We start from the raw sequence: 59,270 nt of genomic DNA, 5'->3' as shown, positions 1-59,270 counted from the left end.
AGCGTGCTTATTCATCTTCATTCAATATGAATAAGGAATAATCAAAGTCAAGTTAATAGAAAAAAATTTGTCAGGTTTAGAAGAGGTATTAATGAACTTAGGGTAGAAAATTATTCCAGTGATTGCCTTTAATTATGACAATGTATACGAAGGCCAGTAAGATAAGTCTATAAACTATGGATTCTCATTGGCTCAGTATACAAGGAACATTTCTTTCTTGTATTTAAAGGCATGAGAAGACCTGATTTTTGTTTACTACTTTCTGAGAACTACTAATAGGTTAAGGAAATTTAATCAATTCTTACTAGACAGAGTACCATTTATAAATTCTTTAAAAGAATCATTGCAGTTCACCACTTCCTTTGGCCGTATACAGCATGTAATTAACGAATGAGTAGCTGTTATTACATAAAATCTGCGAGTGCTTTTTTATATACACATATACTCACACGCTAAGTAAAGGACGATAAGTCGAAAGGCCTTGCAGCACTCCATTGTTTCTCTTTCCTTCGTGGATTTTGTCTTTATTTATATATTCATAACTTTTCATATTTTCTTGATCCAGTAACACACACACACACACACACACACACACACACACACACATATATATATATATATATATATATATATATATATATATATATATATATATATATATTACATATATCTTTTCATTCCCTTATATATATATATATATATATATATATATATATATATATATATATATATATATATATATACTGTATATATATATAAAACCTTTCATTCCGTGAAAAAGATCCCTTTCCCCTACAAAAAAAAAAAAAAAAAATCGTCACTACATGACATTCAAGTGACACCCAACAACGCTAACATAAAAACCATGCAGAGGAAAGGAAATCAATTTCTCTGTTTCGATGAACAAAATATTACAACTTACGTTTTCTGTGAGCTCTGGGTCTTCTTGTCATTTTCCGAGAATAAATGTGATTGTTCCATATGAATTTATTCTTGAAATAGTGATCCTTTTGCTTTAGAAAGTTAGAATTTATTTTCAAAAGTAGTAATTAACGATAGATCCTAATGCTAGAAAAGTGGTGAACTTAGTGATGAGTATGATGAATTAGGTACTTAAGAGAAAGTATGGATGAATCTCCAAAATATAAAGATGGAAGAAAATTCCAATTACTTTTTTTATCTAAAAAAAAATAAAGGGAACTGTATTATAATTTTTAACTACTCTGATTTAGTTTCTTGGCCTGATTTACTGTTCGTTTATAGTGGCTAGCTGACCTTTGACCTTGAAAGTCGCACAAAAAAGAAAATGACAGTGAAAGTTTTAAGAGCAATTAATGGACTTTGTTCTTCACTCAAATCTGCTAATAATAAACATCTCTGTAATAAAACGCGATGTGTATCCACATCTTATGATATCTATGTGTGACAACGATAGCTTGCGGGGAATAAACTCCATGTCTGGCCTTCCCTTCGTCCAGGCTGGGCTTAAGGTTTCTTATCACTGGCTACTCTACAAGTATGTAGAGAAAAAGGCACCTTGCCAATTCGACACCCTTTTGTAATGCTGTAATTTGTGCCAGTAGGTTGGCAGGCTGATGAAAGAAGTAACTTCACCTCTGATGGATTCTATGTATTAATTCAGTTCACTTACGTAATTAAATTTGCTTTAATTACCAATTCTTTAACTGAAGCAATAAACAAAACGAACCTCTACTCTGGAAGATCATTCGACTGGTCTAAAATAGGCTTATATATCTCGACTAATGTCCCGAAAAGTAACAAGTCCATGCATCTGCTTTATGTCCGCTCCTCCAGCAATTCCACTAATGACTCTGTGACCAGAATACAGAAACGTAAGCAACAGATCTTTGCCATCAATCGTTTCGCTCCAGTGAGACTCGCTTTAGACTCTCTGAAGGCAGACTGATACATTTTGTGGATTAGTGCCGGGTACGGGTAATGGAGCATGAGACTCTTCTTAATCAAGTTGCTCTGGAGTTGATCTATTTCTGTATGTCTTCTTGCGAGTCATTGTTCGTTTTTTTGGATGGGTGAAGATTGCTGCCGGTTATTTCTAGTAGAGAGAGAGAGAGAGAGAGAGAGAGAGAGAGAGAGAGAGAGAGAGAGAGAGAGAGAGAGAGAGAGAGAAAGTAAGCGGATTGAGAAAATGTCTCGTACCTGGGCTTTCACTCGTAAATCTTACAAAGAAGAGGAAAGTTTCCCGCGACCATTTCCTACATTATGCAATAGTATTTATAGCCATTTTTATTCGTTTTATTTCCACATTTATATCCATCTTGAATCATATTATTCCAACATTATGCAATAGTATAATTTGAAGAGATATGTTTTATCCGAAAAGATTACTTAAACTTCCCTTTCAGTTGCTCAAGAAAGAGTGATCCATTCGTAACTCAGCTCGAGAACAAGACGATGATTTGAAATGCAGGCAACGAATTTTTCTTTCGTTTGTTATCGCACAATGGCTTTCAGCAAATAGATCTTCCACTTGCAGTCGTAGTTGTCTTCGTTTATCCAGAAAATGTATTTATATTGCAGGATCTTTCAGAGAAGAAACTTCAAAGACTAGGCCTAGAATTTTGAACTAAGAAGGAAACTGTTTTTTTTTTTTTAGTTTATTGAAAGGAATCAAGAAACAACTGAGAATATTTTGGGGGTGTGGCTGTTGTCATTAACAGAACACCTGATGCATTTATAATGGAGTGATTTTCACTTGCAATTCTTCAAAAATCTAGAAGATATAGCGAATAGTTTATTAATGATGGACTCATGAGTATATACAAAACACATTCAACATATACTTTATAAAGGATTCAATAGTTTGAAACAGGCGCTAGTTAGAAATATGTAACTTGTCTAACGCAATTTCTAGAAAAAGTAAAAGTGTTTGCAGTCATGGGCCAGTTTGGGAGCCTCGAGTTTGCTATAGCTGGTTTCCACATTGTTCGACCTATCAATGGCCACAGTACTCGACCTGTCAGTGCAAACAGCATTCGACCTATCAGTGACCGCAACATTCTACCTGTCAGTGCACACAATGTTCGACCTATAAGTGACCGCAACATTCGACCTGTCAGTGCACACAATGTTCGTACTATAAGTGACCGCAACATTCGACCTGTCAGTGCACACAACGTTCGACCTGTTAGTGACCGCAACATTCGACCTGTCAGTGCACACAACGTTCGACCTATCAGTGACCGCAACATTCGACCTGTCAGTGCATTCAACGTTCGACCTATCAGTGACCGCAACATTTGACCTATCAGTGACCAAGCGCTCGACCTATCAATGACCACAACATTCGACCTGTCAGTGAATAGAGGGATAAAGCAAAGCCCTGTATTGTGATTTAATGTACGGACAATGTCCCCAGAGGGGATAAAAGATAAATGTTCAGTTCAGTAAAATACCAAGAGTTTCTCAAACTTGCAACAAGTTTAGCAGCAGCAGTGGGTTACAGTGAGACCCGAAAGCCATCACATTAACTAGCTTATAACATAATAACCAGAGCAAGTTATAACTGACAACGAACACTACCTCATAACATATTAATCAGAGCAACGAGATAAGAGGTCCTTGATGAGAGGTCCTTATACCTAGACCGAGTCTAACCTCTTGTTGAAAAGCCTCCCTTAACCTACAAGCTCCCCGTCCTTCAGGCTACACTCGCAGCCTCTCGTGAAGGAATGCAGTGGCTGTTTAGCTTCGGGGGCCTCGGTTATTACGGTTTCATGGAAGGCGGAATAACGCACCATTCCTGGGTCTGGGCGGAAGGGTATTTGCTATTCACGAGGCGTCTTCCTACAAGACTAGGTTCTGTCTCTGGGATCGACTTCACATGGTCGCTTCGTACTCGTACTAATCCAGTGTCATTGACTATTGAGTGACCAAAGAAGAGAGAGAGAGAGAGAGAGAGAGAGAGAGAGAGAGAGAGAGAGAGAGAGAGAGAGAGAGAGAGAGAGGAGTTTGCCTGACACACTGCTGAGGAGTTTGGGGTGGGAAGAGGGATCACCAACCACCCCCCTCAGCTGTTTTAGGCATCTCAGTTAATTTAACGTTTGAGAGCACTGCTGGATACAATCTGATTTTTATTCCCTTAGTTGAATATCAACCTTACCTGTTTTGGGGAAAGATGATTTATTAGTTACAAAGGTTGCTGAGTAACCAGAAACTTTTCAGTGCCTTGTTTTTTCCTTTTGATTGTTTATCTTGAAATCATAAAATCTCTCTCTCTCTCTCTCTCTCTCTCTCCTGATTATTGTATTTACAGTAATTTCTCTCTCAGTCCCTTTGATATTATGGTACTCCTGTGTCACGTTCTCTAGTTTCATATTTCTGCGAATTTCTCTCTCTCTCTCTCTCATTCTCAGTGTTACTGCTCTATGGGACTCCTTTGTCTTACATTATCTAATTTAAAATTTCAACCATTATGATGTTCCTGTGTCACGTTCTCTAGTTTCATATTTCTACGAATTCTCTCTCTCTCTCTCTCTCTCTCTCTCTCTCTCTCTCTCTCTCTCTCATACCAATATATAAATCACAAAATGATAAGGAACCTCACATATCAAAGATGAATTCTATATAGACCATTGCCGGAATGCTGGTCACAAAGACGAACAAGATTTATTAAGGCAGGGAGCTCTAACGGCGAAATCAATGTTGCTTCCCACACAGTACAAGAAGGGCCACTGAATTTGTTTTAAGGAAATATAGGCTAAGGATTAGATAAGCGTGTATTCATACTGTCAACGTATAACACAGAAAGTGATACTGTTAGACATATTCATATACACATACACATACAAGCACATACACACACAAATATATATATATATATATATATATATATATATATATATATATATATATATATATATATATATATAGAGAGAGAGAGAGAGAGAGAGAGAGAGAGAGAGATAAGTGACAAAGGGATTGAAAAATAATTACTCTTTTTATGGCAATTGAGCAATAAATTCCAGTGCATAAAGTTCATTAATCGTGTAACTGATCTGCCACACTTTCTTCAGAAGAAAGAAAAAAATGCATTGAATGATTCCCTCTCACTTTCAGACCTCTATCATGTACGATATACACATCATATGATCATTTATCACTCACAACCTACAGCGCAAACAACACTTCATTCATCACAGACAACGTACCTACCAAACAATATCTCGTCCATCACAAACAAAGCTTCGTAAACAATGCTTCATTCATCGCGCACTATCTACATAGCACACAATGCTCCATTCTTCCTCCATCAATCTTTTGGGGCTTTAGAGCCCCTCTGAGCAGGCCCAAAAACGCATTAATGAATTTGGGATTAGCCAAAGCCCAGCGGTCAGTCATTATACCTCCGTCCATGGCGGGAATTGAATTCCGTTTATCGCAGTGCTTTTTAATCTCGGTCAATGATCGACGGATAAAAGCCAATCGCGGCATGAAAAGTCCGTCTGTTGATTAAAACTCGATCGAACACTTTAATCCCGATGGGCCGGCCATCGCGTTCTAATAGACTCACAACAATGAACGTGGAACAAATGAGCAGAACAAACAAATGAACAATAGCAAACAGATCGACTGCAAAAGAATCTGTTATCCCGATCCCCACAGAGATATTGAACTTGTTCTGTTGGAATTACCACGTTCGGTGGAGAGTAATTCCCTTATTATCCGCAATTGAGGAAAATAATATGATTTTGGTGCTGGAATATTAAAACAAAACTTTAATGCACGAGCCACTGTATGTTGTTTTGAATCAATCGGGAAAGATTACATTCAGCTTTATTTATTGTTTTGGGTTCGACCAATTGTTAGTAAAACTCTCTCTCTCTCTCTCATATCAAAACATATATCACAAAATGATAAGCAACCTCACAAATCCAAGATGAATTCCATTTAGTCCATTACCTGAATGCTAGTTACAAAAACTGACAGGCTTTATTAAAACAGGGATCTCTAATAGTGAAATATATATTGACTTCCCACACAGTACAAGAAGGACCTCCGAATGTGGTGGTTGCAATTAGATTATATAGTTGCAATAATAATAGTAATAATAGTAATAATAGTTCACCGCAAAATTTTGAATAACATTTCACTTGAAAATCCTTTCCACTGCCTAAAAAATCTTGCTATTGGCCCGTGCAATCACGTTATTTACCTGTCATATTCCAACGCCAAAATCTAGTGCATTTCACTCGCTTGCGGATAATAACGGAATTACCCTCCACATGACGTAGTAATTTCAACAATAACACGATCAATGTCTCTGTGGGAATCAGGATAATAGATGTTTTTGCACTCGTTCTGTTTTCTATAGTTCATTTGTTTGTTCTGTTCATTTGTTCCACGTTCATTGTTGTGAGTCTATTAGAACGCGATGGCCGGCCCATCGGGATAAAGTGTTCGATCGAGTTTTAATCAACAGACGGACTTTTCATGCCGCGATTTGCTTTGATCCGTCGATCATTGACCGAGATTAAAAAGCGATACAATGAAAGGAATTCAATTCCCGCCATGAACGGAGGTATAGTGACTGACCGGTGGGCTCTGGCTGAGCCCAAATTCATTAACGCGTTTTTGGACCGGCTCAGAGAGGACTCAACGCTCTAAAAGATGGATGGAGGAAGAATGGAGCATTGTGTGCTATGTAGATAGTGTGCGATGAATGAAGCGTAATTTACGAAGCTTTGTTTGCGATGGACGAGATATTGTTTGGTAGGTACGTTGTCTGTGACGAATGAAGTGTTGTTTGCGCTGTGGGTTTTGCTTTACAAAGGATTCATGATTTGTATTTCGTACCTGAGGGAGGCCTGTAAGTGAGAGGGCAAATTCAGTGATATTTCAAGTATTTATTAGAATTACCCTCTAAAATAAAATCGGTTTACATGAATGATAACTGTATTGTTATACAACGTACATGACGTCATTCATGCCTTGTACTGCTAAGCTGTGGAATGGTCTTACATTTCTTGTAGTGCAAGACACTGAAATGTCCTTTTATTTCCCTCACCGCAAATCTGGAATGGTCGTGGAATGGTCTTTCACTCTTCCTGCAAAAGTTGGTTAATGGTCTTTCTCTCATCGTACTGCAAGGCTGCGGAATGACTTTCTATTCCTTTCGCTGCAAACCGTGGAATGTTCTTTTATTTGTCTTTCTGCAAAGCTGCAAAATGGTCTTCCATTTGTCTTGCTATAAGACTGGTGAAGCGTCTTTCTTTTCTGCATGATCGATGACGACTCTAACAACTGTAAGTTAAGCAGTAATAACACCTTGAATCACTTTGCACATTTGCCTTAGAATTTTCTTATTTGGGTTTTGTTTGAGGCCATGAATACTTATCTGTATGTTATCTTATTTTTATTTATTTCCTAAATCGTCTTTCTGCTACTTCTTTCATCATACAAGGACGTTCTATTTTGAGGAAGTTTGCTTTGCAATTCAGGAAGTTTTAGTAATAATTGCAAAGACTTTTCTACATCAAGCAAAGAATAACGCTCAACTATTTCTTAGAATAACACATCACTAGTACTTTCAATCATATTATCTAGCTACCATTATCATCATAATCATGTTCATAATAACTATAATAATAATATCTTAATAGCACATTGGCAGATTATAAATAATGTTCAGTTGAAACTCCTTTCTATTGCCTCAAAAATCGTGCTGTTGGCCCGTGCAATCACGCTATTTACCTGTCACATTCTAACACCAGAATCAGATTCATTGCGAATAATAACGGAATTACCCAACACGGAACGTAGTAATTCCAACACAACACGATCAACGTCTGTGTGGGAATCGGGATAATAGATATTTTTGCACTCATAATCCAACACCAAAAATTAAGTGTATTTTGCTCGATTGCTGATAATAACGGAATTACCCTCCACCAAACGTAGTCATTTCAGAATAACAAGATCAATGTCTCTGTGGCAGTTAGGATAACAGATATTTGTGCACTCGATCTGTTTTCTATTGTTCATTTGTTTGTTCTGTTCATTTGTTCCACGTTCATTGTTGTGAGTCTATTAGAACGCGATGGCCGGCCCATCGGGATTAAAGTGTTCGATCGAGTTTTAATCAACAGACGGACTTTTCATGCCGCGATTGGCTTTGATCCGTCGATCATTGACTGAAATTAAAGAGCGCTACAGTGAAAGGAATTCAATTCCCGCCATGGACGGAGGTATAATGACTGACCGGTGGGCTTTGGCTGAGCCCAAATTCATTAGTGCGTTTTTGGTCCTGCTCAGGGGGGGGTCTCTAAAGCCCCAAAAGATTGACGGAGGAAGAATGGAGCATTGTGTGCTATGTAGATAAAAGATGAATGATAATTGTTTACGAAGCTTTGTTTGTGATGGACGAGATATTGTTTGGTAGGTACGTTGTCTGTGATGAATGAAGTGTTGTTTGCGCTGCAAGTTTTAGTGATAAATGATCCATGATTTGTATTTCGTACCTGATAGAGATCTGACCGTGAAAGGGAATCGTTAAATATATTCTTTCTTTGTTAAGAAACGTTAGGCAGATCAACGATGCAGCAAATAGACTAAACCCCAAAGACTTTATTACTGTACAAAATAGTAATTGTAATGGTCTTTCTTCACCCTTAGTACAAAGCTATGAAATAGTCTTTTATTCCTCTCGATTTGTGGATTTTCCTTGTCAGTATTATTGATGAAGAGGCTCACGAATTGAAGATGAGCGTGATATACTTTAAACCTAAATGCAACTGTTTTATTTTAATTTGTGTTTTAGTTTTTCTGTAAAAGGTTCTATTGTGTTGGGTTTGTCTGTCTGGTCAGCACTTTATACTGAGGTAGAGACAGGCTGCAAATTGGTATGTTGATCATCCACTTCCAATCATCAAACATACCAGAATTGTTCTCTAGCCTCAGCAGTTTATTTGGTTAAAGTTAGCCATAATCGCCTCTGCGCATGATATAGCATACAGGCCACCACCTGGCCGTAGTTAGTTTCATGGTCGAGACCACCGAGAAGATAGACTATTTTCGTGGCCTTGATTATACGCTGTACCAGCGTATGAGAAAATCGATCAAAGCCGGAAGAAACCTCGGCATTTTTAATTTGTTTGTTGTGTATATGAATATTTATTTATTAGTAATTCAACTCTTTTCATTTGCTAATTCGTCTTTCTTTACCTTCTTTCATCATAAAAGGACATTCTATATTGAGGAAGTTTGTTTTGCAATTCAGAAACCCCTGCTAATGACTGCAGAGATGTTTCTCAATCAATTCATGAATAACGCTCAACTGCTTAAATCACTAGTGCTTGCAATCACATTATTTAGCTGCTTTTATTATCATCATCATCACATTACTGATAATCATAATAATAATATTTTAATAGTACATCGATATATTATCAATAATGCCCAGTTGAAACTTCTTGCTATTGCCTAAAAAATCGTACTATTGGGCAGCAAAATCACGTTATTTACCTGTCATATTCCAACACCAAAATCAAGTATATTTTGCTCGATTGCTGATAATAACGGAATTACCCTCCACCGAACGTAGTCATTTCAGAATAACAAGATCAATGTCTCTGTGGGAATCAGGATAACGGATGTTTTTGCATTCGATTTGCTTTCTATTGTTCATTTGTATGTTGTGTTCATTTGTTCCTCGTTCATTGTTACGATTCTATGAGGACGATTTTCGGATCATCAGGATAAAGTGTTCGATCGAGTTTTAATCAACAGACGGACTTTCCATGCCGCGATTTGCTATGATCCGTCGATGACTGACCGAGATTAAAAAGCGTCGCATTGAAAGGAATTCAATTCCCGCCATGGACTGAGGTATAATGACTGACCGCTGGGCTTTGGCTGAGCCCAAATTCATTAATATGTTTTTAGCCCAGCTCAGAATGGCTCAAAAGCTGCAAAAGATGGACGGAGGAAGAATGGAGCATTAAAAGAAAAGATAGTGTGCATGCGATGAATGAAGTATTGTTTACGAAGCTTTGTTTGTGATGGACGAGATATTGATTGGAAGGAACGGTGTTCTGTGATGAATGAAGTGTTGTTTGTGCTGTAGACCGTGCGTGAAAAATGATCCATGATTTGTATTTCGTACCTGACTGGGGTCAGAAAGTGAGATAGATTCGTTTAATGCGTCTTTTTGTTTTTCCTGGAGAAATTTTGGCAGACCATCGACACATTAATTGTGAATTCATCACTGGAATTTATTTCCGTACTAATAAATCCTCGTTTTTCGTATCCGTTGTTGGTTATAGTGATGCAGTTAATGACATCATTCAAAATGTTTCATAATTGGTGCACGTATCTTCGCCAATGATCGATAGGTTCTCATAACTTATACAGTATATAACGCATACATGTACGTTGATAGTATACAAGTATTAATCAAAGAATGATAATGACTTCTGGAACTACAACACGCGCGCATTCACACCCATTCCCACCCACTCATTTCCACTATTTACACACACACACACACACATATATATATATATATATATATATATATATATGTATATCGTATGTATTTAGCGCAATATTCTTGTTGATTCAGATTGAAATAAGATAATTCAGGATATGATTTGTGTGTGTGTGTGTGTGTGTGAGTGAGAGAGAGAGAGAGAGAGAGAGAGAGAGAGAGAGAGAGAGAGAGAATAGTATTTCAGTTTAATAATTTTCTGACGAAAATTACACGCACAAAAGGAGAACCTATAACAGATTTCAGTGGCTGTAACCTTTTTAATAACCTTTGTAACCAAGAATAAAAAAGTTCTGCCAGAAATAGGTAATCCGATATTCAACAACAAGACTGAGAGACGTAACTGTATCCAGTGGCACTCTGTGACTCGGAATGAAGATACACAACATTAACTATTTGATCAGATATCTTCCAGACTCCCTCCACCCCACCCACTCCACCCATCCCCAGAAAACCCATCCCCCAACTCCCGACGTTTCCAACCACCTCCCTCCCAACAAACCACCGAATAACCGCCCCCCCCTTTCCCCGAAACGTTTCAGCCTCTTATCAGAACGACCAAAAGCTCCTTATCAAGGATCTAGAGCGGAATATCGATGGTGCGAATCTCTGCGCCAATCTCTCCCTCTTCCCTTCTCCCACCCATTCTCTGTTTGTCTGTCTGTCTGTCTGTCTGCCTTCTCTCTCTCTCTCTCTCTCCTTTCTATCTTCCCTTCTAATTTCTCCTCCTCTCTCTTTCTTTCTCTCCCCTCCCTTCTGTCTCCCTGTCTCTCTCTCTGCTGCCCTGTCTGTCTGTCTGTCTGTCTCTCTCTTTCCCCTCTCTCACTCTTTCTATCTATTTCTCTCTCTCTCTCTCTCTCTCTCTCTCTCTCTTTCTCCTGTCCCACCTCTCTGTCTGTCTGTCTGTCTGTCTGTCTGTCTCTACCTATTTCTCTCTCTCTCTCTACCTATTTCTCTCTCTCTCTCTCTCTCTCTGTCTCTCTCTCTCTCTCTCTCTGGTCATTCGACAGGCAATGACACTAGATTAATAGTTCTCCCTGGAGGAGGAGGAGGAGGAGGAGATGGCCATAAAGTCGAGTCAGAGGCAGAGATATGAAGCTCAGTGAAGCATGAGTCCGCGAGCTTCGGAAATGGATGGAAGCTGATTGAAAGGAAAGACCTCAAGATTCAATTCTCGGATTGTTATTGTACGAATATTATTTATTACTTAGTTAGTTAGCTCTTTGCCGGGTCTCCTGGTGACCCATTGCTTTCAGAAACAGACCTCTAGGTTTTGTTCAAGGTTGTATTAGTGTTTGGTAATTTACAAGCCTTGGGTGTTAATCCCATTCTCTTGTTTTACTGGAGATTTTGACCGGCCTCAATGTTTACAGTACAGTTTTTCTTTTTCTCTTTATTGTTTTTTAATCGTCGTTGCCTTGTTAATATGAATTCCATTGTTTCTTGAAGTACTGAATTATACTGATTTAGTGTCAAGTTCCTTTAACATTTGGATTTAACAATGGTTCTAGTGATTTGTAACTAATTTGAATCTCCCTGCTGCTCTCTCTCTCTCTCTCTCTCTCTCTCTCCTCAGACTGGCTGTCTACTTTTCTCATTATATTTATGTAAAACATATATAAAATACACACACACATATATATGTGCGTGTGTGTGTGTGTGTGTGTTTGTGTACGTATATATCAACAAACGACCAAAGCTGTGCCGAATATACTCTCCCTCATATTTCTGAATCTCTTAGCGTCGCTTTAAAAACACACCTTCCTCCCGAGCTCAATATTCCTCACTGAGTCTTTGAAGTTTTCTTTTTCCTTTGGAAGGACCTGCAATATAACCTCATTTTTCGGGAATAACTGAAGACGTCTACGACCACAAGTGGAAGGCCTATTTGCCGAATGCTATTGCCGCATAAAAGAAAAAGATAAACTCTTTGTTTCCGCCTCAAGTCTCCAGCTTGAGGTCCTGGCGGAGTTTGGCAATACGCTGATTTCTCTCTTCAGGCACTGAAGGGAAAGTGTAAAGAATTTCAAAGGATGAAATGTCTCTCCTCGAATTATACTGCTGCGCAATGTTGGGTGTGATCTCGAGGGACTTGCTTCTCGGTGAGAATAAAGAGTAAATGGGCAAGGTATTTCCATGGTATTACTTCTGTCTATATTCTGACTCTCTCTCTCTCTCTCTCTCTCTCTCTCTCTCTCTCTCTCTCTCTCTCTCGCTCTCTCTCTACATGGATCAACTATCTCTCCCTAAATGATACTATTGTATAATGTAAGAAAGAGTCTAGGGGAAATGTCTTCTTGGTAAGAACTAAGAGTGATAGCCTAGGTACTTCTGGGAATGCGTTTTCAATCCGGTCTCTCCTCTCTCTCTCTCTCTCTCTCTCCATGGATCAACTATCTCTCCCTAAATGATACTATTGTATAATGTAAGAAAGAGTCTCGGGGAAATGTGTTCTTGGTAAGAACTAGAGTGATAGCCTTAGGTACTTCGAAGGCGTTTTCTCAATCCGTAATCTCTCTCTCTCTCTCTCTCTCTCTCTCTCTACATGGATCAACTATTCTCCCAAATGATACTATTGTATAATGTAAGAAAGAGTTCAGAAATGTGTTCTTGGTAAGAACTAGAGTGATAGCCTCAGGTACTCTCGAAGGCGTTTTCTCTGTGGTTCTGCACTCTCTTCTCTCTTCTCTCTGACCAACCTATAGTAGCTATAGGGAAAACAAAATGTCCACTACTGCAGATAAAGAGAAGCGACTCTCTACATCCCCCGGGAATCATGCGCATACAGCATTTGAACTCCTCAACTCAATCTCCTGCCCTGCCCCCCGCCCCCTTCAAAAAATATCGTGAGAAGAAATATGTTACGGGCTGCTCTATGGGCAAGAGTCCGTGCTGGCATAAAACCAGCTCAATCGAAAACAACAACAACAGAAGAAATATGGAAACATCAACTCTCGAATCTCGACCAACGAAATTAGGAGGAGTCTCATGAATTGAACTGAACTGAATTGAATTGAATTGAATACAGAATTTAGGCCAGAGGCCGAGCACTGGAACCTATGAGGTCATTCAGCGCTGAAACGGAAATTGACAGTAAAAGTTTGAAAGGTGTTTGAAAGGTTGCACTATGACTCAATTGTTAGGAGAGGGTGGAAAGAAAGATGGAAGAAAGAGAACATGAAAGGAGGTGCAGTAAAAGGAACGAAAGGGGTTGCAGCTAGGGGCCGAAGACACGCTGCAAAGAGCCTTAAGTAATGCCAACAGTGCACCGCATGAGGTGCACTGACGGCATTACCCCGCTACGGGGAGGAGTCTCATTAACTTTATACCGCACTAATCCGGTGAATTTTCCAGTCTGTCTTCAGAGAGTCTAAAGTGAGACTCACTGGAGCAGAACGATTGATAGCGAAGATCGATTGCTTACGTCATGTACTCTAATTACAGAGTCATTAGTTAAAATGCTCTAAAAAGAGCAGCTGCATGGACTTGTTACTTTTTGGGACATACGGTATCACTACACAGTTTTGGTTCTTGCTGTTTATCGTTTACACAGGAAGCAAAAATCAATAAGAAAGTTTGGCTTCAAAGTGTATGAATGCAGTAAATTAAAGTAAGAAGAGGTAAAAGTACCTACTAATATCTAATTTTATTTTACCTGTTTTATCTTATTTTACATACTTCCTTACTTGGTGGGTATTCAATTTAAAAAGCCTTTTGGGTTCATTATAAAACAGCGGAGATTCTGAACACAGGCTAGGAATCAAGATAACATGAAATAATTGTGATTAAAATGTGAAATACAAGTACAGCCTATTACATGTGCATTCCAAGTTCTGGCCTGAATGTTTTCTTTATTTCTAGCTCAGTTGCAACGTGGAATGGTTCAGCTACGCGGCCTACTCATTAGTGAGGAGTCCGAACCCAATCAATGTCCATGTGTTTGTTCTTTCTTTAAATCTTCAGCTGAAAGCTTTTACGGCCACAGTGAACTGACTATAAACCCAAGAGGGCTCCAACGGGATATCAGCCTGCAGAGAGAGAGAGAGAGAGAGAGAGAGAGAGAGAGAGAGAGAGAGAGAGAGAGAGAGAGAGAGAGAGAGAGGCAAGTTATAGGAAAATGTGATAAAGAAATAAGTATGAAGGAATAGAAAGCAAAAACGGTACACCTGAATTCAAGAGACGCAAGCAGAAAGCAGGAATGAATTTGCTCCTCGCTTGAATGTTTGAAGGTCAGAAGACTCTACAACTGCACTAGCTAAGTTATTCAGTGTTTTAATTGTGGCCAAGATACAATCCTAACAAACTGAGTAGTACTTAACCTGATTCTAGAAAACAGCGCCCCTTTTGCAAAAGCAACCTGGCTAGTGTTGCATGAGAATACATCCTGAATTATGAGTAATATTAATGATGCTATATTTTGGGAATGTTTCCAACCTGAAGAAAATCAATTCGTCAGGTTGGAATCGATTTTTTTTATTTTTTTTATTTACTATTTCTGTGGCAGTGATGATGTTGTGTGTCACTTGACTCTGCTCTCAAGCACCCGGGAAAAAAGTTCCTCTTCATAAACGATCTCTGACGGCGAAAGAAAGTTTTTGTCTTGTTTTGTTTTGATTGACTTTGATGTAGTAGATTTTAATAAGAGCAGTAGATTTTAGTAGATTCAAATATTTGTTTTTGTTTTGTTGTATGGATTTTAATAACTATAATTACAGAGATAGTATTGAATAACAGATTACTTTGCAATCTATAAATAGCTTTCAAAATAAGCTGTTACTAAATGGCATTTCTTTAATTATTGTTATTAAAATCCATACAACATAACAAAAACAAATCTTTAGGTATTGAAATGGGGAAATAGCATGAAAATGCACAGATAAATACACCTGAATTAGGTAGTACAATTAATATATGTTATATCCAGTATTAACTTAAGAAAGACAGTGGTGACTGACCACTGATGTTTCATAATATGAATAAATAAAATAGGCAAAAAAAAAAACACGCACTAAGAAAAGAGAGCTTATAGGCAAAAGGGATTTCCAGCACTCATGAGAACAGATTAGATTTTGAAACCGAACGGGACGAGCAAGAAACAGACGAGGGAGAAGCAAGAAGGAAAATAGAAATTAATGAGTGGTTGGTGGCATCATGAGAATTTAATTGACGTGTAGGGCTCCAGATACAAGAGAAGAGAAGTAATGGTAAAATGATGAGATATGCTAGACAGACATGGCTGGTGTGTCCCGCGTGGGCGAAAAGGAGAAAGTGTTTTTGGATGAACTGAAGACAGACAGACAGAGAGAGAGAGAGAGAGAGAGAGAGAGAGAGAGAGAGAGAGAGAGAGAGAGAGAGAGAGAGTACGAGTGTTTCGGTTCTTGTACAAATATAATGAATAGTTTTCAGTAGAGGAAATAACAATTAATGAGAATATGGAAGTTTTGTATGTATGCGTAATAGATTAGAATTCTTAAGAGATAATACAATATTATCTATCTATCTATCTATCTATCTATCTATCTATCTATCTATCTATCTACGGATGTCAAAGAATGATTGATGTCTCTCACATTCACGCAGAGTAATATTACAACTTGGGCGAGGTCAGGTCATCTGGCTATAGCCATTTTTGCTTAGTGAGAGGTCAAGGGTCAAAATAGTCTTAGAAATGTAGTAATTCAGGATCATATTTTTCACTAATTTTAATTCCTTAGGAATTATAATTTCCATTTTTCATAGCCTACTGAATGGCTGAGGAAGAATTATTATAAAAAATAGCTTTCTTTCAGAGGAAGAGGTAAGGGGACCCAGCAATATGGCATCTTTATGCAGCCCAGACTGTAATGAATAAATATTAATGGAACTTAAAAAAATATTAAATATTAATGAACTTAAAATAATTATTGACAATGAAGGTCATCTAGGCAATTTTGTATTCCCTCACTGTCCTAGGAAGAGAGAGAGAGAGAGAGAGAGAGAGAGAGAGAGAGAGAGAGAGAGAGAGAGAGAGATTCATATTCAAAATCAAGGTTAGAATTAAAATTGCAGCTTTAATACATATATGAGCGCTATTCTTTTGACAATTTTGCATCAGTAAAATTAGGTAAAACAACGCTGTCAGAGAGAGAGAGAGAGAGAGAGAGAGAGAGAGAGAGAGAGAGAGAGAGAGAGAGAGAGAGAGAGAGATTTTCAAAATCAAGGTTAGAATTAAAACTGCAGTTTTAATACATATATAAGAATTATTCTTTTGACAATTTTACGTCAGTAAAATTAGGTCAAACAACATTGCTATATATTAAAATGATTATACAATATGTCACAAAAGCTTTTGTAAATATTTAGAGATTTAAAAGTGAACGTTCAATGGTAATCCAACTCCCTACGTCGCTTATACCTAAAGGTTGGCGAGTCCTCTGATACTTTAATTTTCATGTAAACAAATAGATAGATAGATAGTCGTAAGTACTAATCTCGCCTACCGTGAATTTATCTGTAAATCTATAGGTACAATCGTTCACAAATGTTTGGAACATACTTCAAAACTTGTCGGACAACAGCTTATAATAGTGACATCTGGCGCTATTTGGCAACTCTATCGTTAGCTCATGAAAGAAGCAGCGACACGACTGGTCCGTCAGAGAAACTAATTACCTCTCGTTTCCCTTAAACCGGTTTTTATTTCTCTCTATCATTATTATAATTAATTTATTTCTCTCTTCATCATTATTATAATTCCTTTATTTAATTCTCTCTCTCTCTCACTAAGCATCCGTTGGGTGTCACCTGATTTTCTCCCTATACTTTTCCATTGGGTTATTTATCCACGAAGAAGAAAGTCCCTGAATTTACTCCCGTAAGGATTGAATGGATGACTAATTATAGTTTTTTATTTGACTCGCTTACCCTACCATCATGGGCGAAATTTTCCAAAATGTCTCGTTATTTTTATTTTTCGTAATACGGATTTCTCTCACCATTCTTTTTGATATTGTTAACCGCATGATTAATAACCAAAATCGAATAAGAAAGGCACATTTCCTTGTACATATGAAACGAATAAATTATCGTTAGGTGAACGAAAATTTCTGGAACATTACAAAACATTTTTGAGTGACTGTACATTGATGCATTTGTGACGGAAAGACGCCAGTTAGAGATAATTTTCCTTAATTAGGTTTTCCTGTCTTGCTTCCTCGATTAGCAAGTCAATTGTCCTCCAGGTTTTTGTGTCACATAAATGTACGCATATTATGGATAACCATTATTATTTTTATCTCTGTGTATACTCACTATTCATTTAAATATCTGATGTTGGAAAAAGCTTCATTAAAGTTGTATGGCGTCAGTTATCAAAGCGTAAGATTATTACTGTCTTTTAGGATAATTTGTTTTAATGCTTACAGTTTATTTTGTTTTGTTTTACAGTATATGTAATAACAATAATGAGGGGAAGAAGAAGAAGAAGAAGAAGAAGAAGAAGAAGAAGAAGAAGAAGAAGAAGAAGAAGAAACAAAACGAAAAAGGGGAGCAACAAAATGGAAGAACGAAGGAGAAATTGTAACAGAAGCGGACGGTTCATTTTGTTCTTTGAAGTGGATTGTTTAAAGAAGATCTGAGGCTTGGTTTTCTTCCTCTCCCCTCCTCGAGAGTTGGTTGGGGGGAGGGGAGGATGGAGGAGGGAGGGAGGAGGGAGGGGGGAGGGTAGAAGTGAAGTGAGGGAATGGGAGGAGAGAGGAGAGAGGGATAGGGAAGGAAGTTAGCAAGAGGAGGGAGAGGGAGGGATAAGGGGGGTTTGCAGGTAAGGGGATGGAGAGTGGAGAGGGTGTAGGAGGTAGGCAGGTAAGAATAGGGAGAGGGGGAATTGGAGAGAAGGAAAGCAGGTAAGAGGAGTGAGAGAGAGAAAGGGTAGACGTCGAATAAAGGTAAAAGGAGAGACCTAGAGAGAGAAAGCGAGGTAGATAAGAGGAGGGGGAAGGGAGAAGGGCATAAAGAGCGGGGGGGCTGGGGAGAGAGGAGGATAAAGAGAAGGGGAGGGGGGAAGGGATGAGTCTAGACAGAAAAAAAAGAAGCACCTGGGAGCGAGAAAGGATTCCATCGGGAGGGGTAAATGACTAATCCGAATCCTTCCAATTTGCTAGGACCTTCACCAAGGACTTCCTTCCGTTCTTCAGGATAAAAGAAAAAAAAGGTAGAAAGAGAAAGACTCATTATGGTAATGAAGGAACAAATTAATTAAGCTTCCGAGGAGACAAGAGCTATTCCACCTCGTAATGGGCGGGCGGGCGCGCGCCGCAGACGAAAGACTCTCGGGTAAGTAACTACACCGCTGGATGAAGTGAGAAAGTGCTCTCTCTCTCTCTCTCTCTCTCCTTTTTATATCTTTCACAAGCTCCTACAATATTAAAGAAAGCAGAATTTGCGACCAATTAACTTAACACAGTACAGGGTAAAAAGTGAAATTGGTAGATGAGATACTGGGAGATTTTATTTCTCTCTCTCTCTCTCTCTCTCTCTCTCTCTCTCTCTCTCTCTTATTTTCACTATATTTTAAAATGCTAAAGAAAGCAAAATTTGCAACCAATGCATTTAACAAAGTATATGGCAGGAAGATAATTATATAAATGAGATATTGGGAGATGTTATAATTCTTCTCTCTCTCTCTCTCTCTCTCTCTCTCGCTCTCTCTCACCTGCAAGTTTACCACCTCAAAATTCGTGGAAACGAAATTTGCGACGAATGGGCAGATAGATAGATAGATAGAAGAAGAAGAAAAAGAAGAAGATGAAGAGAGAGAGAGAGAGAGAGAGAGAGAGAGAGAGAGAGAGAGAGAGAGAGAGAGAGAGAGATAATTACACATCCGAGACGACCATCCGGCGGTCTCCCAAAAATATGACAGAGTGGTTTCACACCCGGGCTGAAATCTCAGAGAGTGGAAAAAACCAAGCAAAACTAATTCTTGTCCGCTCCATAAGAGCGATCATAAACCTGAGATTCCCTGTTGCGACGTCTAATGACACAGAGATACACGAGAATTGAGGACGCAGTTCTTAAATGAAATGAGAGACGATGAGCACGCGCACGCGCATAACTCACGCAGAAGTAATCTCGTGCCGGAGGTTGGTAGTCACTCTCTTTGCATTTCTTAAGAGGTTCTTAGTTCGTGTGATCGCAATGCTGTCGAGGTTAATGGTAATTAACCTCGGATTTCTTATGTCTCATTGTGACTCACTGTTAATTTGCCAAAGCGTAAAACCATGCTGTTATTACCGTAAGTGATTTGTCGAGTTCCAGGAACTTTTCAACGTGTGAGAAAACTCTTTTGAACCCTGTACATTACACTAGAGCACGTTAATTTTCATTTTGTACCAGTGAGCTCTTAGCTATATTCTTTCAAGTCTTCATTAACTTTAACATTAAATTCCTCCATGCCACGTTTCCTTTAAACTATTGTTTTATCATTTGTCCGCTGTAAGTCTCTTTCCTTAAAATATGTATATTTTTCCTATTTTGTACTTTACGGAAAAGGGACGAAGTATATTGTTATTACGATTCTGAAAATATCACGATGCATTACGATTGATTAATTGATTTAAAGACAAGATTTGGTGCCGCAAGTACCAAAATTGATTGCCATAACTTACTTAGCAATTCTCATCCAATTTTGCAAGTAGAGATTCCACACCATTGTCCTTAAATCACATGCTATAATCTCTTCCTGGCCCATGTTTAATTCTATTTATCTATCTATTCATATCTATCCATATATACATGTATGTATGTATGTATGTATGTATATATATATATATATATATATATATATATATATATATATATATATATATATATATATATATATATATATATATATATATATATATATATATATATATAGATATAACACACACGTACATTCTTCAGACAGTCCAATACAGGTATCGTAATTTTTCTCGAACTTGGTCTCTCTCTAAACTCGACGCATGCGCTTCCGCTCTCTCCCCACCACCCACCCACCTTCTCTCTCTCTCTCTCTCCGCGCACCATTGTCTATTAGCGCTATTGTCTGTTTCTCTTTGTGTTTCCCCCCCGTCCCTTCCTCAGATCCCTTAACCGCCATTTCGGGCCTGGAAGTCATTTTTCGTCCTTCTTCCGCGGGACAATCAACTGAATAAACTTTTGATTCGGTTTTCGTTACTGCGGGCCGATATTTTCCAACCCCCTTCCCGCTCTTTTTCGGGAATTTCGACTCTGCATATTGATCAGGCGTCAGTCACAGGCAGTCTGTTCGCGCCTTTTCTCCGTTTCTTTGTTTCATTTGAAGGTACTTTAAAAAAAAATATAAAAATTTTTTTTTAGTTTTATTTTCTCTTCGGAAAATCAAAGGGTTCGATCTGTTTTTAATTGACCTACTTTTTTTTTTTATTTACTTAGTTCATTATTTTTTTTTCTTTCGGCTTTTTCTTTTTTTGTTTTTCGGTTTGAAAGCTGATGGTGGTCTTTTAGGTTTGTTCGGTATGAATGATAACAGCAAAAACAAAAATAACACCAATAATGAAACCACTACTAATATTACTACTACCACTGATACTACTACTAATGGAAATAACAATACCTGACGTTTCAATTTTTTTCAATAATAATAATAATAATAATAATAATAATAATAATAATAATAATAATAATAATAATAATAATTTGCACTCATTCATTTTTTGGTTGCATATATACTTGACACCTTCTCTTGATAAATCCGAGAATTAATTTAATTTGGATAAAACTAAGACAAAGGTTGAAAAGTATTAGGAAATGAAAAACTCATTGTTTAGGAGATAGCTGAGGACAAATACTGAATTTCTCCCAGAGGAATACGGTCAGCATTATCATATCTGAACAACTTAGCTTTGCTTACCAATGGAAGACGTTTATTTTTTCAGTAAAACGTCCTCTAGGAATGGGAACGGAAGCCTTCTACATACAGGGGTACGTCTTCCATAATGTGATGCCTACAGGGGACATGTCAGCCGCAAGGTTTTTCCTCTATTGAAAAAATGTTATTTAAGAAAATCGAAATACTTCCATAACACCATTTTCAGACAATAGCTGGAATCCTGCAAAATAAGATGTTCGTAATAAGCTCAGTTTGCATGTGATTAGGTTTAAAAAAATGTGTAAGTTGAGTATATCTTAGTTTAACCAGACCACTGAGCTGATTAAAAGCTCTCCTGGGGCTAGCCCGAAGGGTTAGATTTATTTTACGTGGCTAAGAACCAACTGGTTACCTAGCAACGGGGCCTACAGCTTATTGTGGAATCCGAACCACATTATGGCGAGAAATGAATTTCTATCACCAGAAACAAATTTCTCTAATTCTTCATTGGCCGGTCGGAGGGTCTGACGCTGGGCCAACAGCGTGCTAGCCGAGAACTTTACCCACCCCACCAATGAAGAACACTAACAAATGCATAGTAATAAACAATTTCCTTCTTGTATAAAATAAGTTTTGCTTGTAATTCGTGCCTTACCTTGAACTAATGCATTATGAACAATTTCCTGTACAAGGGCTTTCAGGGAGTCTTTATTTAATAAGATTTATGTCATGGCAAGGAAAAATAGCTGAAAGCTGATTCCTATTAGGCTTAAAATTTTTAATGTTCGATGTTTTCCCAGAAGATACAGTATAAAGAGTAAAATATGTGAAGGTTAAAATATAACAGTTCATAATTACGTAGAAGAAGAAGAAGAAGAAGAAGAAGAAGAAGAAGAAGAAGAAGAAGAAGAAGAAGAAGACAACAGATATTTGGTATCGTCCAACACTGTAATGTTGATTATCTGTTTTTTGATAAAACATTTTCCCTGACTTTTATCACGACTTTATAAATGATAATTTGCATTTCATTTTACCCACAGAAAAGAAGTTTGATGTTGGGTTGAAACTTGTAGAAAAATTAGAGCATAATTTAATCTTGCACACGAAAGAAAGGCCCAGTGACGTAAGCTAACAGAGATATATATATATATATATATATACTGTATATATACATATACACACATATGTATAAATATATATGTAATATATATGTATATATATATATATATATATATATATATATATATATATATATATATATATATATATATATTTATGTGTATATCTACCTATCTACACACACACACACACACACACACACATATATATATATATATATATATATATATATATATATATAAATACATATATGTATGTATATATCTATCTATATATAACATATATATATATATATATATATATATATATATATATATATATATATATATACATGCATACCACACACACACATATATATCCACACACAGAATAGCATTCATGGATATTTTCATACAAAGGTCTCATATCATGAGATTCTAACGACAACCAGAAATTCATGAAAATAATTTTATTTCTAACTAGCAAGACATAACTTTGGCATTATAAGAAAGAGAAATGACCAACTGTGCAAGTAAACGATGGACCGAATAAATGCTGAAATGCTCCGGCCATGTCATCAGGACAGGTTATAAATAATCTGTCGTCCTGTGTTGAAATAGGTCACTTGGGTTGGGAAGGGGTGGGTAGAGGGTTTGGGGTTGGTGATGGAGAGCGAGGTGGGAGGGGGGGATGAGGTGGCGGAGGGGGAGGGGTTCCATTTGAGGCTGACTAATTAAAGAGAGGTAGACAAACCTTTTGCTTAATAGGACATATAAGAGGCTGAATTCCATTCTCCCATTAAAATAAATAAATAAAGCAGAAGAAGAAGAAGAAGAAGAAGAAGAAGAAGAAGAAGAAGAAGAAGAAGGAGAAGAAGAAGAAGAAGAAGAAGAAGAAGAATATACCACAATACATCGAGAGAAAATATAGCAAAGACGCGAAGGTAAGAAATTAGACCGACTACGGCCGTCAGAAATATCCTTCAACATCGAAAATGGCGGAGGAGATATTCCACGGTGAAAATAATGCATAATGCAAATGGCTCATAGGAGCGATCACGAGATAAATTGCGTTCGTCAGACCGACCGCCCTCTTCCCTCTGTGAAATTAGCGGGGCCTTTGGAGCCTCCGAAATATTTGCACCAGCGACTTTGCTTCGGGGAAGGTGCGTGAACTGACGTGGGGAAAGAAAACGGTGAAAATAACGACGGGTGAGAAAACTATGACCGGAGCACGACGGGAGAAATACTTTGAAGAAGTTTCTGAGTGGTTGGTTAGGAATATATGCAGACAGCGTGCGTGTAAATACACGCACACACACACAGAGGCACGCACAGGCACGCACGCACACACACACACACACACACAAACACACACAGAATGCAAGGCAAGGAAGTTACGAAAGATGAGAGAAAGGGGAAGCATAGAGATGAGATAAAACAGGAGGGGAGATATGAAAGCAATAAATGCAGAAGGCTTTTAGCCAAGTGGCCTCTCAATAAAAGGAAAAGAGAAAAGAAAAAGGTAAATAAGTAATTGAAAATGAAAACAAGATAAAATGGTGAAAAAGGAATTGAAAAATATATAAACAAACGCAGATTATTAATAGAACAAGGAAGAGAGATAGCGATCGTGAGATGAAGCATGTGGAGGCATTTATTTAAGAACAAATAACAGGTGAGAATGATGAAGGATATAAAGAGAAATAGATAAAAATGTAGAGTAAGAGGCGAAAACGAATAGACGATAAAATAAGCAGAAATAAAAGGCTAAAAGAAATTCATGGAAGAAGCTATTCGAAAATAAACTCAAAAGGAGTCACTTTATCCATAGAAAATATAAAATTTTTCTGATACATAAACTAAGATTTTTTTTTGATATATAAACTATACATTTTTTCTGATATATAAAACAGCAAAGGCATTTGCTTTTTTTTTCTGATACATAAACTGAGATTTTTTTTCTGATATATAAACTCTAAATTCTTTTCTGATATATAAAACAGCAAAGGCATTTGCTTTTAATGTGATATTGGCGAGACAGGCCTCCACAAATAGGCGTTCTTTTAACGCGGAAAAGGAATATGAATTATTCATTTCAATGATAATATTAATTTTTTCCCTAGCTGATGACAGACATAACTCTTAAAATGAGGCAGATTATGAATCTTCTGTTTTGAGAGAGAGAGAGAGAGAGAGAGAGAGAGAGAGAGAGAGAGAGAGAGAGAGAGAGAGAGACTTCGATTTGGATTCAAGATTAGTATGCCAACGCGTTTCAGAACAATAGTGAAATGGTGAAATTACGAGAAATATAAATAATATCTTATTCATCTGTTTTACATCTTTGTCCGTCGAGAACTTGAGGGTTATTGGCAAACGTTCACTGAATCTGTATTGAAGAAAGTAAAGCACACAAATTCTTCAGTTATTCATCCAATTCATTCATCAATCTCTGTCTCTCCGTGCGACAAGGGATTGAAGATCATCCTCAGACTTTCCATTCGCGTCCAGTCAGATCACCAGATTCCAGTTCGCCTTAATTGACGTAGGGTGCCTTCCATTGATCCCACCTATCTCTCGTCTTCCTCCTCCTCTTTCGACGCCTTTTCCTTAATCACTCCTTCTTCCTTTCGTCATTCATTTCTGCTTTGTTGCGCCTCTGCTCCACTCATAGTTCGCCCTTTCATCTTTTTCCACTCCCTTTTTTTTTTCAGTCCGTTCGGAAATTCTCAATTCTTCCCCCTTTTCGTGTTCTTGTTTCGTCGAATTCATTCGCTTCAGTATCCCCTCTTCTTATCCTCCGTTCTCTCTATTTCCTTTGCATAGTTTTGTGTCGACGATAAAATCCATCGTCCATATCTGTTATTGTTTGTTATTCCATCTATGTCTATCAATGCCTTGATTATATTCAGTGTCCAATTCTTTCCATTGCCAATTGATATTCTTTTCATATCTACCTGTTTTGGATTTTGGAAACTTGCCGTAAACTAATTCGTTTTCATGAAAACATGCACACATATACATACACACATGATATATATATATATATATATATATATATATATATATATATACATACAGTATATGTGTGTGTGTAATTATATTCATATATGTATATACAGTATATAAAGAGAAAGATATTAAGAGAAATCTATATATATATATATATATATATATATATATATATATATATATATATATATATATATATATGTATACATACAGTATATGTGTGTGTGTAATTATATTCGTATATGTATATACAGTATATAAAGAGAAAGATATTAAGAGAAACTTTGAGCTTAAGAGGTAGAAAGAAAGAGATTTCGTGAATAGAAGGAGTGAGTAAGGAATTTCCCTTTTTCATCTCAGAATAAGGGGAAATTTATTGCTCTTGGTAAATAGAAAGTAAGGACGGATAAATAAAGTAGATAAAGAAGTGTGTGTGTGTGTGATTGTAAAAAAGGAGAATTAGGTGATTGCATACTTGTAAGAACCAAAACAATCAGTGATATAATAGACAGGAAAAAATAAAAAGATTAGAAACAGAGAACCAAAGAGAAATACACAATGAATAACATAAACGCATTGATAAACACAGATGGAATAACAGACGATAACAGACAAAAACGACGGATTTCGTCGTCGACACGAAACTATGCAAAGGAAATAGAGAGAACGGAGAATAAGGAGAGGGGAGACTGAAGCGAATGAATTCTACGAAACAAGAAAACGTATTTCCGAACGGATTAAAATAAAAAGAGGGGCGTGGAAAAAGATGAAAGGGCGAAATATGAGCGAAGCAGAGGCGCAACAGAGCAGAAATGAATGACGAAAGGAAGAAGGAGTGATTAAGGAAAAGGCGTCGAAAGAGGTGGAAGAGGGCGAGAGATAGGTGGGATCAATGGAAGTCGCCCTGCGTCAATTAAGGCGAACTGGGATCTGGTGATTTGACTCGACGCGAATGGAAAGTTTGAAGATGATTTTCAATCCCTTGTCGCACCGAGAGACAAATATTGATGGATGAACTGGATGAATAAGTGAAGAATCTGTGTGCTTTACTTTTTAACACAAATTCAATGCTCGTTTGCAAACAGTTTTGAAGTTCTCGACGGGCAAAGATGCATAACAGATGAATGATAGCGATGAAGACAATCAGATGATTCAGCCTGACCCACAAAGAGATGAAGACTGAAAAATGCAACGGATGAATCAGCAACAGTTCTCGTTTTTCAACTCAGATTGAACGAAAGGTGTAAAAAGAACTCTGAGCTGGTGTGGTACAAAGAGACAGATTTGATGAATAGAAGAAACGAATCGAGAATTTCTTTTTTTCATCTCAGAACAAAAGAAAATTATAAATAGAATTTTCTTAATGAAGTAGATGACGAAATGAACAAGTCTTGTTACTTCACCAAGTTGTAATGAAAAGCCTGACTAGAATTTGAAAGCACCAGAATCACAGATAGTTGAAATGTATGGGCAGAACAAATTAAGATAAGAATAACACGCATTATTTTGCCCTGGTTAAATAAACAAAAATATGTAAGGCACTTTGAGGCTCGTGATGCTCAAGGAGAAAGTATTGATGAATAAAATAGCTAAATAAATGAAGAACTCTGTGTTATTCTGCGGATAGTCATAAGCACAATCTCTTTATATTGAAAAATTAGTCTCTCCATAATGGCACTATTTCCATTGTCATAGCAAATACTGTTTAACAAAAGCAATAAAAATCTTCAACATAAATATATTGATTAACAGTAATATTTGTTTATTTTAATGTATTTTTAATTTAATTTAATAGGCTTTTACTCTTTTTTATATTTAAATAACGTTATTTGTCGATAACAGGTATTTATTTTTTTACAATTTTTTTTAATCTTCTAGTTTTTTAAGTCACTTCCCCACCCTCTTAATCACTATTCCCCCAATTCCTAGAGGAATCCTAATTTTCCCTGATGCCACACTGGGGGAAGATTTTTCATAGGCCTAAGGATCACCCCTAATTTCTCTCTTTCTATAACTTCTTTAAATCTATTAATTCTTCGCTATAATCACGCACTAATGAAGTTATGATGCGCTTATTGGAACCTTTTCCAAGTCTGTGAAACGTTAAAAGGAATTTGAATGTCCAACAATTCAATACTGTTACACGAAGGGAACTAAGGTTACATATATGTGTATATATATATAACGCACACACACACACACACACACACATATATATATATATATATATATATATATATATATGTATATATATATATATATATATATATATATATATATATATATATATATATATATATATATAATTTATATTATGTTCGTGTTTTCTATTTCGGTTCGTATTAAAGAGCTTTGATAAAATGACGCAGTCTTCTTCATTGCTACTGAAACTTTTCATCAAAGTTTATCCACTGCATCGCATAAAGCGTAAACTTCAAAATTAGACCAAAATAACGGTGTTAAGGTTGAAATATATTGAATCAAAAGTAACGTGAAATATTGCTCCCACTAATGTGATAAGTATAATGAGATATCACCAAACTTCCCAACAGATCTGTGAGGAAGATATTAACAATCATAGGCCTATGCATCAATGTGATTATCGTTATTATGCGGCCAACTCAAACCCGGCTCTCGAACCTCATCAAGAAATCATCATGGAAACCATGGTATACTTTTAGCAAAAAAATACTTGAATATATTAAAGCCTCAAATAGTTTCGTGTATTAAAATCAAATCTAAAATTCGAAGTACATATGACGCATAATTTCACGAATAAATTAAAATCTTGGACATGCCTCCAACTGTACTTTTCATACGACACGAAACTCGAACGACTGAAGAGCAGTTAACCCAGAGCCGTCATATTATAGCGAGCTCGGAAGCCGACGCGCGGGTAATTTGCATTGCAGATTAACCATAAACTGAAGACCACCAAAGGAAATGTAAAGTGACGGCCTGCCGAGATTAAAGTTGCGAAGATGTTTCTGCGGCCCGATGTTGCGTCAGTTCGACATCGCGTGTCTCGTACGCGTCTCGTACGCGGAGATAAAATCTAGGTCAAGTGAAAATTCGCAGACATTGGGTACACTCGCTTTGCTATGAAGTAAGTTTAAGGTACGAGCTGATTATAATATTTAGTAGAGCAGATTAAATGCCCTATTTCACGAGCTGAATGAGTTTTCAGTTCATTTTTACTTCTTAACAAGTATAAAATCTCCTTCAAGTTTATTACGCATCATGTATAAGCCTTAATTGTGGCTTATTAAACGCCCCGCAAGATTAAGATATCAGTATTAGTGAACTAAATGAACACAACATTTCTAATGACGCAAAAATGGTTAAGGCATGAATGAAGTATAAAAAAAGAGAACTAGAGAGGTGCCGAGAGAGTAATTAAAATTCTGAGCATACCAGCATAACTCCATATGTAAATGAAAGAGCATACACGGCTGGAAAATTTCACAGAGATTCAGAGAAATTCCTCGCTGTTGCTTCTGCCATTTTTGGCTTCTTGATAAAAAAAAAAAGAATTTTATTCTGAGCAAACTGAAGAAAAAGTTAAAATATATTAGGCTGGTGATGGAGGTTTATATCGACTGGGCAAGAAGTAAGAGATTGAATTTATATGGGCCTTTTTGGAAAAATTTATTGTTAAAATGGTAGTGAGGAAAACTTGGAATAGGAACTTTGTCGACTCTGAAAATTTATGGAAACATACGATTGAAAGAATAAATAAATTGATGGGCTCAGTATGATAACGGCTGCAATAAAAACTGGGTGGAATCAGATATAATAATATGATAAGGATATATGGTAAAACTTGGACTTTTAATATCCTTACTGAGTCTTACTGAGGCGAACTGGATATGTAGAGAGAATGGGAGCAGAAAGAGTAAAGATGATTTCTATACTGGGTTCATCATGAGAGAGCATGAGAGGAAGAACAAGATAATTCTAGGAAAGGCAGAAAATATTATAAAAATAAATCTTAGTATCTATACAGTACAAGAGTGTGGTAGATTTTGAAAGTGTTCAAAATCTACAGATAGACAGGTAGATAGCGAGATAAACCGAGCCACCCTTCCCAAACCCAGGCTCTGTACACTTTATCCCCTTTATAGAAGGAGGTAGAAAAAAAAGGGAGAGGAAACAGTAAATTCCAACGCCCTAATATCATCTTATCGAATCACAGTTAAAAACATTTGGGAGAAATTCTTGGCATTTTTTCTGCCATTGAGCCGGGGGATATAAAGTTGAAAAAGTTGTAATGACTTTTCAACAACGGGTCCCTCGACTCGAAGTGGGAGTTCCGATAGAGAGAGAGAGAGAGAGAAGGAGGAGGTGGGAGGAGGGGAGGGAAATAAGGAGGAGGAGGGAGGGAGGAGGTGGTGATGTTTGAAAAGGTTACATAGAGAGAGAGAGAGAGAGAAGGGAGGAGGAGGAGGAGGGAGAGGGAAATAAGGAGGAGGAGGGAGGGAGGAGGTGGTGATGTTTGAAGGCTACATAGAGAGAGAGAGAGAGAGAGAGAGAGTGGGAGGAGGTGGGAGGAGGGGAGGGAAAAGAAGGAGGAAGGAGGGAGAGGTAGATAATTGGAAGGTTACATAGAGAGAGAGAGGAGAGAGAGAGAGAGAGAGAGAGAGAGAGAGAGAGGAGGAGGAGGGGAGGAGGAGGGGAGGGAGAAGGAGAAGGAGGAAGGAGAAGGTGGTGATGTTTAAAAGTTACAAGAGAGAGAGAGAGAGAGAGAGAGAGAGAGAGAGAGGAGGAGAGAGAGAGAGGAGGAGGGAAAGAAGGGGAGGGAAAAGAAAGAAGGAGGAAGGGAGAAGGTGGTGATGTTTAAAAGTTAGGAGAGAGAGAGAGAGAGAGAGAGAGAGAGAAGGAGGAGAAGGAGGAGGAAGGGGAGGGAAAGAAGGAGAAGGGGAGGAAGGAGAAGGTGGTGATGTTTAAAAGTTACAGGAGAGAGAGAGAGAGAGAGAGAGAGAGAGAGAGAGAGAGAGAGAGAGAGAGAGGAGGAGGAGGAGGAAGGGAGGAAAGAAGGAGGAAGGAAGGAAGGAGAAGGTGAAGGGAGTGATGTTTAAAAGTTACAGAGAGAGGAGAGAGAGAGAGAGAGAGAGAGAGAGAGAGGAGGAGGGAGGAGGAGGAGGAAGGGGAGGGAAAGAAGGAGAAGGAGGAAGGGAGAAGGTGGTGATGTTTAAAAAGTTACAGGAGAGAGAGAGAGAGAGAGAGAGAGAGAGAGAGAGAGAGAGAGAGAGAGAGAGAGAGAGAGAGAGAGAGAGAGAGAGAGAGAAGGAGGAGGAGGAGGAAGGGGATGGGAAAGAAGGAGAAGAGGAGGAAGGGAGAAGGTGGTGATGTTTAAAGACAGGAGAGAGAGAGAGAGAGAGAGAGAGAGAGAGAGAGAAGAGAGGAGAGAGGAAGGAGGAGGAGGAAGGGGAGGAAAGAAGGAGAAGGAGGAAGGGAGAGAGGTGGTGATGTTTAAAAAGTTACAGGAGGAGAGAGAGAGAGAGAGAGGAGAGAGAGGAGAGGGAGAGAGAGAGAAGGAGGAGGAGGAGGAGGAAGGAAGGGGAGGAAAGAAGGAGAAGTGAGGAAGGGGAGAAGGTGGTGATGTTTAAAAGTTACAGGAGAGAGAGAGAGAGAGAGAGAGAGAGAGAGAGAGAGAGAGAGAGAGAAGGAGGAGGAGGAGGAAGGGGAGGGAAAGAAGGAGAAGGAGGAAGGGAGAAGGTGGTGATGTTTAAAAAGTTACAGGAGAGAGAGAGAGAGAGAGAGAGAGAGAGAGAGAGAGAGAGAGAGAGAGAGAAATACAGGAATGTCATTTGATTCAGAGAAGAACTTTTCCTGTTGATCAGTATTGTTGAAATAACAATATAAAAGAATTTTTCAGGCAACAGAAAATATATTGTTCTGTGAAATCTGTGGATTTGCATAAAGAATAAAATAAGTAAATAACTGTACATTTTATGTTAGTTTGATTTAGATTTACTGAAAACAATGCTGTTCTGTTTAGGGGTAGAGAATAGGACTGCACACTCATGTATTGGTTACATTCACAAACATGTATCTTTTATTTATCATAACTGAATCTTGTATCCACACACACACATACATACATACATATACACATACATATATATATATATATATATATATATATATATATATATATATATATATATATATATATATATATATATATATATATATATAAACTTCTCCAGTAATATACTCATGATTATAACAACCACACCTGCCAAAGCTATGCTGATTCATTAATTACACCTGCCAAAGCTATGCTGATTCATTAATTACGCATTTCCTGTTACGAGAAATGCGTCTCGCATCCTATTAACGCCGGAATTCGCCGCTTATTTTCTAACAAATACTTCCAACTGACATCACATTTATTCTGAAAGCTTTCCATTAGAGTGCTGGCGCGGTAATTGACGAATTATGAATTAGTAAAGGTAATAACTTATTTAATATGAAATCTACTCAGAAGAATATACACCAAAGATTCCTCTCTGTTTTGTATAAAAGATGATAATTCTTACCTGTGGCTTTGATATTCACAGGTTAAAAGGAAGGTGGGGGGTGGGGAGGCGTTTATGGGCCTGGGGATCGAGAGGGGGGGGGAGAGGGGATTGGTTTGGACTGGGAGAGAGGAAAGGTCATAGGTCAATGATTTCTGGCAATGTGTATCTGTCAAACTTCCACGTACCGCCATTAGTTAGGTCACGTAGGCAAATGTTAGTATTTTTTATTTATTTTTTCAAAGTAATGCTTTGTAGGCAAGATAAGTTGTATGAAATAAATGCAACTTTAATATTTGATTCTTCTGATTAAAAAAAATAAACGTTTTTCTCTTCTGCAAGAAATGTAATGTTATCGGAAAATTCTGAATTTTCTTTTAGGTATTTTTATTATGGAAATTGCCTTTTTTTAACCCAGGCTCAAAAATGACAAACGCGGCCTTTCTATGCGGAATGAAATCTAGCTTTGCAACGAGGGAAACGCGCACAATATCCTCTGGGTCTAAACCCACCAGGCTTCTATGCGAGCGCTAAAACGACGGATTTATTCATTATTTTTTCTCTTTCTTTGTGTGAAAATGAAACCTAGCTTTAGAGTAAGGGAAATGAAAGCAATATCCCCTTTCTGTAGACTCGCGGCTTCTCGCTGTTATGTGTCCTATGCAAATGTTTTCAATATAAACGTCTCTTTGCATTCAGTCGCTTTGAGTTGTTAGTGGTGCCACCTAGCGAACGTTAAGGTAAGCTGGATAATATTTTCCGGCCGTAGAGGTGACTGTTTGTTTTCGACGAGATTAAAAAAAAAATCTAAATTAAAATATCTAATGATATTTTGTGGCTTGTGGTTAATAGCTGGTCAGTTATGAAAAGTAAGAAAATATCTATGGATGTTTTGTTGTGTTTAAAGTCGCTTTGAGCTGTTAGTGGTGCCACCTAGCGGACGATAAGGTAAGCTTAATAATATTTTGATTATTTCATTTCTAATGAAAATAAAACCAAATTAAAATATCTAAGGATATTCTGTAACTTGCAGATCATAGCAAGTTAGTTTTTAAAGTTAATATCTAAATAGTTTTTAAAACAAATTAAAACATTTCGTCCTTAACATTTGTCATGTGGAACTCAATTGTCAGATTTTTAAAGAATAAACATCAATAAGAGATTAAGCAGTCTAATGATATTTTGTCATGTCTAGTTGGTAGTAGGGCTTTAAAAAAATTTAAACTCAAAACAGTACTTTGACAAGTCTCGAAAAATGCAATTTATGTCATATTGAATTGACAGTCCTATTTTGAAGAGAATTCCACAAAAATCGAAATAGAAGTAATTAAAATTTCGTATTATCGAGTTCGTATTTAGCTTAAGCTAAAAATTAGTAGAATATATGAATTTCCTTTGCATTCTCTTATTGATAGGTAATAATAATAATAATAATAATAATAATAATAATAATAATAATAATAATAATAATAATAATACTTCTTCTTCTTCTTGTTATTATTATTATTATTATTATTTTTGTTGCCGTTATACTGTCTATATGACATTACAGTTAAAATTCAAACATATTTAAAAGAAAAGAGACCCGTCTGTTTCCCCTGTCTGTTTGTCTGTCTGACTGCCTGTCTGTATTGTCTGTCTGTCTAACTGTCCCTTCCACCCGTCCTCCCTTCAATAGCATTCCCGAGGGAATCGTCTCTGTAAGGGCGATAACAAAGCCATAGTACTTGAAAAAAAGCTTTTTGGAAGGAGAGGAAAAAATAGACGAGAAAAAGAAACAAACGGGACAGGAAACAGGAGAAGAGATACCGAGTGAGAGTGAGAGAGAACAAGAAAGAGAAGAATAGAGGGAGAATGGAAAGGTCAGGAGAGGAGGAAAGATGGAGATATATAGGTGCATAGATCTGGATCTTCGAGACGAAAATAATTAGGGACGAGGAAACTCGTCGAAGGAAGAGAATAAATGACCTAAGCAAAGTTTGTCAGGGAGGAGTAAAGGGAATAGCTAACAAGGGGCAAATAAAAGGGGGTAAATATAAAACAAAGTAAAATAAAAAAAAACTGGCTTCCATAAGTACATTTTCTGCTAAAATAATCTAATGAATGATCTAAACTTTGAGACAGTTTTTCTGTCTTCAATCTTACACTTTACGTACAGTGCTTTTAATTTATTTATTTTGGATATTTCAAGCACAGAAAATTTGCACGCGCACACACACGTGCATATATATATATGAATATATATATATATATATATATATATATATATATATATATATATATATATATATATATATATATATATATATATGTATGTTTCAATATTGTAAACTACTTTGCAGTGATATGGTAATGAAAGATAAGAATGCTGTGTTCTTCATAATATATATATATATATATATATATATATATATATATATATATATACATATATATATATATATGTATATTCAATATTGTAAACTACTTTGCAGTGATATGGTAATGAAAGATAAGAATGCTGTGTTCTTCATAATATATATATATATATATATATATATATATATATATATATATATATATATGTATATATATATATATATATATATATATATATATATATATATATATATATATATATATATATATATATATATATATATATACATACACACACACATACACACACACACACACTAGTTGACCTACCTGGCGCTGCCTGGGAAAACTCTGAATGACAGTCGATCATTTACCTTAGAAAGGAAGTCACATGTGGTGAGGTTTTGATTAACATGTTTATTTAAAGCAATGAATTCTAGCCAGAATTTTCAATCACAGGAAAGAAAAGCATGTTCCATGATCGTACACATACTTTACACAACAAAAGAATTCAAAGGGGATGTATGAAAAATTTTCTAAGCATGGCCGCAATTCCAGTCACATTACTCGGCCCGACCCTGTGTTAAGTAAAGTACAGGATGCGAAGTAATATTATGCATGCTTTTTGTAAATACTCATAAAAAGTTAAATGTTAGAAAATAAAAAAAATAAACTTTTCCAAATTACCTTACAGTCTACGGATAAAATAAATAATGAGTAGTATAGCATACTCACTGCAGTTGCAAAATAACTTGGATGCAGCGTCTAATATCCCTGTGTTGCTAGGAAAATATATATTTAATGAAATTACAGATAAAAAATCGCAATAATGTACTTAAAAATAATAACATAGAGACGAAAGAAGATACTTTACTTCTTAAATTATAACAAAAATCAATAACGAAATCACATCGGCCTAAAATCGCTTTTTTTCTTCACGCCTTAAACACATGAAGACGGCATTTAAACTCCCGCCAACCAAGAGCCCCGTTACAGTGAACCTCAGGCACGATTTAAATGCCCTGACGGGGTTCAAAAGATGCAGGTGTCCGCTGACTCACGCAAATGAATGGGGGGGGGGGGGGACGATTTAAACCATCCGTTCGCCGGGAAGGATTTAAAGGTATTCATTCAAACTGAACTGAGCTATTTGATCCAACGGAGTTTAAATGGCTTTCCCTTTTTAAAGGTAGAGGTGGTGTTGCCATTTGGTATTAAGTGATGACATTTTACTTAAATGTGCTTTCAAGTATTTTTTAAGTATTTTAATGAGGTTTTATATTTTAAAATAGTGTTTAAGCTTACGCTGGATTTAAAATTGTTTTAAATTATCTGATGAAAAGATAACATACATGAGATATTTCATGTTTAATGTGTCTCCTGGCGTGAATTAGTTAGATCAATAAGAAAAGATTTCTCTCTCTCTCCTCTCAAAGATTCTCTCTCTCTCTCTCTCTCTCTCTCTCTCTCTCTCTCTCTCTCAGTACCTGGCATTTGGCCTAATTATACTACAGCTATCTCTCTCTCTCTCTCTCTCTCTCTCTCTCTCTCTCTCTCTCTCTCTCTCTCTCTCTCTCTCTCTCTCTCTCTCTCTCAGTACCTGGCATTTGGCCTAATTATACTAGCTAGCTATCTCTCTCTCTCTCTCTCTCTCTCTCTATCATGCGCACATGAAAGAATGCTCAGATGGGTTTCAGAATTATTATTTATTTCCATTTAAGTCTGAGCCTCACCCGAGGTATCAGGGTATTTAGAATGGCGAGAAAGCATAAAATGGCTAAAAAGCAAATAAAATTCAGCTTAAAAAAAGTTAGCTAAAAAGGTATTTCTCCTTACTGCCATAGGTTCAATGAGGGGACAGATAGTCACTGAAGACCTGTGGGCTGCATGGGATCACACAAAATGATTGTTCATTATAATATACAATGAACTTAGCAAAACATATATGGTCTTCCTAACCTGTACACAAGGCATTTGCTCTGTAAAGCAAAATCATTGCATGAGAATATGAGAGCAAACAGCGAGAATAAAAAAATATAGAATCGGAGGAAGTAATACAATAAACATGCTGTAACCTTAAGTGGCAAACAGTTACAGGAAACGGTATCTGGGCCTATAAATAAAAGGGAGGACAAGTTACAGACATACAATGTAATTTCACCCTTAAAAGGATACTAGGAAACCAACTTGCCGATAACAGATTTCGAAAAAAAACTGAAGGAATTTAATACTTAAATCAGTATTTTACTGAAATTTCCTTCGACTTATGATTCAAAATATATGTATAATCTATATATATATAAATTTCTGACTTCTCAGTAGAGATTGAATTGTGTCTTTTCCTGAAAGGCAAGGCTCTGTCCATGGCCTATTGGACAGCGCCCTTGCCCTTCAAATTGAAAGACCTGGGTTGATCCTAAATGTGAATCAGAAATTTATTTCTGTTCCACACTTGATTGTGTGTTGATTATTTATATATATAAATATTAATATTAATATAAATATTAATATTAATATTAATATTAATATTAATATTAATATTAATAAACGTGGTAGTATGGTTATTCTAACCTATACTAATTAAGTACGAGAAATCAAAAGGAGGTAATTAAATGAACGACTTGAAACTGGCAACAAACAGCACAGAAAGACGTGAGCATTCCATAATTTATATACCACATTAGTTGCAAAGTCCACGGACACACCAGCCCCGTTTACGGGGGAGGGGGAGGGAAGGGGGAAGGGGGATGGGAAAAGGGAAGAGGGAGAGGGAGGGAAGAAGGAAGGGGAGGGGGAAGGGGAGTAAGAGGGTGATGGGGAAGGGGAAGAGGGAGAGGAGGGAAGAAGGAAAGGGGGGAAGGGAAGTAGGAGGGTGATGGGCGAGGCGAGGGGAAGGAGGAATGCGGAAGGGGGAGGGGGCAGAGGAGGGGGGGGGAGTGAGAAGGAGGAAGGCAAAGGAGGGAGGGGGAGGAGGGGGGAGGAAGAGTTAAGGAGGGGAAAGGAAAGGAGAGGAGAGAAGGGTAGGGGAAGGGGGAGGGGAGGTGGAGGGGAAAGGGAGGGGATGGGAGGGGATGGGAGGGGAGGGAGGAGTGAAGGAGGGAAGGGGGAGGGGAGGGAGCCTCAGAAGCCTGGGATTCCAGTGTCGTTCAAAACAAACAAACAGTTTTAGTAAGCTATATATATATATATATATATATATATATATATATATAATATATATATATATATATTATATATATATGTTTTAGTGTATAAATATATATATATATATATATATATATATAATATATATATAGTATATATATATATATATATATATATATATATATATATAATATATATATATATATATATATATATACAGTATATACATATATATATATATATATATATATATATATATATATATATATATATATATATATATATATATATATATATATATATATATATATATATAATATATATATATATATATATATATATATATATATATATATATATATATATATATAATATATATATATATATATATATATATATATATCCAAAAAAACGATACAAACTTGGTGTCGTGTCCACATTTCTATAGATAAAATGGACCCCTTTGATGGAAAAGGGATTTCCTTCTCGACTCTTGCTCGTGAAAGGAAGGCCGAGTTCAAGAGGTCGGGTGCTTTGTTTTAGTGGCATGAACTGCACCTTTGACTTTTAAACGAGTGCTCGGTTGATTGGAGGCTGGGAACCGGTGCAAACAGCTCGTCTTTCATGTGTCCTGTTTCATTGATCTATCTGTCTATCTGTCTGTCTATCCGTTTGTATGTCTGTCTATCTATCTATCTATCTATCTATCTATCTATCTATCTATCTGTCTATACTCCAATGTATTCTTTTTCATCTGTCTATCTATCTCTGTAGCTCTATCTCTCTCTCTCTGTCTATCTATTCTCCCATGTATGCCTTTTCATTTGCTATGAAATTTCCACTTTATCTATCTATTTATCTATCTATCTAATTTTTTTATGTTGCGATATTTTTCCCCCTTTCTCCCTTCTCTCTCTCTCTCTCTCTCTCTCTCTGTCTATTTTGCCATCAGTTTCACTATTCATTTCAGTGCTTGCTAAGAGATTTCTCGATCTCTCTCTCTCTCTCTCTCACCTCTCACCCGTCCTATTCCCGTCTCTTTGTGTTAATTCTATAATGACTAAATGCACAATATAAGCGACGTAAGAGCTTAACAGCAAAGCTTAAATTACGTTTCCTCCATTTACGATTTTCCAGCAACAAAATAAATCCCATTTTCATGTGTATTTCACTGGGAATCAATACGATTTCTCCTTTTTGGCTGCCATTTCTGTCATGCTCTTTCGTCGAGTTATTCCGTGTCATCAACTGGAAGATTTTTTTATGGCGTGTCCTCGGAATCAGGGTTAATATTTGGTGAATATTTTGATGGGAATGGAAGCATCATCCTGCTGACTTTATTATACTATGTAACAGAAAACAGCAGTATACAGCGCTTGCGTATTGCAAGTAAGTATAGTGTCTGTATTCGTAGAGTTCCAGGGATTAGTTTTTGCATTGCTGGAGTTCCAGGGATTCTTTCACTCTGTGGCCAAACTTTGTAATTTTCTTCTTGCTTCTGATTTCTTTTCGTGGTGTATCCCTCGATCCATTTAAACCTACCTTTAAAGGTGGGTTTATCACTTCATTATTTGACTGACTCCTGAGGCGTGGCTGCCAGAATGACCTCCCTGTTTCTGTGGGATTCGATTCATTTCCAGTAAAATATTGTTTCTTTATAATTCATGAATAAGTCCTTTTCGTAATTCCATTTCATATGTTGAGCTTAAATTCTCTTTTCACGCATAATAATTTTTTTTTTTACTGTTATAATGAATTTTTTGCTCAATCTGATAAAGTTCTGAGATTATTCGGAACTGATTTTTATTAGTTTCTTGTTACATTTAATAATATTACATCCGAATTACTATTTCGTTATAACAACAGAGGTAAAATTTGTCTTTATCTGACGTCACTCGAAAGCCCTTTCCCAATCTGTTGGTCATTAGGCCTCACTGTAACCCATTTTCATATTTCATATACTTTGAAAGACAGAGTCACCATCGCCTCTCATAAACTACCTTTTATTAATAAGTTCCTCTACGCCATTAAACTAATGAAATGTTTTCAGAATAAAAACAAAACGGTTCTCAATATCTACATGTCGTACAAATGTCAGTCACTGTTAATTTTAACATAACATTTTAATAGCATAACCGACCAGCATGTTACCAAAAATGTCATTGTTAGTTGTTGTTGTTAAATTAAACCAGCCCTGTATTGGCACGGGCTCTTGCTCCGAATACAGCTCGTTAAATGTCAACGTAAAAGTTGTTGTGAAAATTGAATAAATATAGATTTAACAGCATTGTTCCTGCTCGAGTTAACGCTAGATCATATAGCTGTAGCCATATTGAAATAATAATAATAATAATAATAATAATAATAATAATAATAATAATAATAATAATAATAATAATAATAATACTATTATTATTATTATTATTATTATTATTATTATAGAATACCACATAAGCTCAAATGGAAAAAAGAGTAAAAGTTATTATTATTATTATTATTATTATTATTATTATTATTATTATTATTATTATTATTATTATTATTATTATTATTATTATTATCCAAAACCACTCATAATCATACGGAAAAAGTGCAAAAAGCCATTAAGCATCACTGAGTGAACTAACTACAATATATGAACGACAAGATTAAACATGGACAGAAAAAACTGGAAGACACTGAATTATTATTGGAATTCCCTGAATGTGACGCAATTGCTCGACTTTTCCAAAAGATATTCAGTACATTTAGCCCGTTAAAAAACCGGGATAATCTCTTGGATTAAAATATATGAATTCACAATAGGAAAAACTTTTTTCATCCCAACTTTTTAATAAAAAGGTATTGAACGAGTATCTCTCGTCTGACAGAAATACACACACGTACACACACACACAAACACAAACACAAACACACACACATAAATACACATATGACAAAATAAAGGCATTGTATCTCTCGTCAGATAGAAATACACACATACACTCACACACACACACACAAACATACACATATATATATCAGGGAATTTTTAACATGGAGGAGTGTTTAATACAGTCTACATGCGTTGACAATTAGTGTTTTGAAGGCAGGTTAATAAAGAAATTGGATTACTCCATTCCAAATGGAATGTTTTTCTATTACGGTATAAATGAGTGACTGCAGATAGTCACAGCGTCGATGTAAATGTCAAAGATCAAGGGGTAGGAATATCTCTCTCTCTCTCTCTCTCTCTCTCTCTCGGCCACATGTACACACATGAAATGAATAATTCTAAGTTATGGCATTTTACAGGGTACCTTATTCTCTCTCTCTCTCTCTCTCTCTCTCTCTCTCTCTCTCTCTCTCTCTCTGTCTCCCTCTCGGCCACATGTACATACTTGAAATGAATAATTCTAAGTTATTTCAGTCCACAGTGCTATCTTATTCTCTCTCTCTCTCTCTCTCTCTCTCTCTCTCTCTCTCTCTCTCTCTCTCTCTTGGCCACATGTACACACATGAAATGAATAATTCTAAGTTATGTCAGTTTATAGGGTTACCTTATTCTCTGTCTGTCTGTCTGTCTCTCTCTCACTTTTCCCCTCCCTTCCCTCTTCTCTCTCTCTCTCTCTTTCTCTCTCTCTCTCTCTCTCTCTCTCTCTCTCTCTCTCTCTCTCGTATTACCATTCATACCTTGCCGTTAGCCCTCAAGCCAAATCCCTTTCTAAAATGTGAAATCACCCAGGCATTAATAAACCCTTACACTATTTCACTCCATTTGCATAAAAGTGAAAAAAGCATTCCTATAGTCCATTCCGCCGGGACTCGCCCTCCCTATGGAACACACTTCCCTTATTCTAAACAGATATTCAGCCACATATTCAGTCAATTCTCTCGGTAAACTTTACTGGGTACAGTCATTTTAGTTGCTATTCAGGGACTGAAACCTACTGGATTGATTATCATATTGGTGCCCGACGGCTTAAAAACAAAAAAAAGTAAGTGTATGATTTCGTGGGGATGAGAGAGAGAGAGAGAGAGAGAGAGAGCAGACGGGTTTGGCAAAAGAACAAACGACAAACAAACGATAACGTTGGGAACGATAGAGTGAGAGAGAGAGAGAGAGAATAAATAACACTCTGGTAATTATATCAAAAGTAAAACCGCATGACCGAATAATTTCACAAGTAAATAATCTTTTTCTAAACAATTAAAATTCAAAAAGTTCGTATTTTTGCAAAGCAGTTCTCCGGCAAATTCCGTCAGAATTCTTGAAAAATGAAAAATGAAATGAACGGAAAAGAGTAGAACAAGTTCTGTTTTGAAGCGTTCCAGGTTCGTGCAGTCAAATGTTATTTTTTAGCTTAAAAAAATGAACAGGGGGAATGTATTTTCAGTCATTTTCCCTTCATTTAGGAGCAGATAGCTAAGGGACAATGTAGGTAATATTATATCAATTTAATATTAGATATCACACTTGTATGATGTTTTAAAGTATTTCATGTTTATCAGAAGCAGTATCACGATGATAATATAACAACTAAAGTAATCAACAATAGTAAAAGGAAATAAGAGAAATAAGTTAAATGCACTAAGAATAATAGTAGAATAATAATAGAATAGATGACTCATGCTTCTTCTAATACAGCTACTATTACTCCTATTATTACTACTACTGCTGTTATTTTTAATGAACAAACGTTCTCATCGGATAATATCTAATACCATGAGCTTGCACAGAAAACGTCCACGGAACAGAATGCTAGTAAATAAGCAAAAGTTAAAAATTAAAGTCTTCTTGGACCTCTGCAAGCTCATAGGGCAGGCGCTGATCTGTTTCTTAGGCCGACAGCCAGCGGGGTACAGGTCCCAGTGCCTATGACACGGGGGCAGTGTGTCGTCAGGCCCGCTGTTTAACTCCCCAGACCGAGGGCTGGTACCTATCCTCCTACTGAACCTCTCGGGTTTTTTCGTACCGTTAGGTTGACTGGCTGCCGGATTTTTACAGTGGCGCAATCCGAGCCATTAGTGAGCGGCGGGATTTGAACCCCGGCATTCTCGACTGCTAGCCGGGAATCATACCACTACGCCACCACGGCGTAAAATAAGCAAAACTATAAATAAATAAATAAATAAATAAGTGGGTACGTGTTCTCCCTCAGGGAAGGTAATTCGTACATATTACTGACGAAGAATACACAGCTTCCTCACTAATACCACGACCATTACTGACTGCGCCTACTAATACCACAGCCTTCAGTGGTGATAATGCTACTAATGATAACAGATTCATAGGAGGGATAACTAGAGAATTTGTGTTGCCTCATGGAATAAATTTGGTAATACTTACATAAGAGAGATGACCGGAGAATATGTTCTGTCTCATGAAATAAATTCTGTCATTTTTGAATTTTTATTTTCCGTTTTGTTGTAACCGACGTTTATGAGTCAATGTTTCCACAGCCTGGTCCGTCAGTAAAAAAAAATAAGAGAGAGAGAGAGAGAGAGAGAGAGAGAGAGAGAGAGAGAGAGAGAGAGAGAGGCAGGAAAAAATACTGGGGAAATTACTGTCGTGTAAGTTACTTTTTCCTGAACGGGAATTCCCTGGTTTGAGAGAGACTGTGTAAACATTTTTTGTTAGATTTTTTTTTTATTTTTTGGTTTCGACGAAAAAGTCTTGACCAGAGCAAAGCAGAGATTAAACATAAGTTTAGGTGAGATTTAAAAAACTTTAAAAGAGACTTAATCTGGATTTACGATAAGTTTAACGGGGAGTTGTGAGAAATTTAATACAGATTTTTACCGATATTTGACTAAATGACAGCAAATATCTATGCAATTAATCGCTTATAAAGATTAATTTTATAAAGAAAACGAATGCAATTAAAAGCTAAGTATGAGTGTGGTAGAGCTACAAGGCAAAAGTAGATTATGATTAAATTGTCAGTTTGTTTTATTCAGTTTTTCTTTTCTAATGACTGATCTCTTCTTTGTGTATTTTCTGTTACCTTCTCTCACTGCTTCCAAACGAACACCACATTCTTTGGAAGCTTGAATTTCTGGTCAATGGCCCCTGTGGGTTTGCTCCATGTGAATAGGATTCATCTTCTGAATAATAATAATAATAATAATAATAATAATTATAATAATAATAATAATAATAATAATAATAATAATAATAATAATAATAATAATAATAATAATAAACAAGTAAAATATGCGCCAAAGTTTCTTCTGTGCAATCGAGTTTTCTGTACAGCGTAAAATCAAGGCCACCGAAAATAGATGTCTTTAGGTGGTCTCAGTATAATGCTGTATGAGCCGCGGCCCATGAGGCTTTAACCACGGCCCAGTGTTGGCCTGTCCTATATAGTTGTCAGACGCACAATTATGGCTAACTTTAACCTTAAATAAAATAAAAGCTACTGAGGCTAGAGGGCTGCAATTTGTTATGCTTGATGATTTGAGGGTGGATGATCAACATACCAATTTGCAGCCCTCTACCCTTAGTAGTTTTTAAGATCTGAAGGCGGACAGAAAAAGTGCGGACAGAAAAAGTGCGGACGGATAAAACAAAGCCGGCACAATAGTTTTCTTCTACAGAAAACTAAAGAGCAAAGGTAGAAGTTGTAACGATAAGGTGTCCCTCATTTGCCATGGAAACTGCTATATTGAAAAATATATAAGTTCAGATTAACTTGTAGCAGGGCAGCAGATAAAACTGTATATTCTGCAAAAGGCTGTTTTCCCTAAGAGGTTATAATTATCTTCACAAAGACTGAGCGATAAAATCCAAGAATCTAAACCAGCGAATTACGAGGTAAAACTAACGAAGTTAATATTAACAGGATCGAAGTGCACACGCTAACGAAGTTACGAGTGACGCCAACAAAGATAGTGTGAAATCCTTCAAATGCTAAATGGAACTCGCAGTTTATACTTTATGCAATTGCAAAGACACCTTTTCAGTAACACGTCAATACGTCAGGCATTCAACGGCCCTTCCTTTTTATTCAAACAGTCCTTTCATTCCACAGATTCAAAAGGTGTGGTACACCTTAAATACACTCGTTTACGCTTTAATATCACTGAATAACTTTCTGTAAAGTAAATATGATTCAAGTTGGTAAGGATGGTGCGTTTGTTCATAATTCATGGAAGAATACAAAACAAAAGGAATTATAATATATAAAAGACTGGGTAGCGTTGTCCCATTCATCTTTTTGCTAACCACCTGCTCACCTTCAAATACAGATCTCACTTTGGCTCTTTCACACCTTCTAAAGGTGCAGGAAGCGAGGTCTGTGATTTTATAGTGCATAAAAATTAATTGACTTCAACCGCTTTATTTTATTTTTCATTCTTTAACAACAAAAAAAATATTACCAAAAGATTATTTCAGCTTTATTCAAGCGCTTGCTTGCTGGCTAACGATGTCCTCCGAGATGCCGATTACATTGCTTTACAATGCAAATGTATTCTTTTCCTTGAAAACTTTCTAGGATAAGAACTTTATACAAAATCTATGAGACTGGGGAGTTTGGAGCATGGGCCTTTCTCTCTCTCTCTCTCTCTCTCTCTCTCTCTCTCTCTCTCTCTCTTTACACACACACACACACACACACACACACGCATATATATATATATGTATTTATACATACATACATACATACATACATACATACATACATACATACATACATACACACACACACACACATATATATATATATATATATATATATATATATATATATATATATATATAATATAGATTCTCACCCTTTTTATCTCTACAGTTTAAATGAATTTTGCCTCTGTCTGTCTTTCTTTCTGTCAGTGTCTGTCTAACGGTCTTCCTTTTTATAAATTTTCAAAAGAAAACTCTCTCTCTCTCTCTCTCTCTCTCTCTCTCTCTCTCTATATAAAATGTAAATTCTCACTCATTCTACCTCGACAGATTAAACAAATTCTGTCCCTTTCTGTCTTTCCGTTTGTCTGTATTTCTTGGCGTTTTCCTCTTTATGAGTTTCCAACGAATTCTCTCTCTCTCTCTCTCTCTCTCTCTCTCTCTCTCTCTCTCTCTCTCTCTCTCTCTCTCTCTCCACCCTTCCTCTTAGTCTTGCTTTTCAGCGAATTTCCCAAGGGAGGTGTTGTTGTGGGGGCGATAACAGCGCTGTAGAGAATGGAAAAGTGAGTCGTCGAGGCTGGAGGCAAAAAAAAAAAGAAAAAAAGAGAAAATAAAAAGAGAAAAATAAAAATGAAGGCACGTAAAAGAGAGGAGGTTAAAGGACACGCATACAGGATAAAAGGAAGAAAGGATAATGTGCTTAGAACATGGAAAAAATAGCCAAAAATGAAAATGAAGGAAAAAAGAATAAGTAACGTTTTAAACTTTTACATGGAACCCAAGAGATTAAATGAAGAATGGAAAAGGATTTAAATTTCCCATGAATAATGGAGGAGAGAGAAGTCGTATGTCGAGGACATTAAAAGAAATAAAAAAAAAATTAAATGAAAAAAATAATGTAATATATGCTACTGAATAAATGAGCATGAAACTGAAGCCTGTGATTTAAAACTACGATTTAATGCCTAATTAACTAAAAAATAGACTATTTTCAATGCTATTATTAACGGTAATTTGGGAAAGTTTAATAATTTGATGTCAATTTGGGCTGGATTATGTGCCTAGTGTTTTTGCGTGTATATGCGTATGAGTGTGTGTGTTTATGTATGTGAGAGAGAGAGAGAGAGAGAGAGAGAGAGAGAGTTATCCTTAGTTATCAAGGAAGGCCTAATTGAAGATTTTGTCTAGAGAGAGAGAGAGAGAGAGAGAGAGAGAGAGAGAGAGAGAGAGAGAGAGAGTTATCCTTAGTTATCAAGGAAGACCTAATTAAAGATTTTGTCGAAAGACTTTTCGTTCTCCGGATGCTCGTTTGTGAGAGTCTTCGGGAAATTGGGCAGACAATAGTTTATCAGCTGATACTTAATTGGGCGGATGCTTCGATCTTTCTCTTCAAATGTATATATATTCTTATTTACTATCATTCTATTATTATCAGTGCGTGCATATTAGGAGACAAGGCTCTATTCTCGCTCAGCTAGTGTCATTACATTGTGTGTGACATCAGTCTAAAGCCTCAACTATACTTTTGTCCAAAGTAAATATTTATGTTTACACGCATTCTGTGTTATCATTATCATCAATACCAGTCTAAAGCCTCAATTATACTTTTGTCCAAAGTGAATATTTATGTTTACACGCATTCTGTGTTATCATTATCATCAATATCAGTCTAAAGCCTCAATTATACTTTTGTCCAAAGTGAATATTTATGTTTACACGCATTCTGTGTTATCATTATCATCAATATCAGTCTAAAGCCTCAATTATACTTTTGTCCAAAGTGAATATTTATGTTTACAAGCATTCTGTGCTATCATTATCATCAATATCAGTCTAAAGCCTCAATTATACTTTTGTCCAAAGTAAATATTTATGTTTACATGCATTCTGTGCTATCATTATCATCAATATCAGTCTAAAGCCTCAATTATACTTTTGTCCAAAGTAAATATTTATGTTTACATGCATTCTGTGTTATCATTATCATCAATATCAGTCTAAAGCCTCAATTATACTTTTGTCCAAAGTGAATATTTATGTTTACACGCATTCTGTTATCATTATCATCAATATCAGTCTAAAGCCTCAATTATACTTTTGTCCAAAGTAAATATTTATGTTTACATGCATTCTGTGTTATCATTATCATCAATATCAGTCTAAAACCTCAATTATACTTTTGTCCAAAGTAAATATTTATGTTTACACGCATTCTGTTATCATTATCATCAATATCAGTCTAAAGCTCAATTATACTTTTGTCCAAAGTAAATATTTATGTTTACATGCATTCAAAGTATATTATCATCAATATCAGTCTAAAGCCTCAATTATACTTTTGTCCAAAAATAAATATTTATGTTTACGCATTCTGTTATCATTATCATCAATATCAGTCTAAAGCCTCAATTATACTTTGTCCAAAGTAAATATTTATGTTTACATGCATTCTGTGTTATCATTATCATCAATATCAGTCTAAAACCTCAATTATACTTTTGTCCAAAGTGAATATTTATGCTTACATGCATTCTGTGTTATCATTATCATCAATATCAGTCTAAAGCCTCAATTATACTTTTGTCCAAAGTAAATATTTATGTTTACATGCATTCTGTGTTATCATTGTCATCAACATCATATGCCTTTTACTCTTATGCTGATCCATGTCATCCGTCACCCACAATTGCTCATTCTAATAATCTTTTGGCTTATCAGTAACAGCATCATCCTTTTCACTCTGTTCTCATTCATTTTCGTTGGCCCAAACCATTTTCTTGAATTCTAATTTTTCCTTAAAATTCCTTTTCCGTCCTCTCGGCCTGTTTTCCAGCCGTTGTCTCTTGCCAATGTCTTTTAAGATAATTTCCTTCATAACAAATCGAAATTCAAAGGTCAGTATTTCCCTCAGTAACCATTTCATGGCTGAAATGATCGTTGAGGATGATGTTTGCCATTCTGTCCAACCATTTAATTCATAGTCTCACAGGAGATTTCTTTTACACTACAGTATAGAACAATAACAGGTATGAAAAGCCATGTAAGCTATTTTTTTTTTTGGAAAGCTTTATATTAACTTATGTAAGAGGGATTCGTCGGAAGAATTAACTACGTTGATGGCTATGTTGTTAATCACGTAAACGGCCTAACTATCAAGAGTCTAAGCTGCAGATAACTACATCTTTATTAGAATACTAAAGAGTATAATTCAGTATGAAAACGAGCCAGTTCTGCTACGTCTGACGTTGTGCAAGACGCTAACTACCAAAAATATATTGGCAAGGGGCACTTTCAGTTATGTATTACCAGAGTCCAGTGTTGTTGAACACGAGTTGCCAAGTAATATTTTCGAGCAGTTTTAGAGCACCTTCTGTTCTAAAAGAGTTCCCAACTGAGATTTTCGTTATGTTATCTTTACTTTGCCAGCACACCAGACTGTCGTGTAAAGATCTGCCGAACTCATTGAACTTTTATGCTCCCTATATATTCAAAGTTATGCATATTTGAGAAAAACTGTAATTATTCAGAGAAATGATTACTTTTTAGTTTTCTGAAAAGAAAACTATTGTGCCGGCTCTGTCTGTACGTCCGCACTTTTTTCTGTCTGCACTTTTTCTGTTCACCCTCAAGTCTTAAAAACTTCTGAGGTTAGAGGGCTGCAAATTGGTATGTTGATCATCCACCCTCGAATCATCAAACGTACCAAATTGCAGTCATCTAACCTCAGTAATTTTTATTTTATTTAAGGTTAAAGTTAACCTTAATCGTGCCTCTGGCACCGCAACAACACAGGCCACCACGGCCAGCTGAGAGCTTTGTGGCATTATACTGAGACTACCGAAAGATAAATCTACTTTCGGTGGCCCCGCTCTTGATTGTACGCTGTACAGAAAACTCGATTGCCCGGAAGTTTCTTCGGCGCAATTTCTACTTAATAAAGGTTATTATGAGCATACGCAAATGAAGTACATAGGTTCAAATTCACGTTATGACAGTCTTTTCATCTTCAACTTGTAGCGCAACTGAAATATAATCAATATTCGTCAACGTTAAGTAGCAAGAAAGGACTCTTTAGCAAAGCTACTCAAACTAATTTATCAGCCACAACAACTTTACAAACTCAGAGAAAATAATTCCAAAACGTAACGAGAATAAAAAACAAAGACGGAAAGATTTACTGGAGATTTTGTTTCATTATTCGTTCTGAATCTTTCTTTTTAGGAGGAAAAGTACTGTGCTCATTTCATCCGGAATAAATGAAGTCGAACGAGAGAATCGACACTGACATATAAGAGGCCTAGTGGCCGCTGTTGTATCCTCTTTCTTATTCCTTGTTTTTTTTTATTTCATTGCTTTTCTTCTTTGCTTCCAGATGCACGAATCATCGGTGTCTTGGCACTCCCAGGAGAGGAGGTGGAATGTTGAAAAGAGCATGAAGACACTGTATTTGTCTCCAAGAAATTATGAAAATATACGCACGCGCATGCGCAAAGTACAAAAACACGCGTACATTCATGTACATATACTGTACATATACATATAAATATACATGTACTTACACAGGTATGTACATGTACACACACACGCACACAATATATATATATATGTATATATATATACATACATACATACATACATACATACATACATACATACATACATACATACATACATACATACATACATACATACATATATATATATATGTATATATATATATATATATATATATATATATATATATATATATATATATATATATATATATATATATATATGTACGTCTGTGAATTACGTTTGTATACCTGCGTTCTTCACCAGACTCATACCAGCAAAGTGAGTAACAAAAGCACGCTGATGTAAATCTAAAAATAATACCACGTTCATTTTTTGAATATTCATAACCAGGTCAGACTGTATTTTTTTTTTTTAGAATCGTTCGCTACATAAACGTTATTAGCGTTTAGCTTTGCAAGAGCTATGCATATATTAGCATAAACGCTGGACATGATCACGGCTAATCCGAAATTCTCATGATATCAACATTCGTTCGAGCTGGAACAATGCGAATCCGGCAAAACAAAATTTTTTTTTGTGTAACCTCGCGCATAGAGGCTTTAGATAAAAAAATATTCAGAGTTTTCAAATATTTTTCCAAAGTGGAAATCGTCATTCTGGGAGGTAAATGTTTGGGTCATGCACTCGAGTTTGCTGTTGAATTGGACAGCTGACTTTGTTTAGAATGCACATGAATGTAGCATTATCATTTATATCATTATGAATATAATCATTACTATTATCATTAATAGAAAACTGTTAGGTAATCGCAAATGACACAATGTTATACAAATTCCAATTAAGGGTAACTAGACCAGATTTTATGCCTCTGTACTATTTCGCAAAATAAGTCAAATGACATGACTGGTTAATAGCCATGAAATTACTAGTGGTTCTTGAGTTATACTACTGTTTATGTTTACATTCTAAGTGAACCCTTACATTAAATTTTCTCAAGTAAAGTACAGTTAGAGGAATATTTCAGAACCTTGAAATTATGTAATTTTTTATGGGTATTACTTGAAAAGTGACGAAATGAGTCCATCTTTTTGTGATAGTGTTTTTTGGTTTTAACTTTTAAATCTTTTTCGTTAAGGTGTTATGGGTAAACAGGTTATATTTGTTTACTAATTACTTTGTGAAATAATACACCCACACATTAAAAAAACACACCACATACACACAAACATATATATACACTGACATGGAAGAAGGACATATATAAACAAATAGCAATATTGTGAAATTTGCGTATCCAATCAATCAATCAATAAATCACACAGTCAGTTAATGAATAAAAAAAAACTGATAAGCAAGCGAACGGACAAATAAACAAATAACCTTATATTGAAGATATGCTTCAGCAATGTAATGAATGACATCAAATCGTTTCCAAGCTAAAATTTCTATTAATATCATATGGAACTCTGTGATATGTTGAAGACGACGTCTAACCTCAAATGAATGCTGCAAGTTATCAGGCATTGATCTGAGGATGAGATAAGCAGAATTATGCCCTATATACATTCCTGGGTCTTACCATATGGTTCAATTTAGTGAAGGGTGGCGAACAAATATAACTTTCATTAATCAAATGTATTTGCTAGAAGGATTAGGATGTCATTTCATATATTGCTCCTTAGCAGTTTTAGTTTTTTCAATGGATTTTTGCCTTCTATATTCACAAATGCACACACACAAATGTGTGTATATATATACATATATATACATACATACATACATACATACATACATACATATACATATATATATATACATGCATGCATACGTATACACACACATATATATCATATAATATATATATATATATATACATATATATATATATATATATATATATATATATATATATATATATATATATATATATATATATATATATATATATATATATATATATATATATATATATATATATACTCATAGTTTATTGCTAATGCCGACGTTTCACAACTACATTGTTGCATTTTCAAGGCTGAAATACAGCGAATTGACTCTCAATGATTATTCATAAAAACATTTATTATAACAACTAATTTAAAACACCACAGTATTATCTCATTTAAAATGTTAATAAACCATCATTTGTACCGAGTGCCTTTCCCTGGACGCCTACGAGTATGATTTTGAGAGCTGCAGCTCTGGTGTTGAGTATATATATATATATATATATATATATATATATATATATATATATATATATATATATATATATATATATATATATATATACATACACAGTATGTTATGTGTATGTATATTTACATGTCAAACATTATGAATCTTTGCACCAGCAAAAATTTAACTGTCTCATATGAAATTATTTCACCTTCTAAGGAGGAAACTGCATCAGCATATAAATAGCATAAAGATTTCAGATCTCTCACCAAAATGAAATGACATCAGGAGATTTCCCGTACCTGAATGGAATGAATGAATTTTCAAGGAAAAAGCCGTTTAAGTTTAGGGCCCACGCCTCCAAATTTTATTCAAGGGAATTGTACATTACGTTGAATGCAAAATAACCCAACGACTTCTTATTCTACTGAGCTTCTATCCGCTTTTAACTACACAGAAGAAATGGGTTGTACTGAAGAGCACGAGAACATGATACACTCTACGGAGATACCATCCAAAATTCATTTACTCGCCTTCAACGCCTTCGAGTAATCGGAAATGTCTTATTGTTCTTCATCATATAATCAAATTTGTATACACATATTCACATGAACATATACATGTATATACAAATACATATATATATACATGTTACATATGTATATATACTTACGTTTGTATGTATGTATGTACGTATGTATATATATATATATATATATGTATGGATACGGTTACAAATTTGATAAGAAAGAAAAAAAAAGATTTCCGCTTACTCGAAGGGCCTGAAGTTAAGTAAATGAAATATGGATGATAATTCCGTAGGGGTTTCTCAGATAGGCCAGTTTTTTATGGGTGGTAAGAATCAAATGGAAAATACTGTGTACCTTTTAGTGAATAGTAAAGTTCGTTTAAGGTAAAATAAAAGATACTTCGCCATAGTCGTAGACCTTCTAGCTTTACGATAAACTTTTCAGTACTTAGAGCACAAGAAGGAGAATAAAACATGAAAATGAAATGCGCCACACTCATGCTTCTTATTACCGAACCCAGTCCACAGACCATTACTGTTTAAGAAACCGTCTCTGCAAAGTACTTTTAAGAATACTTGAAATTTAATATCTTTTCAAATGAACTAAGGATCCCGCTGTTTCATGAGCCGCCTTATGACACACTTCCTCACTCGAAAAGGATCAGCAGCTCCGGAGAAATCCCGAGTTATAAATGATGCTTTAACGACGAAGCGATGGAGGCGCAACCTAGGCCATTCATAACTCCCTCAAATTCATAACTACAGACAGTCAGGAAGCGAGACCTTCATAAATATGGCGGATAAAGGCTTTAAACGCAGTCCCTCTGATCTTCATAAATGACCCAGAGATAGTTATAAAGATAAGAGGTAAACCTTACAGAGTTAATAAATCAAAGATTTGTCATCCGAGTAGATTCATTCGAAATGAACGATAACTTCCCGCTGAATTGTACGATGGCATTATTGCAAAGGTACATAACCGAAATTACCTTTGAACTGAAGTTGATTATAGGAATGTCATATGAGCTTACTTGACTGAATTGAGATTTATGTTTTGTCTCGTAATAGACCTTCAATAATACTCTGATATTTGCTAAAAAAGATGACTATAGTTCCACATGACTCCTATATAAATATTAGAAGAATAGTTTGTATATATATTTATATACATATATTTATATATGTATATATATATATATATATATATATATATATATATATATAAATGTATATATATATATATATATATATATATATATATATATATATATATATATATATATATATATATATATATATATATATATATATATAAGAATGTGTTTCCAGGACATATATGAAGTCGATATAATTATACAATTGAAATCATTAAGTATGTTATTATGTTTAATGCTATCCAAATTACGCCCTGTACTTAAGTCACGATAAAAATAGCATTGAAGTTTCATCATTAAATTTCCGAAAGTCACCTTTGTACATTTACTGATATTTAGTTTTCCTTTTCACGTTGCCTCTTAAAAGGCACTTTTGTAAATACTTATATAGATATTTGACCTGCACTTGTTTTATACTTTAGACTGACTTTGTCCAAGAGTAAATTACAAACATGAAATTCTCTGTTTTAAATTTTTTTTCCTCATTCTGTGTCAAAAGCTAACGAAAGCATGACACTAATTGAAAACGACACTAAGAGCTGCTGATTTTTATTTGATCTACCCACTCAGAAGAAGAAGAAGAAGAAGAAGAAGAAGAAGAAGAAGAAGAAGAAGAAGAAGAAGAAGAAGAAGAAGAAGAAGAAGGAAGAGCGTTCCACCTCAGAACGAAAGGGAGGATATATAACGAAAGAAATAGATGGGACAAGAAGAAGAAGAAGAAGAAGAAGAAGAAGAAGAAGAAGAAGAAGAAGAAGAAGAAGAAGAAGGAAGAGCGTTCCACCTCAGAACGAAAGGGAGGATATATAACGAAAGAAATAGATGGGACAAGAAGAAGAAGAAGAAGAAGAAGAAGAAGAAGAAGAAGAAGAAGAAGACAGAAAGGATAATAAAAAAAAGTAAGAAAGACGGGTAAAAGCAGGAAGTGAGGGCAAACTAAAACAAACACAAGAGTCACTGAAAGTGTTGCACAAGCGGTTGAAAGGGGAGGGGCGGGAAATTTACGTAGCGTAGGCTGGATTTATCGTTATTGCCGGGATTGTATATATTGGGAGATATAGGGAGATAGAGGGCGAGGCATTCAATTTACAAAGCATCTCAGTCCCCACCCCTAAAAAAAAGCATGTACAAAGCAGGTATGGTAAAAAAGTTAAACTCTTTCTTTTTTCTTCCTGTTGGATGTTTCTGTCCCCAAATAGAACGAGTCTCAAACCTCGTTTTCCCCCCTTTTTTTTTTGTCTCTGGAGTAAGGGAATGTCCCGATTCAAGAAATGTTATTGGGAAAGTACAAATGACGGTATCAAGTACTCATCAGTTGAATAATTCATCCGTTATTTTTATTGTAATTTTAACATTTTTCATACAGAAATAGTATTGAAAACTGTTCTATATGTATCAGAGAATGTGCTTTTCTTTTATGACAATTTTTTTCCCGCACACTCGCACACAATAATACATACACACACGCAAACACACACACACAAACACACACACATATATATTTCTACTGAAGTCAACTGGGATATTTGCTGAGAATATCTTTTATTTAGACCCTAAATTACTCTGTAATTCTCTTGCAAATTATCCCACTGACTTATATATATATATATATATATATATATATATATATATATATATATAAAATATATATATATATATATATATATATATATATATATATATATATATATATATATATATATATATATATATATATATATATATATTTGCGTGAGAGGAGCGAATATGAGTGAAGTGCGCGTATGCGCTCACGCGTGGGCATGAACGAAACACCACACGATTACAGGACAGCCAGCCGCCCTACCTCCACTCCAAAAAAAAAAAAAGATAGCATTGAAACCAAATTGGCCTAAAAAGGGGAGCAGCGCTCCCCCTTATAAAACCCATTTGCAAGTCTGTGTGCCACCATTTACCGCACATATACATCGCGCTAAATGGGAGCGAGCGATATAATGTGGTAGGCGATATAATGCGAGACTTTCAAATTCCCCTTGTCCGGTGTTTCCATAATTTTCAAAGTCATTTCTTTAATTTCGCCCTGAACGAATCGTTGGGGAAAGCTGGCGAAGGAAGGTCCGGAAGTGAACTAAAATGGCTCTTCTCATAGTATATTAACAGAACGGGAAAGTCGGTTTTCTATAATGGAGAGACCGAAGGATTATTTATATACGTGTGTATATATATACGCATGTATATATACATGTAGACATGCACACGCAGGATAGCTTTAATCTATTTCCTATAAAAAAGAAAACGAGATTTTTCCTCTCTGTACTTCGCATGTCCATTAAACAGCTGTTTATTATTTAGGGTTTGCAATCGCGTTAAAGAAATGGGCTTTGGAGGTGAGTATAGTTGAATAGTCGATGTCATGTCATTTTCAATACAAAAATTTATCCTACAAAGAGGTCTTCAGCAATATCATTAACATATGCAGCTTATTATTATTATTATTATTATTATTATTATTATTATTATTATTATTATTATTATTATTGCTAAGAAATTCACAATCTCGTGAAAAACAATTTGTGCAATATAAATCCACAATTATATAGTAAACTATATTTTACTTAGTAATGGAGTTCACTATATAATTGTGGATTTTTATTGCACAAATTTCTATTATTATTGGTATCATTATTATAAAAAAATACTCATAGCATCATGAGTCTTGAAATGGAGAAACAAATCCTCAGTTATGTATGGGTACAAGTGTATTTTTTTTACAGATACATTATTATTATTATTATTATTATTATTATTATTATTATTATTATTATTATTATTATTATTATTATTATTATTATTATTATTATTATTATTATTAACTGAACTACTCAAATATATTTAACAAGACTCGAGAGCCATTAACTTGAAATGAACAGAGGTTCTACGTGAAAGAAGGAAAATGCAGAATAATGATAATTATAGTAATAACAGAAAAAATAGATGGAATATCTAATAAACAGATTAGCATAAAAAAACATAAATAGGAAACCAAGGGGTGTTTTATTACCTGCTTAAAAGCCCTGCTGTTGATTAGGCAGAGTAATTGTTGTGCTTACTTGGCTAAATTGGTCGCTATAAAATGTCCCTCCCGGGTGTCAAGGGAATGAAATAGTTTTAATTTGTCCGAAAAAAGAAGGAAATGAATGAATTTGTCAGAAAGTTGATCGAAAATGAAATTACTCAAGTTCTAAGACAGAAAAATAAAGTTATTCTAAATTTGTCAAAACTACGAATGAAAAACCAGACATCAGTCGAAAGGATAAACGAAAAATTCTAAATTTGTCAAAAAATTGAATGAAAAGCCAGATATTAGTTAAGGTGACAAACGGGAAATTCTAAACTGTACTTTTGTCAGTAAGACGAACGACTAAGTCAACATTTGTCAAAGTACTGAATGAAAACCAAGAGATTAGTTAAGAAGACAAAAAAGAAAATCCTAGATTTGTCAAAAATGGCGAGGCACTGCTCAAAATTTGCCAAAAAGACAAATGAAAGCATATCAACTACATGTCCAGTTCAGTTATAGCTAAGAACACGTCGTATTATCATTTATGAAGTGACCAGTTACGGTATATATTCAATTTAAGGAAGGATACTTGAGTGAAACTGGAAACAGGGATGAAATACCACAATGTTTTATGATGAAAGAGAAACGATAAGGCAGAATAAAACAAGGTAAATGGGAAGTGGAGGGATGGATAAAAAGAGGAAGATCATATAGCAACGAATAAAACAGAGTAAAAGGCGAAAGGTCAATGGTGAAGGTGAAACAAAATTAGCTAAAAAAGGAATAAAAGGAAAAAGTAAAAAGAGATAAATAAAAAAATAAAAACTCGCTGGCTAAGAGTCAATTAAAGCCAAAAATAAGAAAAAATCACCAGAAAAAACGGACATTAGAGAAGAACAGAAATAAAAATAATAATAATAAAACTCTCTGCCTAGGACGAAATACAAAAAAACTGAAAGAGGTCCTGGACTCACCCCCTGGCAACCAATCACATAAGGCCATTATGTTGCAGGCGACCAGATTAAACCTAATGCTTTTGGCAATTGAAAATGCGATCGCTGTATGTAAATGCTGTGTAAATAGATTGCAATGTTGTGCCATTCAAATATGTCCAAGACCAGTCAGCTATAAAAATGGTCCTTTCTCTACTTTTTTTTTTGTTTTTTTTTTGTTTTTTGTATCATTCATTTCCATGCTGAACCCTAACTGATCTGAAACCCCCACAATGTAAGCCAAAGTTTTTTTTTTTTAATTCAAAAGCAGCTGAGCGCCAACCCCAGTTCCAATTGCTTGTGGCTTGAACTTGCATCGATGACCTCGGTTTTGTAACGCTGTTTTTTGGTAGTGAATCAAGCAATCACGAAACGAGCGTCCATTTCTAACATAGTCACACACAAACGCTCACACACACATATATACATATGTGTGTATGTATATATATACTGTACATATATATATACTATATATATATGCATACATATATATATATATATATATATATATATATATATATATATATATATATATATATATATAAATTCATATATATTTGTATCCATGAAAAGCTAGTCTTTACTCATTTCCCAAATGAAAGCAAGCAAAGGAAAATCTCTAAATGAAAAGGGGGAACTCTGATGTCCTAGGTGAAATAAAAGAGCAAAACATGTCCTACTAATGACGAAACCGGTTAGGGATTCAATCCCGCATTTCATTTTGCTCGGTGGTACTTTGTATGTTTGTATGTATGTATGTATACAGAAAACTTAAATGTTCAGACATAACATGAACACAGCCACATGATAAACAAAGACATTACGTCCCCTGAACGCCAACAGCGCATGCCCCGTGGACAAATGATTCACAAATGGTTCCACATAATGGTTCCACCTAAGTTCGGCGGTACATCAAAGCCAGCATAAATATTTCCATTTAACATTCGGTGAATTCTCATTTATAAGACCATTGATGTCAAATAACATTTGCTGTTGTTCGGGTCTAATCTCGTATTCTATCGAATGACGGCTTTCCAAGTGTGTGATAATAATAATAATAATAATAATAATAATAATAATAATAATAATAATAATAATAATAATAATAATAATAATAATAATATGAGGTTTAACGTGATGTAAAACTGATTCGCTAAACTATTTATAATAATAATAATAATAATAATAATAATAATAATAATAATAATAATAATAATAATAATAATAATAACAGGGGTTTAACTTCAAGTATATGTAAATGTGCACCATATTAATATATTAATAGCCTCCTAAATCCACGGAGAATTAAAAAAAGAAATATTACTTGAGTACTGACAGGTAGATTATAATTATTATTCACTGATTCGCGTGATTAATGAATTAATTTTAATGTGAAATTCACTGAATTGATTCAATATGACATACGAACGAGCAACTTGGAAATAAATTCAATTCCTGAATAATGTAGAATTAATGTTTCTCAGTTTAATTGTAAAGGGAATCCCGCAGAGCGAATTACAGCGTGTAATTCGGAATGTATTACCCCTTGGCGATGTACATCAAAGAAAGAACGAATTACTGTAATGGGAAATAAGTAGGATATTGTAAAGGCGATTTTCAAGAGTAATTCGCTGTGAATTATTTCAGACCTCGGTGTAACTTAATAATGAAAATGATGTTACAAAAACAATGGAGGGAAGAGAGCTATAAGAAGGGGACTGGAATATAA

The 59,270-nt window shown here is 35.6% G+C and overlaps 1 protein-coding gene across 1 annotated transcript; it reads left to right on the top strand.

Annotated features, from left to right (window-relative positions):
• The first annotated feature begins 18,331 nt into the window (after positions 1–18,331).
• On the top strand, positions 18,332–54,319 carry LOC136842764 (uncharacterized). The gene is made up of 4 exons (XM_067110558.1): positions 18,332–18,356; positions 22,237–22,337; positions 23,308–23,430; positions 54,083–54,319. The coding sequence occupies exons 1-4, from the start codon at positions 18,332–18,334 to the stop codon at positions 54,317–54,319; spliced, it is 486 nt and encodes a 161-aa protein (XP_066966659.1).
• Positions 54,320–59,270: the final 4,951 nt, after the last annotated feature.

This window comes from Macrobrachium rosenbergii, chromosome 2 (assembly GCF_040412425.1).
Source record: "Macrobrachium rosenbergii isolate ZJJX-2024 chromosome 2, ASM4041242v1, whole genome shotgun sequence".
Lineage (NCBI taxonomy): Eukaryota > Metazoa > Arthropoda > Malacostraca > Decapoda > Palaemonidae > Macrobrachium > Macrobrachium rosenbergii.
The sequence above is the reverse complement of the archived record's forward strand: the minus strand, read 5'-3'. Positions and strand labels throughout refer to the sequence as shown.

Bases quoted from the DNA above. Each gene is read 5' to 3' on its own strand.
- LOC136842764 (XM_067110558.1), top strand. From the start codon at position 18,332: ATGGAGAGTGGAGAGGGTGTAGGAG. The intron at 18,357-22,236 runs GTAGGCAGGTAA...AAAATATAACAG, and splicing joins GAGTGGAGAGGGTGTAGGAG to TTCATAATTACGTAGAAGAA. The intron at 23,431-54,082 runs GTAAGAAATTAG...CTACCCACTCAG, and splicing joins AATATAGCAAAGACGCGAAG to AAGAAGAAGAAGAAGAAGAA.